General features: G+C 44.9%; 1 protein-coding gene across 1 annotated transcript; it reads right to left on the bottom strand.

The window, feature by feature from the left end:
* Positions 1–15,197: 15,197 nt before the first annotated feature.
* Positions 15,198–71,428, bottom strand: UBE2N (ubiquitin conjugating enzyme E2 N). The gene is made up of 4 exons (XM_082253364.1): positions 71,384–71,428; positions 36,139–36,385; positions 16,429–16,569; positions 15,198–15,891 (listed from the first exon to the last, which is right to left on the bottom strand). The coding sequence occupies exons 1-4, from the start codon at positions 71,411–71,413 to the stop codon at positions 15,851–15,853; spliced, it is 459 nt and encodes a 152-aa protein (XP_082109490.1). The 5' UTR covers positions 71,414–71,428; the 3' UTR covers positions 15,198–15,850.
* Positions 71,429–72,089: the final 661 nt, after the last annotated feature.

The raw sequence follows: 72,089 nt of genomic DNA, 5'->3' as shown, positions 1-72,089 counted from the left end.
GAACCTTGCCCTCCTTTCTGGGCACGGTGAACAGATTGGAATAAAACCCCCGAAATCTGTCCCGATGAGGCACCGGAACTACCACTCCCTGAGCCCTCAGGTCCCGCACCGCCAGGTGCAGGTCCCGTAAACGCTCTGGAGACAGTTGAAGATTTGAGGGGAAAAAATCTGCTCCCTCTGGCCGAGAGAGAAACTCGATCTTGTAACCAGATCGAACGATCTCCTGAACCCATCTGTCCCGCATGCGGGTCAACCAGGGCTGAAGAAAACCGAGCAAGCGTCCCCCCACCCCAAAACTGGGTGAGGGCGCCCCTTCAGGCCGCACTGTTATGGGCTGCGGATCCGGATTGACCGGACTTCTGTTTCCCAGACCAGGGCTTCTTCTGAGAGCCTTGACCTTTGAACGGTTTGCCCTTGTAGTGCGACCGAAAGGCACGAAAGGACCCCTGAGGGGGAGCGAAAATTAGCATGCTTCTTCCCAGAAGCCCCCTTAGCCTTGGGGAAATGGGGCAAGAGAGTGCTCTTACCTCCGGTGATCCCCTTAATCAACACATCCAAGGACTCCCCAAAAAGGCGAGACCCATCATAAGGCAGATTGGCTAAGGTCTTACGTGAAGACTGGTCCACCGACCAACATTTCAACCAAACCAGGCGGCGAGACAACACTGCCACGCTGTGCACACGTGCAGCCAACGGGACTAGGTCCAAGTCCGCATCACACAGATACATGACACCCTGGTGGATTTGATCCACCATATCCAGGGTCGCCGGCGAGGCCGAATCGGCCACTAGGACGCGCCTAAGCATCTGCGTCCAACTTGCGACCGCCTGGGCCGCCATGAGAGAGGCAAACAGAGCCTTAAGCATAGAACCCGTAACAGAATAAGTATGACGGGCAAGAGACTCCAATCTCCTATCCGTGGCATCATGGAACACAGGGGAATCCTCTGCAGGAATCGCAGTGGATTTGTTTAAAACCGCAATTGCGTGATCCACTGGGGGTGGCACACACCACCTTTCATCAGTGGAAGGCGAGAAAGGATAACGCAGCTTGAACCTACTTGGTACAGCAAAAGGTTTGCGCAGATTGCGCCATTGTTCCTTAACAGCGCGCTGAAAATCATCATTGCAGGGAAAAACCTGCGGCGTCCTGCGTTTTCTCTGCGTCCCATAAGCCGCCAAGGCAGCGGGGGGACACACTTCATCCTGCAAACGCAGCGTTTGTTTTATGGAAGCAATCAATTCATCCATGATTGCAAGCTCTTCAGGCGAGCCAGGGGGAGAATTATCAACCCCTTCAACTTCAGCCTCCACCTCGGACCCCACTAGATCCAGGGAGGAGCGGGACCCCGATAAGGAGGCCCCCGCCATAACAACCCCATCACCTTCACCCTCAGAATCAGAGGAAAGAGCAACTCTGGGTCTTTTAGTAGATTGAGCAGCCACCAGCATCTGCACCTGAGCAGCAAGGCCAGCCACAATAGTGGCTAAATCCCCCCCTGGGGGGGAAACAGCGGTCCCCTGGCTTTCCACCAAGGCGGTAGGAAATTTGCCCTCCTGAGAATCCATTGCCCCTATAACAAATGCCGGATAATAAAGGGTTAACTGCCCCTTTAACACGCGCGGCGAGCGCAGCCCACCGCACCACACACAGGCACAATGAGACCCCCCACAGGGACAATAAAACTGACACAGGCAATGGATAGGAAGGATATAACCTGAGGAGACCCTCGCCGCTGCTGCTGCCTCGATCGGTGTTCCTGGAGAAGAGGAAGTGATGCTGCCAGGGCGCTCTATGAAAGCCTATGGGAGGCTACAAGAAAATGGCCGCCATGCATGTAGAACATGCGGCCGGAGCGAGTGTAGGCAAAATGGCGCCGTTTGGCGCCGAAACCGCCGCTCCACAGTACAGTAATGCACACATGTCTGTATATAAAAAAACATGTCAGATAGCCGCAGCGATCGCTGTATAGTGCCCAAACATGCCACAAAACATGCCCCACAGCACACAGCTTCTCACACTGACCAGGCTGACACACACAGTGTCACACAGCTCCCCCCCCCCTTGCAGCCCACAGCATGCAGCCGAGAGATAGGGAGACAAACAGTGTGAATAGAGGCAGGTTACACAGTCCCAGACTGACACCCCCCCAGACAGACAGGTCCCCACATAAATACACTTACCTCACAGTGGCGTGGGGGACCCGCACAGGCGAACAAGCCGCTGCACATGAGGCAGGGAGAGTCGCATACAAGACGCACAGAATGGGGGTTAAGAAACCGCACAGCGTCCAGTGAGGTAGCCACCTCACCAATCATTCCTGCACCGAACAGGGATGGGTCGTTCACTGTGCCAGGAGCGTTACCTGGCTGAACGCTCGATGGCAGGCTGGGAAGCCACTGACCCACGACCTGCGACCAGGGGGATCAGCCCGAGACCCAGCCCGCATGATCCTCTTCATCCGAAGAACTAACTAAAGCTGACAAAAAGAACAGCTAAGTAAAGGTAGAGAGAAAACTCAAAAAAAAAAATCAAAAAAGAAGAAAGAGTCTGGGGCACAAAGCCCCAGCACAGAGAGAGCCAGCCACTCCTGACAAGCTAGACATTAAAACTGAGATATGGTTGCAGGAAGTAGGAGGGTATTGACTGAGGGGACCACCCCTTGAGGGTGGGATATGTTAAAAGCTTTAATGTTAACATATTCTGTTGCCTAGCTACTCCTTCGGAGCAAAGTCTAATACCCATATGTGACGAATATGAAGAGGCGGCGACTGTCGGAGGACGTAAGAGAAACTTTTTTTGTAAAAACGCTAGAGAGGGCTGCATGTAAATTGGGACCTTTGCTAGATCTTCAGCAGAAAATACTTTAGGATGCTGGTTTTTGAGAACAAAAAGATCTTTCTGCCTAGGTCATACTTTTCCTTGAAGATTGCATATATGATGGCTTGTACACTTGAAAGAGGTGGGCATTGTTAATGTCTACAGCTATGGTTTTACAGCAACAAGAATTTGGACTAATTCTAAAGCCTTTTAATGTATGATGGCATTTCTCAATCTACACAGCTGGACAAACAGGATTGGTCTTACTGTAAAATCTTTTTCTCTGAGGTTCATTGACGGACATATCATCATATCTTCCTTGACCAATAGGTTATGCTGCCCCCTACAGTAGAACACTAGGCAGGGAAAAAAAAATTGACCACACCTATAGGGCAGGCCCAGGGGGTATGCTCCCACTTACTGCTAAAGGATCTCAGTTTTGTAACAAGCAGTATCAGAAGAATACATAACCCATCTCCACAGAGGGGTGGGTGCTGTGTCTGTCAATGAACATCAGATAAAAGGATTTTACAGTAAGACAAAAATCCCATTTTCTCTTTTGTTTATTGACGGACACAGCTTCATATCTTCCTTGACCGATGGGACATCCCAAAGCAGTGGCAGCTTGAGGAGGGGTGAAAAAAAAAAAAAAAAAAAAAAAGAACTGAATTCCCAAAAAGGGTTAAACGTAGCCAACCAGGTAACCATTGAGTTCAACCAGGAACAACTGGCACTCACCTACCTGGAAAAAAAAATACACCCTCAAGAGGCAGACGCCTCTGTAATAGCGGCTTGCAAAACTTTACAGCCGAAAGCAGCAACTGCAGATGCGAAAATATCCACCTTGTAAAACTTTGTGAATGTGTGAAGACGAGAAGGTGGCTGTTGCAAGACCACTGACGCCTAATGTTGGAAGGCCCAGGAGGCACCAAGCGCCCTCGTAGAATGTGCCTTAACAGGGAAAGGCGGAACCTGACCCTTGATGGAATAGGCCTGCACCACCCTCTGCCTGATACACCTGAAAATGGTTGCAGCGGATGCAGCCTGCCACTTAAGAAAACCATCTGTAAGGACAAACAAGGAATCGGATTTGTGCATTTACTCAGTCGCGGCTAGGTACACCCTAATGGCCCAAACCACATCCAGGGAATGCATGTTTTGGTTTAAGACACAACGAAGGCAATACAATGTCTTCATTTAAATGAAGACCTGAAACAACCTTACGAAGGAACGACTGACAGGGATGTAGCACCACTTTGTCCCTGGGAAACACGACGTAAGGTGACCGACGTGACAACGCAGTCAGCTCTGAAACCCTGCGTGAAGAGAAGTAATAGCTACCGAGAAAGTCTCCTTCTGTGACAAGGTAAGCAGGGCGGTTTTTGAAGAACCGACAGTACCAAACTGAGGTCCCTTGGAGGTACCAGGGATCGTACCGGTGGAGCCAAACCCTCTGCACAAAGGTGTGAACCAAAGAATTTGTGGTCAACGGCTGTTTGACGAAAATTCCCAAGGCTGAAATCTGGCCTGTGAAGGAGCCCAGGGCCAAACATTGATCTACACCTCTTTGTAGAAACTCCAGCAGATGTGGTGCCAAAAAAACAGGGGAGGGGGGGAAAAAAGCTGTTTGTGGGAAAAAAAGGACGTAAATTTTGTTTGGGTACGGCGTCGCACGACCGCGCAATTGTCAGTTAAAGTCGCACAGAGCCGAAATCGCAAAAAGTGGACCAGACGTAAGACAGCAAAATCCTCCGGTGGTAAAGTGGTTAATAACTGGCTTTCAGTAGCCAGGCTGTTATAGCCGTCGACTGTAAAGGAGGACAGAAAATCGGTCCTTGAGACAAGAGATCTTCTCTCAGAGGAAGCCGCCATGGGGTATTGGCTACCAGTCTTACCAGGTGTGCATACCAAGACCATCTAGGCCAGTCTGTGGCCACCAGAAGTACTTGAATCCCTTCTGCTTCGATTCTGCGCAGAAGTCTCAGCAGAAGCTGTAGCGGAGGAAAGGCATATATTAGGCGATACTGGCCTCAAGGGGCCACTAGAGCGTCTTCTGCATCTGCCAGAGGGTCTCGAGACCTTGCCACAAACCTCAGGACCTTCTGGTTGATGCGCGAGGCTAGCAGGTCCTCCATCGGAGACACATTTGTTGAAACACCTCTGGGTGAAGGGACCATTTGCCCGTACTCTGACCTTCTGACTGAGGTAGTCCACCTGCCAATTTTTTCACCCCTGGAATATGCACAGCAGAGAGGGCTGGAACAAATCATTCTGCTCACTTTAGAATGCCTGCCTTAGAAATCCTGATCACCTGAATTTAAATGATGTTGATTGGCAGACTAGACTCCACCCGAGACTAGACACCCTGGACTGATTCCATGCCCAGGTCACCTCCCCATCCGGACCGGCTTGCGTCCGTGGAGACCACCGTCCAGTACAGGGGGAAGAAAGGACTTTCCCTGTTGAAGCGCCAGGGAGCAAAGCCACCATATTAGGGATCCCCTCGTACCCCGGTTTAACAGTATCAGATTGTCCAGGGACTGTGGATTCTTGTCCCATCTGGCCAGAGTCACTTTTTGCAGGGGTCTGGTATGGAACGGAGCAAATGGAACTGCCTCGAAGGTGGAGACCATCAGGCCCAGCAATTGCATGCATCTTGGAATGGGGGGTGCTGTGGACCAGGGAAACCCTGCGACCAGGTCATGTGCGTCCTCGCGAGGTGTTTCACTCGCCGTCCAGCCCGACCTAGCACAGAGCTGCAGTCTGCACGTGCTTGCTGGCCAGACTGGGGAGACCGTAAGGATCTAGGATATCCTGTCCAATAGTTGATTGGTAGTTTGCACTAGAAAAGACTTGAATGTAGAAGGAAAAAACTAAAAGAAAAAAAAGTTCAGTTTAAAAAACGAACAAAATGCCAGGATCATAGAGCTCAGCAAGGAGCTAGGTCCTGACTAGGCAGAAAAAAAAAAACTGAGTTCCTATAGCAGGAAGTGGGAGTATATCCCCGGGGACTGCACTATAGGCGTAGTCAATTTTTTCCCGCCTAGTGTCCTACTCCTGTAGGGAGCAGCATAACCCATTAGTCAAGGAAGATATGAAAAAGTGTTCGTCAATGAACGAAAGCGGTAATATTTTTATATTTATGTTCATCTTCCAGTTGGGCTTGAAAGTCAGCCCCCTTGCCATTTCTGAGAGAAGAGCTGGGGAAGAGATACTTGTTCTTATTGGTGTTAAAACCAAGATACCTTGCTGCTATTCTTGTCATAAGAGGTCACACTCTTCAGAAATTGCATACCATATATGCTAGAGTTTGGGTGCCATTTAATCTTTCAGGCTACATGCACGCGGGTGTATGAATAAATGCTCCAAATATGCTGCCATAAGTTGGCAGAAAAAATGCTGCATTTTCACAAGCATATGAATGTAAACTCATTCTATTGGCTAGAATATTAATAAATGTACATGTTGCATTTAGGCACATACGGTCAAAATTGAACTGAAAAACTCCTCTCTGAATGCAGGCTTGGGGCATTTTTTTTTTTGTACACCCTGAATGCGGCTCTAAAATATGCCGGTAAATACCACAATGTGCAGATGCACATTAGATAACCTAGAGATATTTTCAGAGGCAAAAAAGAGGGAAAAAAAAAAAACAACACACCAGAAGCCTCTACGGAGACATTTTGTCCTGCCTGTGTACATGGGCCTTATGGATTAAACCGGATTATTAGGCTAGCAACAGGTTCAGGCCCCGTGAGCTGCCTCAGCAGCTTGGTCCCTTAGGGGGGTTACACATAGCACACACAAATCCTTGGATCTGCTAAAGGTTGCTGAGGCTCTCTCATGGATTTCTAAAAAAGGAAATTAACCAAAATGAGGCTAAAAATCAGGAGTCAAAAAGATGCACCGACCCCCAAACACGCAATGGCCAATAAAGAGCTTAGCCGCCAGAAAAGCCATCGCTGGCAAAAAAATAAAAAAAATTCCAGAAATATTTAAATAGGGGGGACAGCAACACATCTATCAAATCGATATAGCCCCTGTATAGCCATCCCTACCTCCTTTCTCTGCTGTCTTCCTACTAACAAGCACCAAAGGGAACCACGTGTGGAAGAGTGACCAGCTGTATGCAAGTCAGCACCTGATTGCAGCATATGAGCGGTGCACTTCTCCTTGACTTTACACACTGTCAGTCAACAAAGGGGTTCACATCTGGAGCTCCAAGTCTTAAACTGATAAGTGTGGGGGAAAAAAAATACTACCCCCTTTATACTGCACTTTGACTGCATGTGCATTCAAGAATGGCACACAGTCAACCCCGAATTAGAAAACATTCACCAGTGATCTCACAGAACACCACACTGTTGCCAGCTAAAAAGGCATGGAAGGTTTAAAAAAAAAAAAAAAACTCACTAACCATTAGAAAAAAGGAGGGTACAGAGATGCATTAGTATAAGGATCAGAGGGAAGGATGGGGTTAGATAGGGTGGCATACAACATTGAGCAGCAGTGAAAAATAGACTAATTATTCAGATGTTACCCTGATGGCTTCAAAGCTTAGGACCTTTATGGGCTAACAGATGAAGGGGTGGAACTATCTCTTGAATTGCTAGCGTAAGTGGAGATTTACTCAACAAGTGCACCCTCAAGTGGTCCCTGGGCTCATCATCAAGGTTTGTGAGCACTCACCTAAGCATCTTTAGAGAGAAATTACCAACTTTAAAAGGAGAAGTAGGGCCAATGCTCTTTTGGCCCTACTCTTTCTGGGGATCACAGGAGCGCACTTTGCTCTGCATTTCTGTGATCTGTATTTGGCCTGCAGCAAGCTAAATCCTACTGTCAGCTGACATCACTCAGTTGGTCCAGACTCAGGAGAGATCCCAACTTTAATGTCAGGATACACCAAGATGCCTGAACCGCTGGGGAGACTGAGCCAGCCAATCTCACCCCCTCCTCAGCCTGGCATTTCAGTGAGCAGATGACTGTCGGTCACTGGCTCTGTGCTCACTGAAGACCAGAAACTGAATTGGTCAGCGGCCTTTGATCTCTCAGTTTCAGGTGAAGAGGCGGTAAGGGACAGAAGCAGCATCACATGGACGCTGCATCCACACAGGTAAGAATTGTGTTTTTTTTTTTTAATCCCGAACTTTAAAAAATAAATAAATACAGCCTCCATAACTCTTGCCACTGTTAAACCATGGCTTATTTGACAGGCAAAAGTGTTGGTCATTTGATAGTGCTAAAGCTTGCCCTCCTATCCTGTGGCCAATAGGAATGCCTGTGGGGCTTAAAAGCAAGTTCCAATCCTACCCAAAATGGATTGGCTTTGTCTATCGAGACTATTTGGGATTCAGCTGTGACAAAAGGGAGGCCACAGTGGGAATTCTGAGATGCCTTCATGTTAAAACCTGTAACTTTTTTGTTTTAATTAGAATCTCTTTAAAGAGCCGACTTTCCATCACAACATAGAACTTTGGATGCGATTGTAGGCCCACAAAAGCTGTACGAACATCTGACTGGCCTGTAAATAAATATTTGCTACCACTGCTTCTGAAAAACCATGCTATGTTTATTATGGATCTCAAAAAAGACCTTTTACAAAAGCATACTGCGTTTCTACAAAAGCGAAGTTGAAATCCCAGGAAGAAAAGCAGGACTCAAACCAGGTTCTTCCTTTTATTTGTAATGTTATCTTACATTGAGACATGCCATTATAAGAGAAGAGAAGATCTAAAACATTCATAATAAACTGTCACAGAGTGTTACATTAATTTAAAGAATTATAAACATATAGGTCTGCATGAGCAGCTGCACAAGTTAGAATATCAGGACTATTTCACAGGACAGGTGTATGAAAAATGCTTTTTGGAACACTTTTCTAGACTAGACAAAGATAAAAAAACACGATTGCGTTTAGCGCTCAGATAACAGGTATTGACTTGCATGCAGAAAAAAAAAAAAAAAAAAACACATCCAACCCACTGGTCAACTACTTTGTAGGTTACAAATCTGTATGAACTATTTACAAACTATTTGGAGTGTGAGGTTTTCTCCATACAAATATGAAAAACAGCCTTGTTCTGCACAAGTAACATTTGCAAAGAGGACTAGTGATAAAGTCAGTTAGCCCATACTGATATTGTAGAGGTTTCTATGTGATGTGTAAGGATTATTTTCAAAGTGGAACACACTGGTTTATATACAAGAAGTGGATGCCGGTTTTACGTTCCAAGCTAAATCAACAAATGTTTCTATAAAGCTACTAAGAAGTTCACCCATAAAACAGTGCAGAACTATGTTTTCACCGTCTGCAGATTTCACCGGGCTACAGTTTATAGGTTCCTAAAATATAGTTAAAACTCTTTCTACTTATTTACAAAAAAAAAAAAAAAGAAGAAAAAAAAAAGGGGAGCCAAGGGTTTTCTCAAGAACTCCAAGTCCTGGTATGTAACCAGTTGTACTGAGACAGATTGGTTGTTAGGTAAGGTTATACCACAGATGTTCATAAAACTGAACAGATATCTATGGCAGCACTTCCCCTATCAATTAGTTTTAGTTCTTAAGACAGCCTATATACCATAGGGGCCTCACTTCCACAATAACCTTGGCTCTTTTATGAAGTTAACAAGCTGAGGGCTGTAAATACCCAAACTGCCACTGTCTATGTTGGTGAAAATAAAGATTCCACCAGTGAAGAAATAGAGTTAGTCACCATTGTCCTTCCTTCACTACATGGAAAGTCTCTGACCTAGGGACCAACGTGTGCATATATAAAGTGTCCTATACCTCAATGGCTGTATCTTTGTTCATGGTCAATGACCAATTAGGTAGTGACAGGGGGATAAAGATGACAGTCTCAAAACTTGGAAATTAAAAAAATTTGTCAGCAGTGGCAAACTGCATACTTTTAACTAAATCAAATCGTCACTATTTCAGAGGGATTACAAATGGCCATGCCAACAAAAAGTTTTACCCGTTAAAATGGTTACTCTGACAAGACAGGATGATAGCAAAGAAAATGTAAGTAGGTAGACTTTTTTTTTTTTTTACTAATATAATGTAAGGCCTCGTGTACACTGCTGCAAAAAAAAAAAAAAACACACAACACGGACATTTAGCAGTTGGGTATTTTTTCAGCAGCCCCTGAACTCTCCTCTGTTATCTTATATTTCCAAACGCTCTGTTTTTTTTTAAGCGTTTCATTTATAGGTGTATTCAATGTGGATACATTTCTGACTATTTTAAATGATAAAAAACACATCTAAAATGCAAGTGCTAAGCCACACATCAATGGACTCAAAATACACAAACATCAGATGTTTTGATGCATTTAGATAGCAGATGCTCCATTAAACGCCAAGCTGAAGTTGCTACTTAAATAACATTAAACAGTTTCTTCACCAACCTATAAGGCCTCATTAAGGCTACATGTACACTAGCCTACCCAGGCTGCGGCTAAACTGTGTTTTTCCACAGCCGGAGCTTGAAAAGGTACTATTCTGAAGGGATGAGGGAGGTTTAACCTCACCTAAACATGACTGTGCCAAACTCTGCTAAAAGCCCTGTACCTGGACACATAGGCTTTTATGAAGTTGAGTTTAGGCGCATTAGCAAAAGCTGCCAGTGTGTACATGAAGCTCTTCCACCAAAGCAGAGGACCATAGAGTTTGAAGGTGTTTATACGACCAGGGGTGACAGATATTTGCCTACAGCTGCCTGTACAACTCTATAGGGTTGATTTGCTAAAACTGGAGAGTGCAAAATCTAGTTTAGCGCTGCATAAAAACCAATCAGCTTCCATTTTTTTTTTTTTTGCCAAAGTTTAATTGAACAAGATTAAGTTAGAGGCGGATTGGCTAACCTTCACAGCTGTACCAGATTTTGCACTCTCCAATTTTAGCAAATAACACCCTTTGACTGGCTTTAGCTGTACACATTACGGCACATCTGGAATTTTCACAAGTACTGGTACGGATAAGCGGCCCTCAATGCAAAACTGTCTGCATCCAGGGTCACCCATACATCCCTGTACACATGCAAGTACTTTACAGAACATTTTAAGGAATTTTTTTGTAACAGATCAACTCCTTGTTGACTATTGCATCATTTGCAATATATTGACCATGACATATCAACAAGGTATCATATTTAATTTCTTGCTCACAAGCACTGGCTTAAAGATAAAAGGAACTATTAATGACACCATGATGAACCCACACCTGTTTCAAGGGACTGCTTAGAAAGCAAATGGACAAAATTAAGGCTAAAAGGGAGAGAAATGAAAGAACAATGAAGTTTAACAAAAATTTACAAAAACAAAAACCACCACCACTAAAAAATGTGTGTGTGTAAACTTGAATATGCATCTGTCAACTTGCTATGTTAGTGGTGCAAAGCCCAATCATATGCTACAAAAAAAAAAAAAAAAAAAAAAAAAAAAAAACACAGCTTGGGCAGCCAGAGGTTAAAGAAATGGTTATCAGCACACTAATACAAATGGTTATTTTTCACATTACCCAACCAGGGCATCCTGTAACTGTAAACTGGTAGGTGAAAGAAAAGAAACACCCCACTCCATGTTTCATTATTATTTATGGCACACCATTTAGTACACAATATATTATATTATAGTCATTATTATGCCATTTCTTTACTACATATTGATACTGATAGATTGAACTTTCAGCAAAACGGATTTAAAATCATGGCTTTCAACGTTTCCTTCAGGTCAGTTTAGTTAAGCTGCTTACATGTATGCTAGGGTTTTGCCTCTAACAGATAGCAGATCTAAATATAGTGCAACGTCATGAACATTTCAGGCTGTCATGATACTAGCTAGTTTCAATTTACAACCCAGGAATATATGTGTAAACATGGTCTCCCCTTAATTGTTCCCACGAAGGCCAACGGATTGCACCCCTACATAGAACCAAGGCTGACAATCATCTATATTATCAGCTCATGGTTATGTAAAGTGGTTGTAACCCCTTACATATCACCTGAGGCCTGTCACCTTACTAGTTATATACAGAGACAAAATAAATTGTCCTACATAGATTGTACCCGATTATCTACAGCCATCTTTCCCCTATGCATTCAAAGTCAGGCATTTACACAGGATCTCTCAGCCCTGAAAAGCAGGGGACGGGGAGATGGGTACATCAGTGAGCACTCAGAGCTGCACACATGAACAGAGCTGAGGCTGTCATTCATCTGACGGTCCCTCCCCATCACCATTTTTCTCTTGGGGTCAGGGAAACTCCTCAGAAAGGACTCATGCTGATAGACAGAAATTACACTTCATGCTCTTAACTGAGAAAAGTACACACTTTACAGGGATATGCTATGTGTATATTTCATGTCTGAGGTTTACAACCGCATTAAGGCCAGAGCATTGGATCTTCATTTAATGGACTACCTTGAGATGAGAACACGAGAAGGGAAATCTCACTAGAGTAACCCGATTTCTAAACCCAAAAATGTTTTTTTAGTAAAAAAAAAAAAAATCTGATGACGACTCCCAAATTAGTTTAGCTTCAGTTTTATCTGTGATGGGAACATTTTTAGGGCCTGCCATTGCTGAATTATTAAAAATGCTTGCCGACTGTTATTCTGCCCATAGGTTTCAATATTTTGAGTCACTGACCCAGCACACATATGCAGGTCAGGGGAGTCAGAATTCATTAGTCCTTACTCACAATCTTGCACTTGGAAAGATTCAAAGTACTGAGGAATAAAGGGTGGTATGACAGCCAAGCAACTAGCGCCACCTGAAGAAGAGCTCAACAAGGGCAGCCTCTTCCTTATCCAATAACAGGTATTATTAGTACTATTCTGTATTTATGGCTCGTGTGTCAATTCATGACTGTAGCTTGTTCGCCATGAAATGTCACTGACAACGGAATGCATTAATCACAAGACTTCATACCACCAGCCACATGTCTAGAGAACACCTTTCATCTCCTATTACTTTACACATGCTTACTCAGCAAACAGGGCATACAGTACACCTAAACATAAAGGGAAAGTATAGTGTTTTAACATAATTTTAGATATATATGTGAATGATCAGCCTAATGTAAATCTTACTGTTATGAAAGTTTATTTTTTTTATATATATACACAGCTAGCAATTTTACATGTACATTGGAGCAGAGACATCTGCTCATTTTATCTGCCTTTTGCTTTTCCGTGCAACTGGTTGTGCGTTACAACTCCTTCACACAAATTCAGTCTAAGTTTGCTAATCTACCAAAAACAATGCACTCCTTATGGTAAGCAGAATGATAAATATGTGCCTACTTAAAATACACTATAGTTTCCCTGTGAATGGCAAAAAGATTCCTATGGATGAGGGAAAGGTTATTTTTTTGGGAACCATCATATTTAAGACATTTTTATTCTAAGGATCCCTGTGAAACAGGAACTGAATTGTCATTCAGCATCTCAGATCATCATTAACAATAGCACTAAACTCTTCCACTAACGGATCGCTTTAGAGAGGCCATAGAAATGTGATGGTGCCTAAAGGCAATGAGGTGGGTTCAGTTAATGCAGATGAATGGTTTGCAAGGCAGAGCTTTCAAGAACGATGAAAATGTCTGAAAACCAAAACTGGGGAAAAAAATTGACTTTTCCACTCACAATGCTCCATAAGAGGAGGAGGTTTGAGAAGTAAACTCCAGAAGATAAAAGGGTGCAAGTTATTTGAGAGCCCCTGTTAACGCATGATCTGTTTGAATTTAATTCTACATTTCCACTAATTTTAAAGAAAATTGATGCCTCTCTAAAAATTCTACTTGCTTGTCTGTCTTGCAAAATCTCTGGCTTCAAATGCAAAAAAGGGAATAGGATTTTTCCCTACTATACATTTTAGGTCAAGTATTGAAGCCACTAGTTCAGCATGAAAGCTAAGCAACTACCATTTCTGAAGAAAGTCAGCAATGCAGCCCTCATCGCTCTTATGACATGGTTGCATTTTAGTTTAGGATGCAACAACATTATATAAAACTTACTCAAGGGTGCTGGAAAACGATTGAAGTAAATTTTACCCAAACATCTCAGGAAATAGATCTCACTCATATGCCATAGGCAGCCAATGGCTGTCAGATAAAGTCATATTCAAAAATTAAAAATGGTAGGACTAAGGACAAGAAATATTTACACCCCTACCCCAATCAAGGCAATAGGTTTACATGAATATCCTAATTAATGGATAGTTACTTCTTGACATTTACCATATGCCAAATATTAGCTCAGTTCATGAAAATACATGCTTACAATTAGCCTACCACCACCTGATTGATGTGCTCATGTTCTCATTAAAATAATTTGTCTTCCTTAAAGGGAATTTATCTGGAAAGCAATATAGCAGCTGATATTGTGGATTTTATTTTAAAGATACAAGACTTGGGTCTGTAAATCTCATCCTTGCTTCCCTAACAAGTGAGTCACTAACCCTGAACAAAAAAGGTGCAGATTGAACACTGACTTGCTGGCTGTAAAATGAGATGGCAGATTCCATATAGTAACCCTGAAAGAACTTTAAAAGCATACAGATGTTACAGCAGAATGTCTCTGCAGCATGCTCCACTACCAGAAATGAAATCATGTCTTATCTATGCTGATTTGATCATATCCACACCTATCTTTGATGGATCACTGATGGGAAGCTAAGCTAAGCTATACTATTTTACGTTCTGAATGTGAAGTACACCTCAGGCTGTAATAACATGTCACCTGATAAGTTAGCAGTCAGAGGTGCATTGAAAGACCCTGTATCAATACAAAGAAAAAAATGTGAAAACTCTATACAAGAGTAAATTTAAAGTTACATTTAATTCTCAGAGTTAATATCATAAAAGAAGACATTTTTTACAGTCATTTCACATTAGAAGCCTTATGTGAAAAGGAGCCAATCTCGGATTATGGGCCACACACTAGTTTTCCTGGGAAGTGGACACAAGACCTCCACCAAGGTCTCAACTTTTGTGTACCATACACAGAAAGGCAGATTCCACCCAAATCTTCTCACACGTGTTTTGCTTTGTGTCAGAGTTCCTTTAGGAAAGAAAGAAAGTGGACTGCAGCCCATTACATAGAATGAGGAAGAGGTCTCCAATGCCCTATAATAGGTGGCATTCTGCTGTAAAATTCACATTTGAACATAGCACCCTGATTGGAGGACTATTCAGCAAATCATCTCACTGTTATATGCCAAGGTAATTAGAATTCCAACAAACCTAACAATATTGACAGCTCAGCAAAAAAATACAGGTCTTCTTTGCTGAGCATCCCTTTCACACTTAATAGAATATTTGTCAAGCTTGTATGCATTAAAGAAAAATAAGGGAAAAAAACTGTACAGAGGCAAAAGTAGAATAACAAAAAAAATATTTTACTAAAACATAAGATTTACAGATTTCCAAGACAAGCCATACAAAATGGTCACAAGCTTTGGATGGTTTAACACTCAAAAAGAGAAGTTAGTTATAATTTAATAGGGGTCACACTGGATTCACAACTTTTGTGTGTGTCTTCGGGCAAGCTTGTCTGTCTACAGAAGCGAGCTAGGGGGCCAACATACTACAGACAAGTTAGCCTTTTTCAAACAATATTAATAAAAAGGAGGTATCCATTTGTTAAAAGGGGAAGAAAAAAAAAAAAAAAGTAGGATACTGCAACAACCCTAGACTATTTCCATTCACAGTGCTCACACTGAAATTATGATGCTAAAATGGAAAGTTTGAGGTCTTGCCACCTCTTAAACTTTAAGGAACATGCTGATGATAATCTACTGCCTCGGCTCATGCGCTACAACAGTGAACTGGGACAAGACATGAGATCTGCTATTGTGCACTTAATCACCAAAGACTGACCATGTCTGGGCTTTTTTTTTTTTTTTTAATTCTGTATTTTTCTTTATTTTTTTCTTTTTAAGACTGTGTCCATTGAACGCAAACAAAAAATATAAGGAAGAAATCTTGGCAGAACAGAAGAAGTGATGCACACTTGAAGAGCAAGAGGAGTTTAAACGTTATTCGTGGCGTATAGCCTAGTCCATGCTCTGGCTGCAAGGAAGAAAGGAAAAAGGGGTCAGTGTCAATATTATAATAGAACCAAAGAACTATACATCAAAATCAAGTGTGTCATGATTATGATAGAACAATGCATGGAGCCAAAACCTGGATAATGTATTTTTTCATTCAGGCCTATAGCATCTCCCTGGTCGTTTGCTATTCAGCTACATACACTTCAGAAGGAAAACCCTCAGTACTTGAACAAGATTTCTTCAATGGTAAAAGTACCTAAAAATCATCTGCTATCAGGTCACATGACTTTGCTTCATATTTTAAATTATACAGCCTAGGGAGGGGAGAACTATTCTGTCAACCAGCAAAAAACAAAATCACTGGAAATGATCACTCCTCCTTAATGCAGGGTCACCATTACAGCCTATGGGAACACTTGGGGATATCAGGACAGAGATTTAGTTCATGTATAAAAATGATGGCAGGATTAGGGATTTCTAAGGCAAAGCAAGCAGCAAGACTATAGTTAATCTGTGGATCCGGTTAACTGGTAATTATGCCCTTGTGTAAGTATACCTGTCTCTATAGCTTGGGCTTCATTTGTCTTCCACTGCTCAGCTACATCGTTTGCTAATGGATCGTCTGGATTGGGTGCGCTTAACAAAGCCTGAATTGATAGAAGCACTGTACGGATCTGCAGAGCCGGAGACCATTTATCTGCAGACAGATGAGAAAAACACATTAAATGCATGGTCAGAGAAAAAAAAAAAAAACTAAAACAAACAAACATGGTCTCCATACACATAAATGTTAAACAGTCAACCACTGTACTCTTCAAACCAACATGAATACGCTTCCTAAAAAAACAAACCTAAAACAACCTAAAGTGGGTCTTAAATCTACGTTTTGCTTAACCTTAGTGCATGTAACTGTGTCCCCTCCAAAAAAACAAAAACAAAAAGAAGCAGCTTTTAGCGACTTGACAAATTGTCTGGCTGCAGGTCTTCACTTTCTGCTCGCACATGAGACTCAGGCAGCAGCGGGAGCTCCTGCTGCAGTCAGTCAAATCCTGCGAGTAGGGAGCAGGGGTGTGTGTGTGTTTTTCTCTGACGACGCACACAGCCCAGGTCAAAAAAATGGGCGCACAAGTGGCCCCTCCCTTCCCCCAGCACACATGGGAACACTGAAAGAAAGTAGGAATAGGGGGACTAAAGAGGAGGTAAGGAACCATTCTGTGCAACAGAATAGCACTACATAGAACAGTTAAGTAAAGAATATTTTTATTTTAATACAAAATTTAAAAAAAAAAAAAAAAAAAAAAAAAGGCGTTATAACCAATTTAATAATTGAGACTTCCCGTTTCTCCAGAAAAAGACAGGGAACCCTCTCCAATGGAACACAGATAACTAAAAATACTCACAGGGGGTTTTCACTATTTCCTAATAAAATGGTCTAGCTTTAGATATACTTTGATTTTGAAGATAATTTAATTATTGGCAGTTGCTACCGAGTATTTTTAAGTGGTGTAGCATGAATCTTTATATAGGTCTAGTTTGTATTCTGGAAAGGCCTTTACTGCTTCAGTTCAATTATACGTTCTCGCAGACAAGTGTCTCAGCTCTACATTTTCAGCTGATGACAGCAACTAGCAGTTCACATTTCAACACTTGCAGGCAGAATGTTTTTATGGTATATTTGTAGACAGCAGGAAAATTCACAATAACCTACAAGTTCATTCTTCTCACAGAAAACACACAAAGCAGGTTCTCCTGTTAATTACTTTGAACATTTCTAAAGCAAAAGGAGCTCAGAATTATGCCATAACTGACTTCTTTTAAAAATGCAAGGTTCTTGGATGTCATGCTATCCTATGCTTTTTTTATTTTTGTTTATTTAATTAAAGCAGTTGTAAACCTAAAATAAATAAAAAAAAAATCTGCAAGACAAAAAGGCATAATGAGCTAGTATGCATCGCATACTAGCTCATTATGAATTACTTACCTTAGAACGAAGCCCCGACACGGACCCTCGGACACCGCTGCGGGCGCTGACATGATCCCACGTCGTCTCTTCCGGGTTCGGCGGCTCCGGCACTGTGATAGGCCGGAGCCGCGATGACGTCACAGTCATTTTCCGGCAAGCTCCCGGCAAGGGAAGCTGAAGGTCCGCCCGACCTTCAGAGAGCATGCGCCGCTCGCGTGAGCGGCTGCATGCACTGCAAATATCTCCTAAACTGTGCCGGTTTAGGAGATATTAATTGTACCTACAGGTAAGCCTTATTATAGGCTTTCCTGTAGTTAAAAGTGAAAAAAAGCGGTATACTAGCGCTTTAAAGAATGCAACACAGATAACAAGCACATATGCAGGTAAATTAAATGACAAGTCTTCCAATACAACACGTAAGTACGGTTGTCAAAAATGAGCATTGTAAAAAATATAACAATGTTTGCCGCCACATGGTATGAAAAATACACATAGTAAATTCTATCCCCAGAACCTCCGCGAGAGTTGGGTTAGACTCACGCTGGGGAAGCCGTCTCCTGAGAGTAATAGGAAAACCAAATGGTTATGGACAACGAGAGAGTATGCTCATGTGTGGGTAGAGGCTTGGGCCTGTGTGCATCCAGAAATCTTTTTCAGTTTTAAAGTAAAGACAGAAGAGGAGCTGTAGGAAAGAAAAAGAGGTAGTGTAATTGAGAGAAGGGGGAAAAAAAACAAGGGGGACAAGAGGGAAAACAGAGGGGGGCCTGAATGGCAGGAATTGGGCCCTACAATAAGCAACAGAGGTGGCATCAACCTGCGTGGCACCAGTCCCCCATGTAGAGCCAGAATAGGTCAGATACTCGTCCGAGACTCGAAAAAGGTTCCAAGGCATCCACCTAGTCCAATGTGCCTCACTCGTCCCTCGAAGGGCAGAAGTGAGATCTTCCATATGCTCAAGTTCGTTCACCCTGGCAATCCCTTTGTGAGACTGTAGGTGCAGATTGTGGTTTCCAAATTCCCGAGACGCACGCACGGGCAGCATTCAAAAGGTGTTTAAGTAGAGATTTATGATCTGTTCTTCCACATAGGTGTAAAGTTAAGCAACACTGCCTTTGGGTCGTTTTGCATCAATGAATCTCCAAACGAGCCGGAGCACCGGTTCCCAGAAGGAGGTAAGCACAGGGCAGTCCCAAAAAATATGTAGGAGGGTACCCTCAGAAGAGTGACACCTCCAACATCTATCACTTCATTGAGGAAACAACTTGGCCAGAACCGATGGCGTTCTGTACCATCAACTTATAAGTAAATTCTTGATATCTGCTGCTTAGAGAGGATTTGTGCGCGAAATAAAGTATGCGATTCTTCTGGGGATCCAAAAATGTAACTCCAAGCTCCCTCCTCCTTTGCAAGAAAGGGGGGCTCCGCCTGCACCTTGAACTCCAGTAGAAGTTTGTAGGAGCTGGAGAGAGAACCCCGGATTGGGCCTGCACCCAGGCACAATTCTTCAAAGGCGTGCAATTTCCGCTGGAAGAATGTATGTTTCGGTAGCGATCGCAGAAAATGCGAAAGTTGAAGAGAACGCTAATGGTTAAGGAAAGAGGGGGGTTGACCGGGGGGCAGAATGTGGTCCGTACGCCAGCCAACTGGACTCAGAAACTGTGAACCACATATGAGCCCCTCTTGTGGATAAAAGGCTAAAGATGGAGTCTGTAAGCCCGGGCTGAAAGCCCTGATGTCCGATAATTGGCGTCATGGGAGAGGGAAAACCCATCAGGGAAGCAATCGTAAAAAAATCTATCCACCTCAGCTAGAGTGATACCGATCAATGGATATTGCAAAAAATGGTGCAGCGCAAATCAAAAGATAAATATGAATAGCAGATAATATAAACATTAATAAAACAGAAACATATTAGAAACTGTCCATCAATAATGGTTAAAAGTCCCAGAGAGTCATCAGAGGTAGAAAAATCCGTAAGAAGTGCTATAAGAGGCAGGTCACAGAGAATCCAATCAGTGAATCCCTTCACCAAGAAGCACACCACTGCGCTCACCTCAAAGTTTGACCCCTGTTTCACCAGCAGGTCAAACAAAGCAGTATAACAGATTCCTCCAATGATCTCAGGGAACAGCTTGCCTCCTATACTCTGGTCAGTTAAGATAAAGACTCCATATGCGGTGTAAAATAAATTAACAAAGCCTCTAAGTGCACACTGTATGCTTAAAACACATTTAATAGAGAATCGCACTTACAAGCAAAGAGTCATAAGGAGGCAGTAATACATCCATCGGGTGAAGACAGCGCCGAGGGCTCTGCAAAACGGCAGCCAGCTCAGCAGACGCGAGACAGCAGCGGGTGACGTCAGAGGAAACAACTCTACCTCCCGGGAGGTGCTCCGGCTCGTTCGGAGATTAATGAATGCAAAACGACCCAAAGGCAGTGTTGCTTAACTTTACACCTATGTCGAAGAACAGATATCCTAAATCTCTACTTAAACACCTTTTGAATGCTGGCTGTGCGTGCATCTCGGGTATGTGGAAACCGCAATCTGCACCTACAGTCTCACAAATGGATTGCCAGGGTGAACGAACTTGAGCATATGGAAGATCTCACTTCTGCCCTTCAAGGGACGAGTGGGGCACATTGGACTAGGTGGATGCCTTGGAACCTTTTTCGAGTCTCGGACGAGTATCTGACCTATGCTTCTTGGTGAAGGGATTCACTGATTGGATTCTGTGTGATCTGCCTCTTATAACACTTCTTACGGATTTATCCACCTCTGATGACTCTCTGGGACTTTTAACCATTATTGATGGACAGTTTCTAATAGGTTTCTGTTTTATTAATGTTTATATTATCTGCTATTCATATTTATCTTTTGAATTGCGCTGCACCATTTTTTGCAATATTTTTTGTCTGGGATCCATTGTGTATTCTGGTTCGTGTACAGCCAGCATTTCATTTTTCTATTTTATCACCTGTCTGCGCTGACTGTTTTTTTGTATTTATATTGCTACCCATCAATGGATGCCCCGTGATAGAGGTCAAATACTGTCTACCCGTCCAAGGCAGTCCTGCAAGCGGTGCACCATAGGCATCCTGTTCCAGCTGGACCCACAAATTAAAAGGCTGGTGCCTACACCAGTCCAGAACTCTAGTCATATGGACAAGCAGTACAATACAATGTGGAGTCTGGAAAGCCTATGCCCCCCCTTGCCTTAGGATGGAGCAGTAGGTTACCTCTAAGACGAGGATGCCTACCATGCCAGACAAATTTAACAAATGCGCAGCGAACTGAGTAAGAAGATTCGAGGCAGTCTAATTGGTAGCATCTGTAAGAGGTAAAGCAATCTGGGCATTGCATTCATTTTTAAGACATTGCAACGGCCAAACCATGACAGGGCCAAGGAGTCCCATTTCTTCAGGTCACCGGACAGAGTTCCAAGGAGGGGCTGAAAGTTCAAAGAGAAGATCTCAGACAGGTTCGCCAAAGTTTTTAATGTTTTGAGCCACTGACCAAGAATAAAAAGAATAAGGCAACTAGCAGTTCTAATACCAGCAGGAATTCCTGGACTGGGATCATCCAAGAAAGCAGCGATCAAAGGTGATAAACCTGTTGTCTGCACATTCCACACACTCCAAGGTCTATGACCAGCTTTAGGCTTTTAAATAAAACTCAAGAAAGGCATTTCATGTCAGTTAGGCAGCCCATAGAGGATTCAGTTCTTTTTCGTTCAACCAGGAGATTAAACTTCCCTGCCATCGGAATACACGGATTAGACTATAGCCTATGGTGCTGATAGAGTGGCAAAGCATCTGACAGGGCGGTTGTACAGAAGTCAGTCGATAGATTACCATCTGCCCATACATGGAGCAATATACAGCCAGTTGCTGCTGAGCCAGCCACATTTCGATCCACATTTGGCCAGCTTTATTGCCTTAATGGACAGTCTATCTACATGAACATGGATTGCATTTGAATTACCTACTCAGAAATAAGGTGCTAAATGGAACCAATACATCTAAATATCATACTGGATATGGTAGGACAAACAGTTACTAGTAGAGCTGCATGATTCTGGATAAAATGAGAATCACAATTTTTTTGCTTAGAGTAAAGATCACGTTTCTCTGCATATTTTTTTTTACATTATACAAAAAAATTGGGCTAACTTTACTGGTTTTTCTTTTTTAAATATTATACACACACACACACACACACACACGTTTGGGGGTTCCAATCAATTTTCTAGCAAAAAAATTTGGATTTTTGACTTACAGTAAAATCCATTTCTCTGATGTTCATTGATGGACACAGCTCCTGTCATTCTTGACCATTGGGACGTCCCAAAGCAGTGTCAAACATGAAGGGTGAGAAACAGCAAAAAATTCCTAAGGCTAAACAGTAGCCAACCAGGCAACAGGGGCTCAACCCAAAACAACTGGAGCCCACCTGGAAAAACACAATACACCCTCAAAGAGGATCAGGACCTCTTAACAGCACCCTGAAAAACCTTGCGGCCAAATGAAGCATCTGCAGATGCCAACACATCCACTTTATAAAAACTTTGCGAAAGTGTGCACTGATTGACCAGGTGGCTGCCTTGCAAACCTGCGTCACTGACGCCTGACGGCAGAAGGCACTAAACGCCCTAGTAGAGTGCGCATTGAAAGGGAAAGGCGGAAACTGTCTTCTGATGGAATAGGCCTGACCCATAATACTGACCCCACGGGGCCACCAGCCCATCTGTGGCATCTGCCAGAGGATCCCTTGACCGAGCGACAAACCTCTGCACCTTTCTGTTGAGCCGAGACACCAACAGATTCACTCCCACCAGAAACACAGCCGATTGAAATACCTCCGGATGAAGGGACCACTCCCCTTGGTCCAACCCCTTCAGACTTAGGAAATCCGCCTGCCAATTTTCCACCCCGGGAATGTGTATGACGGAGAGGGCTGGAACGAATCGCTCTGCCCACCATAGAATGCCGGGTACCTCCAGAGCCACCAAAGCACTTCTTGTGCCCCTTGATGATTGACATAAGCCACAGCCGTGGCATTGTCCGATAGAATGCGCACTGGGCATCCCTTAAGATGATCCGTCCAATTATCCAGACACAGTATGATCGAAGTTCCAGGACATTGATCGGTAGTCTGGACCCTTCCATTGTCCAGATCCCCTGAGCAGAATGCTTGCCGAGGATCCCCTGGGCAGAATGCTTGGCATCCGTGGTGACAACCGTCCATTACAAGAGGAAGGATTTTCCCAGCTGAAGCGTGAAGCCACTATATGCAGCTCGGCTGGTTCCAATTGTCCAGAGACTGCCGAGTCTTGTCCCATTTGGCTTGCAAGGACCTCGTACGGAACTGTGCAAACGGAGCCACCTCAAAAAAGGTAGATACCATCAGGCCCAGCACCCTCATGCAAGTCCGGAGGGATGACCATTTGTTGGACAGCAGGAGGCGAATTGCAGCCTGCAATTTCTGGAGTTTGTCCACAGGAAGGGGCACTCTGGCTACGACCGAGTCCAGAGTCAGGCCCAAATAGTCCAGCTTCATGGACGGAACCAGGGCAGATTTCTGAAAACGTAGAATCCAGCCGAAAACTCTAGCAGAGTTCGTATATTGATTTTCAGGTTCTCCACCAGAGCAGAGGGAGACTCCGCTCGCAGAAGAAGATCGTCCAAGTAGCCCAATATTGTGATTCCCCCCTTGGCGTAGCAAGGCTAGCACCGGAGCCAAAAACTTTTGTAAAGACCCAAGGAACAGAGGCGAGACCAAAGGGTAACGCAACAAACTAATAATGCTCTTCTCCCACAGCAAAGCGGAGAAAACGCTGGTGACTGGCACATATTGGAATGTGAAGATAGACATCCTTGATCTATAGAGGCGAGGCAATCCCCCCTGACACAGGGATGCCACCACCATTCGAACGGACTCCATTCTGAACTTCTGTACCCGCACAAAGCAGTTGAGCGCCTTGAGGTCCAGGATTGGATGCACTTTGCCTTCCTTCCTGGGGACTGAGCAGGTTTGAGTAAAAACCCTGAAAACTTTCGAAAGTCAGAACGGAGACAATCACCCCTTGAAGGAACAGGTCTTGTACCCCCCATATAGACCCTGTAACCGGTCTGGGGGCAGGCCCAGGTTGGAAGGAAAAAACCATGTTGGGGGACAAGAGCAAAACTCGATCTTGTAGCCGGACCAAATGACTTTTTGAACCCACTTGTCATGCACCAGGGAAGTCCACAGGTCCGGAAGCCAGCAAAAATGTACCCCCTCCCCCGATATGGGTGAGGGTGTACCCTCATGCCGAAGGAGACTTGTCCGCGGGTCTGGAGAAGCCCGCTCTCAGCTTGCATGACCAGGTTCGTTTGGATCCGCCAGAGGCCCTGAAAGGCTTCAAGCCCTTGTCAGTCAACCCAGAGAAAAAAGAAAAAAAAAAAAAAAAAAGAAAAAAAAAAAAAAAACTTATGGTGCTGAGAAGGAAGGTCCACGTCTACGATGAGGTTCCTTGCCCTTAGTAGCCTGCAGAAGAAAGGTACTCTCCCCACCCCCGTGAGACCTTTAATGATGTCATCCAGGGTAGCTCCAAACAAGACGATCACCTTGAAACCTTGAAAGGGAAGATCAGTCAAAGCCTTTTTAGAAGTCTGGTCCGCAGACCAGCATTTGAGCCAAAAGACACGCTGAAGGACCACCGCCAAAACAGAGGCGAGCCATCAGAGTAGCCGCGTCCAAAGAGGCATCACAGATAAACTGCAGCCCCTGGACCAGCTGGTCCGCCAGCTCAGCACAGGCAGGAGGGAGCTGTTCTCACTCCAGGTCACGGCGTAGGAGCTTAGCCCACTCGGTCAGAGTTTGCGACACTAGGGAAATGGTAAATACCGGCCTCATTGCTGAACCAGCTAAGGTGTACATAATGTGGGCCAAAGCCTCCGCCATCCGGTCATCTGGATCCTTAAAGGCTGGGGACTCTTCCCCCGGAAACATGGTTGCCTTGTTTAATCTGGAAACCGGAGGGTCCACCACCGGTGACACGGTCCACTTCTTAAGGAGGGACTCATAGGGGTAACGCCTGGTAAAGCGCTTAGGAACCCCATGGAGACGCTTTGATCATCCCCACTCTTTAGCAACAATTCTTTCAAAATAGGCAGGGAAACCCCTTTGCCGTTCTGGATGGCATGTGAGTGCCAAAGGGTACCTGCGCCTCCGTCGCAGCTTCAACTGCATCCTCCATCCTCAGGGTCTCATGCACAGATACAATCAGTGCATCTACCAGTGCCTCTTCGTGCGCAGGTCGCAGACGTGGGGGAATCATCCTCACTATCAGAGGATTCCAGGCGCGTGGTCGCAGACCCAATAGAGTGACCCACGTCTGCTGAATCAGATCTGATGAGACAGGAGAAGTATTTGGGGGTCGCTTTTTGCAAGCCCGTCACCCGGAAGAGCCTCCTCTATCCGGGACACAAGGGACTCCAGGACCGCCGCCAGTGCATGAATGGATAGATGGTTGGGACCCAGAGGACCCTGCAGTCTCAGAGGGGTTTAGGTGGGGAAACTTGCTCCAAAGACTCCATAAATGACCAGGGGGCCCACAAAAAAGTGGGACACACTGCTAAGAGACAACCCTCACAGCGCTGGCAGCACCACCTGGTTGTCAAGCACAAGGCACAGAGCGATCCTTAGCAGAGCAGAAAATGACTCCACCAGACTCACTACCCGTCGACACAAGCACCTGCAACCACCAGAAGAATCTGCACTACACGTGCGGCGATCAGGAAGCTAAATGATCCAGGAGTCAGCACCAGGAGATGAGGGGCTCCCAGCGCCAAAACCGCCACCCACAGGGCTCCACTGTCATGGTGGCCGCTATTTGCATTGTAAACAAGTAAATGGCTGCCGGAAAACACAAAAACGGCAACCGTGTATAGAAACACACAGGCTACAACAAAATGGAGGCCTGAGAGCATAACCCCTGGGACTGCCCATGGGTGTAGCCAGAATTTTTTTCTGCCCAGTGTCCTACTCCTGTAGGGGGGCAGTATAACCAATGGTCAAGAATGACAGGAGCTGTGTCCAATGAACGAAAGAGAAAATTGGATTTTTGTCTTACCGTAAAATCCTTTTCTCTGATGTCTGACGGACACAGCTCCATAATTTTCTTGACCATTGGGTTATGCTACCCCCTTACGGGAATAGGACACTAGGCAGGAAAAAGCTTTACCACGCCTATGGAGTAGTCCCAGGGGATATACTCCCACTTCCTGCTATAGGCACCACCATACAGCGTTTAGGACAACTCCACTGATTCATGACAATTTTGTCACAGTAGACAGGAAAAATCTTAAAATAAACCAAGCTAGAAATTCTAAGGGTATCCACTAGGATTTTGGAAGCAGTAGGACCAGATAACTTTGGATTTTAGGAGTAAATTACTAAGTTAACACCATGGCATTGAGCCTGTGACATATGGAAGGAGAGATTAGTGACAAACTAACTAAAATTCCTGAGCAGTCTTATCCCAGCAATCATTTTCCAGATTTTTAGGATGAAAGTTTAAAATGGGGGGGAAAAAAAAGCCTTTGTCTAATTCACTGATACATAGGATGTCATTTGTCTTCAACCAACACAGCTTCCCTTTAGGTCCAGCTCTGGACACCATGATTTTTTTTAAAGTTCCAGATGTGTTCATATTTTGTACCTATACCCATTTATACACGGTTTGCATTGATAAAAATCTATTCTAAATGTAGTCTATCTGCTGCAGCTCCATCACAAACAGTGCTTTGTGGTTGGGAAAGCACAGATAGAGGGCAGAGGCAAAACACCTGGTGTCCGTCATAGAGGTCTTTGAGATATGGGGAGGAGGCAGAAGTACAGCTCCCACTGGACATTCTGGGACCAGCTAAATACAGGGTTTACAATAGTTTTAATCAAAGTAAACAGTACATAAAAGGTCATAGCTACAAAATATTAAGACATTGGAATCTATGAAAATTAGGCTACCCAAACTTGGGCTTTTAGGTGATCTTTTGGGCTTTTAGGTGATCTTTTAGGATTTTTAAAGGGTGGACCCCATCAGGATATAAATAAAAGTAGGGTCAAAGCACTTTTTTTAATCTTTTAATCACTTGCTCTGGAATGTTTTACCACCCCTCATGACCTGAGCATTTTTTTGCCATTTAGCACATTTAGTCACTTTAACTGGTAATTCCTCATGCAACACTGTACACAAATGACATGTTATCTTTTTTTACACAAATAGAGCTTTCTTTTGGTGGTATTTGATCACAACTGGGTTTTTTTTAATATTGTAAAAATAAAGGATATTTTCTACTTAGTTATAAAATATATGCAATAAAATCAAATTTCTTCATACATTTAGTCCAAAATGTATTCTGCTACAGGTCTATGGTAAAAAAAAAAAAAAATATTATATTTATTTATATATATATATGTGCGTTTTATGGTTTGTGTGAAAGTTGTAGCATATACAAACTATGGTACATACATTTAAAAATTCATCAATCCTGATGTGCTGAAGACCAATCTAATTTTTTTTAAAGACCGTTAAAATGTCAGGACAGTACAAATACCTGCTAAATGACCTCTTTTTGGAAAGTAGACAGTCTGAGGCATGGCGAGTTTTTGAAGTTGTAACTTTCTGTCAATTTTTCTTTTTAATACTTTAATTACAGTTACATAAACTATTGTAACAGCAAAATATTGTACTGTCATGAATGGGTTACATGCGTAAAAGCTGTAATTACTAGTGATCTGTGATTGGATACAGCTAGTCACATGGTGCAGTGATTGGCACCATGTGATAGCTGTGAGCCAATCACAGCATAGAGAACACAGCGGTTAATGAATAACAGCTTTGTTGACATTGTGACCATGCAAATAAATGGATTTTTGTAAGAACTTACCGTAAAATCCTTTTCTCTTAAGCTCATTGACAGACGTAGTCTTGATTCTCAAGAGCTGGGTTATGTTGTCTCCGCAGGAGTAGGACTAGGCAGAATGACAAAACGTTCTGGCTCCACCCTAGGGGGCAGTCCCTGAGGGTATATCCTCCCTCTCTCTGCTACAGGGAATCAGTTCTGTTTAAAGCAGTACAGAGAAATTAACCCAACCCAACTCAATGATAGAGGGGCGGGTACTACGTCTGTCAATGAGCTTAAGAGAAAAGGATTTTACGGTAAGTTCTTACAAAAATCCATTTTTCTCTATCGCTCATTGACAGACGTAGTCTTCTTGATTCTCAAGAGCTGGGACATCCAGAAGCAGTGCCACAAATGAGGGGTGGGATTGACAAAATCAAATCCAATCTAGTAGGCCCAACCGGTGCCAAACTAGAAGTTTTAAAGGCTCATTATAAACAAAGAATGAGACTAAAGAAAAAAATTTTCCAACGGAAAAAAACCCTCGAGGTAGACCACTGGTCTCCTCAAATTGCGGCCTGCAAAACCTTGCGGCCAAATGAGGCATCAGACGATGCCATTACATCAACTTTATAATGTTTAGAGAAGGTATGCACCGACGACCAGGTAGCCGCCTTGCACACCTGGACCACTGACGCCTGATGGCGAAAGGCCCATGACGCACTAAGTGCCCGAGTGGAGTGCGCCTTAACAGGGAACGGGGGCTCCCGACCCTTAATAGAATAAGCCTGCACTACCGTCTGTCTGATCCATCTGGAAATGGTCGCGGCAGATGCAGGCAACCCCTTTTTGGGTCCATCTGGGATCACAAAAAGTGAATCCGTCTTGCGAAACGAGTCTGTCGTTTTCAAGTATACCCTGATCGCCCGGACCACATCCAAGGAGTGCAAAGCAAATTCCCGAGGATGACTGGGCTTAGGACACAGGGAAGGTAATACAATTTCTTCATTCAGATGAAATTCTGAAACTACTTTTGGTAGGAAGGATGGATTCGGACGAAGAACCACCTTATCTCTATGAACCACCAGATATGGTGAACGACAAGATAATGCGGCCAGTTCTGACACCCTGCGTGCAGAAGTAATAGCCACCAAGAAGGCCACCTTCTGGGACAACGTGGGTAGAGGAATCTCCCTAATATCTTCAAAGGGAGGTTTCTGAAGAACCGACAACACTAAATTAAGATCCCAGGGGGGTAACGGCGCGTGCACTGGCGGAGCCAGATGTCGCACCCCCTGGATGAAATTCCGCACCAAGGAATGAGTAGCCAAAGGCTTCTGAAAGAAGATGGCTAATGCTGAGACCTGACCCTTGATAGTACTCAAGGCCAGTTTCTGCTCAACCCCTTGTTGCAGAAAAGCCAATATTCGACTAATCGAATAAGACCGAGGACGGAACCCCAAAGGTTCACACCATGCAATGTAGGACTTCCATGTGCGATGATAAATCTTTCTGGAAGTCGCTTTTCTTGCTTCAACTAGAGTAGGAATAACTGAAGCTGACAAACCCTTGTCCTTCAGCACCTGGGTCTCAATAGCCAGGCCGTTAAAGCCAGCGATCGTAAAGCAGGATGGAGGATCGGTCCCTGAGACAGTAGATCCTCTCTGAGAGGAAGTCTCCACGGGACGTCCGCCACCAGTCTGACCATGTCGGCGTACCAAGCTCGACGAGGCCAGTCCGGAGCTACCAGGATTACTGGGATTCCTTCCTCCTCTACCCTGCGAAGAAGTCTTGGCAGTAACGCGAGAGGAGGGAAGGCATATATTAGCTGGTATTGCCCCCACGGGGCGATCAGTGCGTCTGCGGTTTCTGCTAGAGGATCGCGGGAGCGAGCCACGAATCTCTGAACTTTCCTGTTGAATCGTGATGCCAACAGATCCACATCCGGGGTGCCCCACCGTAGGCACAACTGGTGGAAAACGTCTGGATGGAGGGACCATTCCCCCTGATCCAGGGTCTGACGGCTGAGATAATCTGCCTGCCAATTCTCCACCCCCGGAATGAACACCGCAGAGATTGCTGGAACAAATCGTTCCGCCCAGCGAAGAATGCAAGCCACTTCTTTGGCCGCTCGGACACTCTTGGTGCCCCCCTGGTGATTGACATAAGCCACGGCCGTGGCATTGTCCGACTGGATCCGAACCGGGCTGCCCTGGAGCTGCTCGGTCCAGTGAATCAGACAAAGTCTGATCGCTCTCAGTTCCAATACATTTATCGGTAAACTGGATTCTTCCGGGGACCAAAGTCCCTGGGCAGATAATTGACCGAGAATTCCTCCCCATCCGGATAGACTGGCATCCGTGGTCACTATCGTCCAATATATTGGCAGAAATGACTTTCCCTGGCTGAGCATTGGAGACCGAAGCCACCAAACCAGAGACTCTCTGGTCTGTTTGCTCAATCGTATCTGATTGTCCAGGGATCCCGGATTCCGATTCCATCTGAGGAGAATCTCTTGCTGAAGAATTCGGGTATGGGACTGGGCAAATGGGACTGCTTCGAATGAAGCCACCATCAACCCCAGAACCCTCATGCAAGTCCGAAGGGAAGACCAGCTGTTGGACAGTAACAACTGGACTGCTGATTGAATCTTTCGAAGTTTCCCTACCGGAAGAAACACTCTTGTCCTGACTGTGTCTAGAATTAGACCCAGATATTCGAGCCTCTGGGTGGGAACCAGAAAAGACTTTTGCTGGTTCACCAGCCACCCGAATTCCTGTAAAGAAATCATAGTAATTTCTATGTTTTGTAGCAAGGTCTGAGGAGACTCTGCATGAAGCAGAAGATCGTCTAGGTAACCTAGAATCGATATACCCCTTTGGCGCAGAAGTGCCAACATTGGGGCCAACACTTTTGTGAAGACCCGCGGAGCCGTGGCGAGACCGAAAGGTAACGCCACAAACTGATAGTGGTTCTCCTCTACGGAAAAGCGTAGAAAACGCTGATGTCCTGCGAAAATGGGAATGTGAAGATAGGCGTCCTTGATGTCTATGGACGCTAGGACATCCCCTGGATGCAGGAAGGCTGCTACCGTGCGAATGGACTCCATTCTGAATCTTCTTATGTTGACGAAAGAATTGAGTGCTCTTAAGTCCAGAATTGGACGCACTTTGCCCTCTTTCCTGGGTATTGTAAACAGGTTTGAATAAAACCCTTGAAACCGTTCTGTCCAAGGAACGTGGACTACCACTCCTTGTTGTAGTAGATCTGTGACTGCTCTCCGCAGATCTTCTAGACGATCCGGAGATAGTCGGATATTGGAAGGGAAGAATCGCGCCGGTGGGAGAGATCGAAACTCGATCTTGTACCCTGACTTTATGACTTCGCAAACCCATTTGTCCGGGATTCTGGAAAGCCATGGATCCGGGAACCGGCGAAGACGTCCCCCCACCCCAGTTATGGGTGGGGGCGCACCTTCAGGCTTTGGATGGTTTATCTTCAGGTCTGGAAGGGGCGGGCTTTTGCTTGCCCGACCAACGACCCCTGACGCCTCCTGTAGGAACCTTGGAGGACTTAGTTTTTTCACCCGCTGGACGAAAAAACCTCTTGTGAGCAGAAAAAGAAGGCCCTCGTCTTTGACGAGTTCCTCTACCTTTAAAATTTTGCGGTAAAAAGGTGCTTTTTCCACCGGTGAGATCCTTAATGATCTCATCTAAGTTGGCTCCAAATAGACGTTCTCCTGAAAAGGGGATATTAGCCAATGCTTTTTTGGAACCTTGGTCGGCTATCCAACCTTTTAGCCACAGTGTACGCCTGAGAACCACTGCTGAGACTGATGCTCGCGCCATTAATGGAGTGGCGTCTAACGCCGCATCACATACAAACTGTAACCCCTGTATCATTTGTTCCAACAAATCTGATACCGCCTGAGGGACTTCTTCTAAGTCCCGGCGTAACCACTTGGTCCATTCAGTTACAGCCTGCGAAACCAGTCCAATAGCAATTATTGGTCTGAAAGCTGATCCAATCAAGGAAAACATGGTGCGAGACATAGCTTCTATCTTGCGCTCCACTGGATCTTTAAAAGACGGAGCGTCTTCTAAAGGAATAACCGTGGCTTTATTCAATCTAGCAATTGGTGAATCCACCACAGGTGGTTCTGTCCATTTCTTAATAAGGGTTTCCTCAAACGGATAACGCCTGTCAATGCGTTTGGAAATATTAAAAGTGCGTTTTGGCAGACGCCATTCTTCATCGATTGGATTGCCAAAACATTTGGGCAATGGAAAAACCTTTGCCACTTTGATGCGCTTTTTAGTCCCAAAAGGGATCTCAGTTTCAGCTATTTCTGATGGAATACCCTGTAACCTTAAAGTCTCTTGAACAGATACAATGAGTGCGTTTACCAACGCTTCCTCTCGGGCTATGGCTGATGCCGAAACATCCTCCTCACTGTCTGAAGAGACAGGACCCGAGACACCAATACCAGATGAAGTACCTGCAACTGCAGAAATAGGCTCAGAGTCTGAATCCGAGGTTTCAGATAATAAGGGGTTAGGCGGGGGTCGCTTTCTTGCGCCCTGTCCCTGACAAGCCACTTCCACCCGGGACACAAAAGTTTCCATAATAGCTGACAAAGATTCAATTGTCAATGGGGTGCTGGAGGATCCCGCAGACCCCTCGAGGGGATCCGGAGGAGATACATGAGTGGCAGGGTCCATGTTAATACAGGACACTTTTGCCAGCAATAAACAAAAAAACTCCTTTTTTTTTTTTTTTTTTTTGTGTGTCTCCCCCTAGCGCAATAGCGCCCCTCAGAGTACCTGCTTCTCGATCCCAAAGAGAGAGAGAGAGGGACCCCCAAGGCTCACCAACCGATGCAGTGCAGTTTCCAACAAACTGCAGCCAGCGTCTGTCTTACACAGACTGGAAGGAGCTGTTTGCTTTTTCCCGGGCAGAAGGCGTGGCTCCGCCCCCTGTGTACGCCTTCCGGCGTTCCCAGCCCTCCACGAGGAAGCTGGGCTCACAAAACATGGCCGCCCCCATAGAAGAGACATAAGACTCCAAAAACATGGCGGCCGGCGTGACCTGAGGACATACATGCATTCGGTCTACGGCAAAATGGCGGCGGACCGCCGATATCGTCTTCCCAGCACATCCACCTGCACTCTGCTGAGAGGTGACATATGGATCTACAGAGATACACTGCACATAAGGTAGGATTATACCTCCTATGTTTGCTGTAATGTTACAGTCTGCTGGGTAGAGTGTTAGCTCTTGAACCAAGTCCACTTCCCACAAACACATGCTGTATTACAAGGGGGACTTGTAAGTGTCAGATATATGCTGACCATATATGGAGGGGCCCATAATATCTACTGCCTCATAAATGAGGAAAAAAAGGGAACGTTTTACTCACCATACCGAACCGACAGGCACCCTCTCTTCATAATACCCTCTCCACCGAGGTGGGGGTTTGTGGACGCCTCGACTCTCTGGTCCTGGCGTCCAAGCGAGCTTTTAACTCGCAAAGTCAGTCCCTTTACTGGGACTCCGCCGCGGCCGACTCAGCACACTGGTCTGCACGCGCTTTTAGGCAGAGACCGGGGTGACCACTGGATCTCACATCCAGCCCGTCGCCCGGCCCCGCATACTTACTTGAATATGTCGCGGCCGACCAAGCGCAATGCCTGGTCTGCACGCGCTCGTAGGCCGGCTGGGGTGACCACAAGTGTCGCCCAGTCCGGCATTTTTGCTTGAAGATCTCACAGGAAAAAAACACTGGAGAAAACTACCTAAAAAATGTCTTTTTCTTAAAGAAAAAAAGTCTTGCCAGGACCAAAAGATCCCAGCAAGGAACTTAGGTCCTTACTCCTGACTAGACAGAAAAAAACTGATTCCCTGTAGCAGAGAGAGGGAGGATATACCCTCAGGGACTGCCCCCTAGGGTGGAGCCAGAACGTTTTGTCATTCTGCCTAGTCCTACTCCTGCGGAGACAACATAACCCAGCTCTTGAGAATCAAGAAGACTACGTCTGTCAATGAGCGATAGAGAAACACTGATACCCAGGCTGCAAATACACTGATACCCAGGCTGCAAATACATTGATACCCAGGCTGCAGGGTACCAGGATTCGCAATCCGCTTTGTCCGGTAGACACAGAGGTCGCAGGAGCGGCGAACTCCTAGCCAAGAACAGGCTGAATGATATACATTTACGCGATTCAGCCTGCTTGTGCCGCCTGCAGTTAAAGTACTGTGGGCGGCAGTTTCGTTCAGGGGGCAGGGGCGCCGCCCCCCTAATCTACATGTGGGGCGCCGGACGCATGGAGCTCAATGGGGTTTTTTTTTCTGAGTCACCTGATTAGAGCCAGAGGCTCCAATAGGCTTCAGAAAAGGGTGGACCCGGAACGCAGAGCAGTGCGCCCCGAGCCCATCCAGTGTGTGACAATAGCGAATGAAAATTTGCTATTTTTACTTGGATCCTCCTCCTGGCCAATCAGGAAGCGGGTCCGAGACCCGGTTCCTGATTGGACGAAAGGCAAAACCATGCCATTGGCCGAGGAGGAGGCGGGAGGACTGAGAAGCCGCCGCTGCAGGTAAGTGCACTGGTCCTGGGCACGGCACGCTGGTCTCTCTGCATTAAAAGGGGGCACACGCTGGTCTCTCTGCATTAAAAAGGGGGCACACGCTGGTCTCTCTGCATTAAAAGGGGGCACACGCTGGCATCTCTGCACTGAAAGGGGGCACACGCTGGCATCTCTGCACTGAAAGGGGGCACACGCTGGCATCTCTGCACTGAAAGGGGGCACACGCTGGCATCTCTGCATTGAAAGGGGCACACTATACCTTGATTACTGAAGGCCCCCTTTCACACTTTTGTGACCTCAAAGTCACGCAATTTTTTACAGCGTTTTTTGCCGCAAAGCAATGCCCATTACATTTTTCTGTTTGCGCCCCCCCCCAAAAAATTTTGAGCACCAGCCGCCACTGGTGGGCGGTCAGGAAGTGGTTAAAAGGACTGGGTTCAAGCTAATACATCAAAAATTGCAAAGGTACTAGACACACATGAAAGAAGTTCATGCTTTAGAAAAAAAAGAAGTGGTTACCTATGCAAACTACATCTCAAGGAACACAACTGATTGTCTGTAGTGTTTGGAAAGGAGACTAATTTACAACAGAGGGGGACTGGGTGGATCAAAACAACTTGATAAACTCTGAGCCTGCTGCATATAGGGAACCCTTGACAACACATAGGAATCCATTATAAAGCACTGAATGGGATTTCACAAACATTCTCTGGTTGAGAACTATTCATATTCATTTTGAAATGGAAGCTTTATAAACAGGACCCAATGATGTAGACTATTAACCACTTGCCGACCAGTCGCCGTACATATATAGCAGCGGGTCGGCAGGTTCCCGCAAAACTACATACCCGTACATTGGTTCGTGGGGGAGCACACGCGCGCTCATTCATCAGAGGGGGAACCGGATCTGGAGGGCCGGCAGCCGCTGGGCACCTGCGATCACTGCCCGTGGAGACAGAATGGCGGTCTGCCGTTGTAAACACGGCAGACCCCTATTCTGTGAGCAATGAACACAGGACTCTTGTGTTCCTCCCATTTAGGAAAACAGGGCTCCTGTGTTCCTCCTATTTAGGAAAACAGGGCTCCTGTGTTCCTCCTATTTAGGAAAACAGGGCTCCTGTGTTCCTCCTATTTAGGAACACAGGTGCCTGTGTTCATTCCATAAGTCCACCACCCACACAGTTAGAAAACATCTGGTGTTACCCCTTCCCTGCCAGTGTCATTAGTACACTAACAGGGCATATTTTTAGCACCGATTACTCTAGTAATGTCACTGGTCCCCCCAAAGTGTCAAAAATGTCAGGTGTCCAATCTGTCTGCCACAATGTCACAGTCCTGCTAAAAATCGCTGATCAGTGTCATTACCAGTACAAATTAATAAATAAGTAAAAATGACAAATCTTTCCCCTAGTTTGTAGATGCGATAACTTTTGCGCAAACTAATCAATAAACTCTTATTAAGATTTTAACCAAAAATATGTAGCAGAATACAAATTGGCCTAAAATGATGACAAAAATGTGATTTTTACATTTTTTTGTATACCCCCTAGGAGTGCTCATAGGCGTAGTCAAGCTTTTTCCTGCCTAGTGTCCTACACCTGTAGGAGGCAGTATAACTTAATAATTAAGAAGAATCAGGACTGTGTCCGTCAATGAACAAAAGAGAAATAAAAATTACTGACTATAACAAAGGAACTGAAAAGAAATGATGCACCACCCTCGGTTAAGAGTTGAGGTTTTATTTTTGATAATGCATCTGGATTTGCTGTACATCAAAGAAAAGAGCAATCAATTGGAGCATTGCAGTAAATAAATGGAGCCTTACCTTTCAATATATCTAGACATATTCTTCCCAACTTGTCTACATTCGGATGATAGATTTTGGTCATGAAACGTACTTTAGGAGCTGCCATTGGGTACTCTTCAGGAAGGAATAGTTCAAGTTTAAATGTTCCTCCTTCAAATGGTGAATCCTGTGGACCTGCAATTACAACATGGAAATACCGTGCGTTGCTGTCATCTGGTTCAGCTTTTATTCCAGGAACTGGTTCTGCCATTAAGCGCTGGGTTTCCTGTAAAACAAAGAGAAACTTAAATAACACATATCAAAGAATCAGAGGACTTCATTTTTACTACAATGATTGAAATCGGACAGCCAGGTAATTAGCATTTTCAGGAGTCCGACGACGTACCTTAAGGTTCCAGTCACACTTCTGCAAAGCGGGAATGAACAATCCCCGCTCGCAATTTTTTTTCTAATGATTGGCTGCCCTATATGGGTTAGTCTTTAGAAAAGCTCCTGCTCCATTTTGGGCAACAAGCTTCACAGGACTTTGAAATGCACTCATTGTTGTGACTGCAGCATGACAATTGCAGCAGGCCATTAGAGGATAATGTCACCTGAACTCGCGTTGTGCAGTGATCACCACGTTATTTGAGCTCCCATGCAGAATGGCTGCAATGTGTTTGGGGCCTAAAGAACTTTTATTTTGAAATCTGTCAAAACAATCTTATGTTAGATAGCACTAACCATTTGTATACTATCTAAATACAAGAGGCAGGAAGAAGCCTGCAGTAGGTGTGTTTGGAAACACCATCACAAACAAGAGATCTCACATCACCAGATTAGTAACATAAAAGAGTGTAGGTATGGAACATAAATGAGATGGAGTACTGATGAGCCAAGTCTTGCACAAATCTCAAAGCTTCATTTTCAATTCAGACTGAAGAGTACTCCCACATAAAATGCTCAAATATTGGACTCTAATAACAAACTCCCATAAAGTTGACCTTTACTTTGCCCATGCAGCAACAGCTGCATGTACTTGCCTTCCATTTGCTCCCCCAATGCACCGTCCATCTACTAGAGAAAGCGAACAAAGTGTATGCTCCAAATTGTGGCTTGCAGAGGGCTGATGACTCTTCACTTTCCCCTATGTGTCAGCTTTAGGTGGCTGAGTAGCCAATCACAAGTGTAGCGATGTGGGGAGGGGCATAAATCACATGTGCCCACATAGCCTTAAGTTTTAGGTATTTTTCTTTGCATCTGGGAGCTACACAGCTGGGGAGAGAAGGAAAAGTTAATATATGCTGCAGGTCGGAGGGTGCCATTTAAAAAAGGAAACTCATGCTTGCTAATGGCTGGACATCAGACAGTTTTCCCCTTAGCAGGGGAACACGTCAGGGATGCCCACTGTCCCCACTTCTGTACGCCTTAGTGGCGGAACTTTTGGTCATTGCGATTCGGGCTCATACGGGCATCAGTGGCCTTCACGCTGGTGCCCTGGAGGAGAAAATTGGAATGTACGCCGATGACAAATCCCAAGTCCTACCCATAGACGATATATGCTTGTTTCCCCCTAGTCCCGACTTCTTGCTATGTAGAGTAAACCGCATTAAATATTTACGGGTTCATGTCACAGCTAAGCCGTCAGATTATGTATCTGATAACCTGCAACCTCTCTTGGCTATGGTCAAAGCTAGGCCTCTTGGGGTAATGGGTCGTGTTAATTTGGTAAAAATGGTGCTGCTCCCCAAGTTGCTTTATGTACTGTGGCACTCCCCCCAATCTACCTTCCCCTTCGATATTTCCTCCAGCTGGAGTCCCTCCTTAAGCACTTGCTGACTGCCTAACGACGATTTACGTATTTAAGCGGCGTAGGTCTATGTCGCTAGCCTGAGAGGCTCTAGGTCTCGCTCGCGGACCCCCCCCCCCCGCGCGCGCGCGTGTGTGCCCGGCGGACCCGATGTCCGCGCCGGGCACCCGCGATTGTCCGTTAGAGCGGGAGAAAGACAGGCGGCTAGTGTAATCAAAGCCGCCTGTCATTCTCCCTTGTGTAAGAATAGTGATCATACGGTTCTGCTATGTAGGACCGTTGATCACTGTTCTTACACCTCAAGCCACAACCAATCACAGTTAGAAACACGCCCCTAGGGACACTTAACCCCTCCCTCTCAAAAAAGTTAACCCCTTCACTGCCAGTGTCATTTTTACATATGTATAGCACTGATTACTGTAGTAATGTCACTGGTAACCCCAAAAGTGTCAAAAATGTCAGTCAGGGGTCCGATCTGTCCGCCGCAATGTTGCAGTCCCGCAAAGACAAAAATCTTTCCCTTAGTAAACGCAATAACGTTTGCGCAAACCAATCAAAATACGCTTTTTGCGATTTTTTTACCAAACATATGTAGCATAAAACAAATTGGCCTAAAATGTTAAAGAATTTGATTTTTAAATTTTTTTTGGGGAATTTCATATAAAAAAAAAAAATGTGAAAAATATTGTTATTTTTGCAAAATTGACGCTCTTTTTTGTTTATAGCGCATGATAAAAAAAAAAAAAAAAAAAAAACACGCAGGTGATCAAATACCACCAAAAGAAAGCTCCGTTTGTGGGAATAAAAAGGACGTCAAATTCGTTTAGGTACAGCGTTGCACGACCGCGCAATTGTCAGTTAAAGTCACGCAGTGCCGAATCGCAAAATAGGCCCTGGTCAGGAAGGGGGTAAAATCTTCCGGGGCTTAAGTGGTTAAACCGTTTGTATGGGGATCCCCCAGACAAACTGTCTTGGAGGAAACTGAAGAACCCCACCACTCTGGGGGGGGGGGGGGGGGGGGGGGGGCGGGGGTCTGCACTTCCCGACTTTAACCTATATTATCTTGCGGCATAGCAGTAGCATTTCTTCCACCTCAACTCCACGTATAGGGACAGGTTCTTGACTCTCCTTGCGCCGTCCTGAGCTCATGCACTCACGGATCCGTTACTAATTGTTGCGGGCCTTCGTGGAGCGGAGGACAGGGGCAGCCATGACTCGATGTTGTACCATTACCGTCGGCTGTGGGATGTCATCTCTGGCAAATTGGCTCTCCCTGACCTCCATGAATATACCCCACTGTGGCACAATGCTTCCCTCCCTGAATTCCAATCTATCCCGGATGGGCATGTATGGGTCCAGCACGGGATCACCTTTTTATCCCATATTCTCACGACTGGACATATGTATTTTTGCTACCTGCAGATCCGTCATGCATTCCTCTCGCAGTTTCCCCAGGCAATACCTGCACTAACCCCCATCCGTGTGCTGGAGGTAGTCAGATGTTCAGACCCTAGCCACCTTATCTCGATCCTGTACACCATGCTACATGAGCCGGCTTCCACAGTCCTTGCTTTACACCCAAATCTAAGTGGGAGGGGGATGTGGGAGACACAGAAGATGACGAGTGGAGTGATGCTCTCCCCCAAACTGTTTGACCACCTTACACAACTGTATATCCTTCACCGTGCTTACCTCACTCCCATTTTGACAGCCAAATACCGACAAGGCACCTCTGACACCTGCCCTATGTGTGGACTAGAACAAGGGACTATCACTTAATTTAGAGTTGCCTGGAGCTTCAGGGTTTCTGGGCACAAGTCGTTAAATTCCTACATGACACTATAGGCTCCCCCCTTTTTTTGTTCCCCAAACCATGTTTATTGAGGATCTTCCCCGATACCACTATGAATAAATTCACTACTAGATTTCTACACTAAACTTTATTCTCGGCTAGGAAAGTGATAGCGAGACATTGGATGCGTGACAGACCCCCCACTTTCCACGACTGGCTTAGGGAAGTTCACGACACTCTACCCTACAAAAAAATAATATATGCCCACCGTGGTTGTCCCACAAAATTTAATAAGATCTGGGACAGATGGGTGCAAGCCTCAGAGACGTGTTCTTGAATGCGAGACCACTCCCCCGCTCACTAAGCCACTATATTGTCCACCCTATATTCGCTACTGGCCATTGCTTTTATTGAAATGCTGTGTCTTACCTATGTTTCATGCCCATGACGTTTTTTCCAGTCTACATTTTTACCTCTCTGTAACCCATATGACAAGTTGTATTCTCACAAATGCTTACTAATTTGATTGATCCTGTGTTACCGGTATTTGTTTCTTTTTTCAATAAAGAACCGGTTTGATTAAAAAAAAAAAAAGAAAAGGAAACTCATTTTTGCCTTGCACACCAAGTACAGAGACAGCCAGGCAATTTGTATTTTTAGTAACATTGTGATGGCAGCCTCTCCGTACAAGGTATTTTATAAGTTGCCAGCAGATACCCATCCTTTTATTATGTGTCATATTGGACCACCACAACTGTCTAGGCAAAAACTATTTATATAGGCAGGCTCTTCAGTCCCTCCTACACATCATCATACAAGGTCACTAAATGCATCAGACTGGGATAGGGGTGGAGATGAGCATATTTATTCTCTACTTTAAGTGGTGGAAGGTTGGGAAGGCTGCTGGTTCACTTGCAGTGACATTTTGCATCCACACACCGCTGTATTCCTCCAATCCACCAGAATCCTTTATCCACTAATCTGGTAATCCTGAGAACTCTGCTTGTGATTCAAGAAATGGATTTCCAAAACGCATTCACTGCAGACATCTTGCTGCTTATTTGCAAAAAGCCCAATATTCAAATATGGCACGGCAGCAATTAGAAGTTTTGCTAAGCTACCAATGAAACTCCTACTTGATTTGGAAATTAAAATAGGGCAGTGAGGGTGAGTAAGTCTACGTTTCCACTAGTGCGACACCAGTCACGCGATTTAGAGTGCGACTTTGATGCAACTGAGTGCAATTTTAATCTGACTTTACACTGACTCAAAGTCCCATCAAAAGTCACATCCAAGTACTGCAGGCACCTTTTCAAAGGCGCTGCAACTTTAAGTCACATAGATTGGAATGTGTGCAATTAAAATCAATGGGCTTAGACTTGTCATGCGACTTTATGTGTCCAAAGTCGCATGACAAGTCGCACTAGTGGAAACGGAGTCTAAGCTACAGAGCAGAGGCATTGGGAAGTGTACTCCCAGTCATCCTGTGACATGTGCTCTAGCAGATTAGGATGAACCAGAATAAGGTATATTGAGTAAAGTATCTGACTTTAGCAAAGCTGTAGGTATTTGCTGAACAACAGTAGCAGCCCAACGACTGCATTGCTGGTTAACCAACACTTTTGAATCCATGCACTGTACACAGCTTTAAATACAAGGGAAAAACATACAAACTCAGGACTGTTATGCGCTGAACATTACAGACCTGATATGGTAAAATTCAGGCGGATGACCTCCACCATACAAATCAAATCCACTTATACTTATCAAAGAAGTACGTCAAACGCTCAAGTACCACGTCAAACGCTCAAGTACCACAAGTGGCAAGGAATATTTTGCTGCAGAAGAAAAAACTGGCCGGCCTCCTAGCTTTCACAGGCGACCTCTAAGCACAAGATAATGGACTCAGCCCACATTAGACTGGCATTATAAAGGCTTACAAAAAGTTAAATTTTTCCGTTCAAGCTTTTTTTTAAGTGAAAGCACCTTGTGATATCGTCATGTGTTAACGTTTGAATCAATCATTTCGTCCCTGCAAAACAAGACTACTAGAGCCCAAAACCAGACTGCTCCCTCGTAATAGGATTTGATTGACAGCAGCAGAAGCCAATGGCCCCGCTGCTATCAATCTACCCTGTGAGGGAGGGAGCCACTGTTCTCAGGCACAGCACTGTATTGAAATCGGGTTTAGGTAAGTTTATGTTGGGGGTCCTAGACAGAGAAGGCTTTATTACTTTAATGCGCAGAATGCACCCAAAAACAAACATTTTCTATACTGCAACTTGCCAATTTTTATATGACATGGCTGCATTAGTATTTCAGTTCCTGTATTTAGTTTTTGACCCCCCCCCCAAGCATCTCCTTTATTTTCATCTAGTGATCTGGCCATTTACACACTTCCAAGCCTAAACTGGCCATAGATGGGTAGAATTTATTATCATCATCATCGTTCTGTAAAGTCCATTCATTCCAAAATCAAATGTTAAAAGCAAATTAAATCTTTCAAATGATATTCAAATTAGAGTTTTCATAATTTTTTTTTAAATACTTTTCCTAAAAAGTTTCATTCAAAATTCTAGTCATTCAAAATTCTAGCCATCCATGGCCAGTACACACTATTAGAGCTGCACGATTAATCGTATGAAAATCGCAATCTCGATTCACCCCCGATCTAACCCTGAAATATGCTTGATTCTTTGCATAGCTGCATAGCAGAGAGAACAGCTGTGGAAAAAAAAAAAAAAAAAGCCTCCCAGCAAACCCCTATCAGCAAAGTCTCCCAGTAACTATAAACAAAAATGATTACATTGTATCTTTTCCTTCCCTCTGCCAGGGAGAAAGGAAGTTTAACCTCTTACAGACTGGACCTTTTTCTGACACTTGTTGCTTGCAAGTTAAAATCAGTTTTTTTTTTGCTAGAAAAGTACTTAGAACCCCCAAACATTTTATATATTTTTTTTTAGCAGAGACCCTACAGAATAAAATGGCGATTGTTGTAATATTTTATGTCACACTGTATTTGCGCAGCAGTCTTTCAAACGCAATTAATAGACTTTAATGAATAAAAAAAAAACGTAACAGTAAAGTTATCCCAATTTTTTTTTGTTACACAGAGAATCGTGATCTTTATTCCAAGCTAAAAAATCGTGATTCTCATTTTGGCCAGAATCGTGCAGCTCTACACACTATAGGTTTTTTTTCCCCAATTCAACCCAGCGGGCTGAACGAAAGAAAAACAAAAAAAACTTAGATCACCGTACCAACACAAATCGTGTTACAGCAAGGACTAAAAAAAAAACAAAATCAGACTGCTTTGTTAAAGCGGAGTTCCGGGCACAAAAACTATATTTTTTTTTGTGCCCCTCCACTAGGTAGACCTCACCTGAAAAGGAATTGGATAGTTTTTTTTTTTTTATTTACTCACCTTTTAATTGAAGATCGAAGATACTCACCTCAGAGTACTTCCTCCCTCAGAGCCGCGGCTCACCCCGTCACTTCCTGTCTCGCTATGATTCCTGGGAGCTGAACGTCATAGCTTCCAGGAATCAATGCGACGGCACCGGCCTCGCTCGTCATTTCCGGGCGACGCCGCATTCCCCTGCTAAACAGCTTCTGGGCATGCCGGAAGTGACGAGAGGGGCCGGCGCATTCTGGGACAAGAAGACGCGGAAGAAGACACAGAAGAGGACCGCGCCGGCTTCAGCTGCCCACAAGAGAGATGGAAACGCTGTGGAAGAAATTTTATAAGTAAGTATTTCTTCTAAAAAGGTAAGTGCGAACCGGGACAGATCAGAGGCTAGCCATTGTGGAATGTGCTAGCCCTGACTGTCCCGGGGGTATGTTTAGTAAAAAATTAACTTCTGTGCCCGGAACTCCGCTTTAATGCTGGTGACAGACTGCCTCATATAGGTCATTTTTGATTTCACCTTTAGCATAACTTTTTTTTTTACCTTAACAGAAATGCAGACGTCGTGTTAAGTTTGGGCCTAGTATCCAAGTGGCTCCAAAAGGGACACAAAGTGTTCCTTTGAAAACCAACATGCATTTGCAGTAGGGCTGGGGAATATAATCGAAAGATCGATGCATCGCGATTCGACCCTTCGCGATTCTGCATCGATGCGGGCTGCCGGCATAATCGATTATACAAAATGACGTCATCAGCCGCGGCCACGCCCTATCGCGCAAGGGAAAAAAAAAAATCACAAGATCGCAGGATCGGCAGCTGATTGGTGGGTTAGTGGCGGGAGCTTAATAAAAAGGCTCCGCCCCTCCCCTTCCGCCTCTTTGACCCGGGCCGAGGCGCAGCAAGACATCCCCCGCGTGTATCGTCGTCCCACCTGCGGCCTAGAAGCCAGCCATCCAAGCAAGAAGCCGCCAGTCCAGTGAGTCCACACACAGGAGCGAGGAGCCCCAAGTGCATCCCCATCGCAGCCAGCCAGCGCCGCCAGCCTCACCTCACTGTAGCCGACAGGCCCTGGAGGCCCAGCCGCCACGCCACTGCCAGTGACGCCAGCCGCCCGCCACAGAGCCCAGAGAGCAGCACAGCACCTGTCCTCCTCTGCAATGCAGTGCACAACAACCCACACAGTCACACAGCAGGTATGTCCGAACAAATAATTGTGTAATCATTCATGGGGGTCTCTCGTCTGTATCTCTGGGGGATGTCTGTGATGGGGGGGCCTGGGACAGGGGACGGTCGGTCGGGGCCCGGGGGTACTGTTCTGCTGTGGCAGTCTGGCAGCCAGGGGGGTCAGTCAGTGTCAGTGGGGGCCTGGGGGTCTCTGTCAGTGTCAGTCAGCTATGGGGGTCTGGGCAAGAGGGGGACTCACTCAGTGTTTGTCAGTGCTGTGGGGGATTGGGGAAGGTGTGGGAGACATCCAGGTCTCTGTCAGTGTGGGGGTCTGGGCAAGGGGGGGGACTCACTCACTCTCAGTGAATATTAGCTTGGCTGGCTGGCTGGCTTCTTCTATCTTGGCTTGCCTTAAAGTACAACTATAGGCCAAACTTTATCCAAAATCCAAAAAGTTTGGCCTTTAGTTGTACTTTAAATGGTGGTAGGCCTGGCTTATATTAATATTTTCTTTTATGAAGCAGTAAACTGCACTACTACAGTTTTTTACTAATTTTACTGTTACTTCTAGTAAAATACTAGTGTTGTTGTCTGTCTCTGCTATGCTGTTTGCATTTTCAGACCTTCCTATATGTTTGCAGTGCAAGTGCACTAAAGTATGCAGGGCTTGCAGGCCATGACAGTGTCCAGGAAAGTGTCCTTTGAAGCAAATGAAAATAAAAAGGATTCTTTTATTTGTGACTGCTTGATTGTTTGTTTTTTTTTTATAAAGTTTTGAAAACCATTGTGCAGTGGGCTGGGCATGGGCATTGGGCAGTAATCGTGATGCATCGTGGAATCGAATCGTATCAAATCGCGACCCTAATAATCGTAATCGCATCGAATCGTGAGGTAAGTGAAGATGCACAGCCCTAATTTGCAGTCACCACAAAGTGTCTGTACTGCAGCACAATTGTTACCTTAAAAACATCTTAGATCAAATCTGCTTCAAGTTAAAACAAATACAAACAGCATACAAGTCTTGGAGAGAGAAAGAATATGGTAAGGGGTTTAGGGCAATTGTAAACAGGATATCAATTTAAAGCCAATGTGCAGTGTGTGAAGAATGTACCACTGCCTAATGTTTCCAAATGCCAATAAAGCTAGACCTGCTCTGCAGCAGTGTATCATTGTAGCACTGGGTTATTGGACTAATTAAAACCCAGACGGTCATATTGATCAAGATTCTTCTGGGTGCTCCCATTTCTTTCCATGACGGTTTACACCCGTACAACTATGGTACCACTACCAACGCTGGATTGTAAACTAGGAAAGCATTGTAAAACATAGCTGCTACAAGCTATTTTTTGTATTGAATGGACCTTGCCTCCCCAGCCTCAGCTTAAAAAAAAAAAAAAAATGAAGTTGGACTTATCTGTAAATGACATATCCTGGAGTACAGTAGGGAACACAAACTTGGTATTCATAGACCCCGGTTAAAGGTTACGGCCAGTGGATGGAAACTGGCAAATCATTTGAAGACCTGCAATTCAGAGAGTAACACAGAAACAGAGGGAAGGGTATCCTGTGTACTGTACCCCAATATATGGAATTAAAGCAGTATTAAATCCAAAAGCAAACATTACATTGCAGCCTACCAATTTTCAGATGTGATGACTGCATTTGTTATTGGTTTTAGCCCCGGTTCACACTTATGCGATGCGGGAAGGCTGAGAATCCGCAGCCTGTTCCCGCATCGCAAATGCACCCCCAGCAGTTCACACTGCCATATGCGATACGCTGGGGGTGTCAATGTAATCTTAACGACACCCCAAGTTTGATCGCATATCGCAGTGCGATCTTGCAGTTCGCACAGGATCGGATCGCACAAGTGTGAACCGCTGTGCGATCCGATCCTGATGCGGCTGCAAAAAAGGGTCCTGTGCGTGTTTGCTGTGGGTGCGGTGCGAATTTAGCCATACAAAGTGTATGGCTAAACTCGCACCGCACAGCCGATCGCATGTAATGAAGGAGCAGTGCGCTCCGACATTACATGCGAACGCCGCAACCGCATCAGTGTGGACCGGCTCTTAGACTTTATTTCTTCTCTTTTTATCTGGTGATCTAGTCAGCAAGTCTTCTTTTCAGCAGAAAAGTTCTCTTGCAGTTACAGTGTGAGACTGACCATTTAATACGGATAGGGATGCTTAAAATGATCAGCTTTTATATGAAAAACCTTTATCTCAAAAGAAGAAGAAAAAAAAAAAAAACTGTATGCAGTAACTTTAAAAATATTAGCTGGAGTTAAGCCTGACAAAGTTACTGTTCAATGGTGCGCCCTGTGCACCTTCATCCAGAGTGGGAACACTAATACAGTGTTCCTGGCCAGGTGAAAAAGAGGGAAAAAGCCTTAAAAACAAAATGCAGCTACCGCATCAAATGATTGGTAAGCTGCAAAATATTAGATTTTTGGTTTAATACCTCTTTAAAGGCAAGTCAAAATTCCTTGTATCCCAATTGAACAGTATAGGACACAGGCTTTAGGGGGTGGAACAGACAAGGCCGAAATGACGGTGGTAGAGGATCCTTGGTCCAACCACAAACAGGGGTGACTTGTTGGTGAACCTAGAGGCCAAGATATCCAAACTCAAGAGTCCCCCATCTCGGACATATCTTGCTGAAGGTTTTGAGGTGAAGGGTCAATTCCCCTTGGTCCATGCTGTGACAATTTAGGTAATCTGCTGTCTAATTGTCCTCTCCTGAGATGCGGACAGCAGAGGACGCTGGACAGGGGTTTTTCAACCATGCGATGAACAGATTTCTCTCCTTCAAGGCTGAATGACTCCTGGTGCCTGCTTGGTGACTGACGTATCGGGAATCCATGAAGGAAGAAGGGGATTCCAGTGGTGCACAGGCATTTTGATCGCTCTGACCTCCAAGATAATAAAGCTTGACTTCCTCTGGTGACCAGGTTCTCTGAACTGTGAGAGTTCGATCCTCCCCAGCCTGAAAAACTTGCATCTGTGATCACGATCCTCTGGTTTGGTAGAAATGATTTCCAAAACAAGCAACTGGAGTTCGAAATAGAGGCATAGACAGGTCAAGAGAAGCGAGCATAGTCCTTCCATGCCATCAAGTTGTTGTGTAAGAGGGGCCGTGAATGGAAATGGGCAAATGGAACAGTCTCAAAGAGACCATCACAAGGCTCAGAACTCTCAATGAATGTCAAAACGGGATGCTTCTTTGATCAAGGCCTAAGCGCAAGATCAGAGTGAGACCAGCTTTATTATCTGGAATAAAGACTTTTGCTTGGGGTGTTTCTAGAATGAGACCCAAGTACTTAAGGAGAAAGGAAGGGTGGATATCTGGAAGTTGATTACTCAACCGAAAGCTTGAGTATTTGAATAGTCCTTTGGATGTTTGTAGAGCTGGAAGGGAGGAGTCCATCAGAAGGTCATCTAGATACCCTGAGACCTGAGTACCCTGAGACCTGAGTGCCCCGATTTCTTAAGTAGGCAAAAAAGGTTGCGAGTACCTTTGTGAATGCCCTGAAAGCAGAGGATAGGCCAAATGGCAATTTGGCAAACTGGAAAAGCATTTGTGATGCACACAGAGAAATGGCAAGGAATGCCTGTGACCCAAAAGAATTGCTTCTCCCTCTGATGAATAGGAACAAGGTAGGTCGATGCATGGGTGGACATAGGGGATCAATCAGTCATGACATTAAAAACTGAAAGGTATACAAGCCAAGCACATCAGTCTGATGAAAGCCCTCACACATGGACATAATAAAATCCCTTATGCAAATTCTAATCTTGTTCCAAGCATGATACATTTCTCATACAAAGCTGAGAGGTGCACATGCAGTGCACAAGACGTGTCATCATCTGGTGCTGGAGCAGATTCAGTGCCATCTTTGTCCTCCTTGACCTGCTATGAGGTGCTACGCTGCCAGGAAAATGTAAGAACCCCCACCACCAGAAAAAACAGGCCAAAAAAAAAAAAAAGCATCTGGCTGCTGGAGTTTACTGCATCAGACAAGAGGCAAGGTCCTCTTTTTTTCTTGAGGAAAAAAAAAAAAAAAAATCTTGAATTAGCAACTTGACCAAGAACACAGGCATACAAAACCTAGGCACCTGAGGGAAGCCCGACAACCTCAACCATCAGAGCCAGAGGAAACAAGCATGACAAAGTGTACTCCTGAATGATTGGAAACACAAAACTACTGAGGATGAGGGGGAGCAAGGAGCTGCGTTACTTTCCTGTTGAAATCAGAGCCAACCATTTCTCAAGTAGATGTTCTGGAAGAGGACTTGGGAAATTCTGTTTCATACTTGCTGTGAGACTACAGTAAAGGATCAGAGATACAGGGTGACCCAGTCTTACCCGTCCATGTCACTGATCCCTATACAGTAGTGATGGCAAACCTCGGCACCCCAGATGTTTTGGAACTACATTTCCCATGATGCTCATGCACACTGTGGTGTAGCTGCGCATCATGGGAAATGTAGTTCCAAAACATCTGGGGTGCCAAGATCCGCCATCACTGCTATATAGGGTCCTGGCTTCAGTCCTTAGTGTGGGCATACCCCCTGAAGGGGGTCTTCAGGGTCTTACACACTTCAGGGAAGCGGGCTCGCTCACGCTGTAATTGTGCACAGCAGGAGCCAATCAGCGGTATCGCATACTCAATGTTCACCGGCATCGTTCGGTACACAGGCAGAATGGCAGTCTGCCTATGTAAAGAAGGCAGGTTGCTGTTCTGTCAGTAGGGAAGGCATTGATCCAGTGTTCCTGCAAAGCAGGAGCATGGATCAATGCCTTCCCCTAGAAAAAGCATTTTTGTTGGGGATATTTGGGCAGGAATGGACGTTCCATTTTTATCCATGGTCCTATATTTATTGGTTCCAAAGGCCCACATAACAGAGAACAATGGTTTTATGATATTCTTTAGTACCAAAAGTTTTAACTTTTGCTTACTGATCAACTGTACTAGCCAATCTAGATAAAGCAGATTACTGTTGGCCCACTGCTCCAAGCTCAAAGCTCTTGGGCCTATTCTTTTGAGTCAATCCTGTCTGCCTAATTTACTTGTACAAGCTGATTAGGCTGACTGGCAACAAAATTATATACCTGCACTTTTCAACCCAACGTAACTGAATGATTCTGTGTTAGAATGCGAAAACAGGGCATGCTCTGAAAAATTAAATGAGGACAATGTTTAGACATGCTTCCATTTAATTTTTCAAAATAGCCAGCACAGCTACATAATGATGCATTGCAAAGGTCCCCAACCCCCTTGTGATAGACCGATACTGGTCGATGGCCTTTTAGTAAGCAGGCCCTTTAGCAGGAGGCGGAAACCCGCGACTGCGTTCTGTGTGCTCTAACGAGTTTCCCACCTCGCTGCCGATCTGGACAGATCGGTAGTCTTTTTATCAGGTAATCACCCTCCCCCTAACATAAGTTGGGCAGCTCTCGCACTCCATCCAAATCTGCAGCTGCAGGACACAGACTGAAATGCCTCTGCGCTGCTGAAGGTAGCACTGTGCAGGGGAGGGAGAAACTGCAAGGGGAAAAGGGGGGGAGCCATGACTGCAAGGGTTACGGTGATGGGGTGATTGGGGGGGGGGGCAGCTGTGATTACTAGGGGCACTGATATAATAGGGGACTGCACTGTAATTATTACAGTGCCCCTTATACAGTGCAACCCCTTGGCCATGTTCCCTAGTGCCAAAAAGGTTGGGGACCGCTGATGTATTGGATGAGCATGTGGTGTACAAACCCTTTTATTTACAAATCAATTGTGACTACTGATATTGTTAAAGGATGTTCAGAACACTTCTCATTGCAGAGATAGACAAATATTTATTGGTGCCTACATGTCTATGTAAGCAGTTGCAGTGCAGTGTAGTAACAAGTCCCTATAATATATTCAAAGTTAAAAGGGAGTACAAAGAATGGATGGAAAAACAGAGCTTGACAAAATTTGCTTTGAATCTTGGAGCCAGCTTTTTTAACTCCGCTGCCTGGCGCCTAGAACTGCATGTCCTGGGCATCAGGAAATAGGTACTGCTCACGGCTGGTGCCAATCAAAAAAAGACAGAACATAAATATATATAATATATATATATATATATATATATATATATATATATATATATATATATATATATATATATATATATATATATATATACACACACACACACATATACATACATATATACACACACACACACACACTTTTTACTTTGTTATATAATTAAAATTTTTCCTCCTTCACTGATTTGCACTGATGAGGCTGCACTGAGGGGGGGGGTGGCACTCCTCGTCGGTAAGGAAAGGGCGACAGATCAAGACCGCAAACCCCAGCTGTGAAACAGGGAAGGAGGATGTTGTAGGTGGGCAGGCACACGTTATAAATAAGCAGTACTGCTTCCACATACTTTTGAAGCAGAACAAAGATATATGTCCCGATTAACTGCTTGCTGGCCGTATACTGTATATATTAGGGGTGCACCGATCCGACTTTTCTTGTCCCGACACGGATATCTGGCATAGTGTTATCTGCCGATAACGATCCGGAACTACACACATACACAAATATGCATGCGGCTGCAGTACAGAGCAAAGCCGCTGCTTCATGGGTATGGCTCCTTCATTCACAGGCGGAGTGCATTTGATATCACTCCGCCTGTGAGCCGAACCTATACAGTAGCGGCTCCCATCCCATACTACACCAAGTAAGGGACGGCTGAGCTGGGACTCAGCAAAACTGGATCGGCGGCTCCGTGCAAGTAAGGGACGGCTGAGCCGGGACTAAGCAAAACCGGATCGGCCCAAGGATCGGTTAATTTTATCGATCCCCCGATCCCAATATCGGATCAGTGCATCCCTAATATATTATATATATATATATATATATATATATATATATATATATATATATATATATATATATATATATATATATACACACACACATACACACACACAGTGGGTACGGAAAGTATTCAGACCCCCTTAAATTTTTCACTCTTTGTTATATTGCAGCCATTTGCTAAAATCATTTAGGTTCATTCTTCTTCCTCATGAATGTACACATAGCACCCCATACTGACAGAAAAACACAGAATTGTTGACATTGTTGCAGATTTATTAAAAAATAAAAAACTGAAATATCACATGGTCCTAAGTATTCAGACCCTTTGCTCAGTATTTAGTAGAAGCCCCCTTTTGATCTAATACAGCCAGGAGTCTTTTTGGGAAAGATGCAACAAGTCTTTCACCCCTGGATTTGGGGATCCTCTGCCATTCCTCCTTGCAGATCCTCTCCAGTTCTGTCAGGTTGGATGGTAAACGTTGGTGGACAGCCATTTTTAGGTCTCTCCAGAGATGCTCAATTGGGTTTATGTCAGGGCTCTGGCTGGGCCATTCAAGAACAGTCACGGAGTTGTTGTGAAGCCAAGAGGCCTAATATATATACTGTGCCATGCCCGCAGCACTGCATGAGGAAATGCAGGGGCTGCGGTGGAGTCTCCCTTACCTTTCGGTGAGGCGCCTTGGATTTAAAAATCGCGCCGCCCGGCACGTCACCGCAAATGGGCCGCCGATGCTCGGGAATACCCGAACACAATCGGCTATTCCCGGGCATGCGGCACATGTGCGGTGACACGTCGGCGCCATTTTAAAAAAGACAGTGACTCGAGTATAAGCGGAGGGGGGCATTTTCAGCATGAAAAAACATGCTGAAAATCTCGGCTTATACGGTAATCCCCTTTCTGAAAATGTGGATGAGGACAACTTTTTTTTTTTTTTTTTTTTTATAGGGGGGGGGGGGGGCAATATGCTCTTGATAAAATTTTCACCTGTGATCCTTGTATTAGGGGGAAACACACTGCTTATGAGGCTGTAAACACCATCCTTGCTTTCTTTTTGCCGCATGCGCAGTTTGGTCCATATCACATAAAAACCAGGCACCTTGAAGGCAAAGGTGCAGCGTACAGCCCAATCCCAATAGCCTATCAAAAATCAACGACCAGCTGAAATATGTGGCAGCTGTACAGTGTCCCAAACAGTAATTGTGTACAGAGACATTTGCCCCAAACACAGTCTATGTTCAGGCAACACGTCCCTGCAAGCAAACAGAAATGCATGATGTAAAGATATGACTGTACTAAGATCTGTCTCATTCACCTGCCTTAGAAGTTCAAATGTAACTGGTTATGCAGGAAGCAGAAGCAAAAAATGAGTGAGCACAGATTTCAGAAAGTACACAACTACTGTCTTACTGAACTTGGAGATGGTCTGTGTTGTAGACACAATGGATTTTGGAAACCTCAATTTATAGTAAACCTCCGCTTTTCCCATGGGAAGCAGAGTAATGGGCCATACACACTAAGATTTTCTGAAGACTTTTAGACTTACCAAAACCATATAATATGGAGGTCAAACCTAAACACTTTCAATTTGTATGCAATCTGGCAGGCCCTTGCACTACATAGAAAAAGGTAAATCTGAATGAAATCCAACCACAAAAGTTGGATAGTGTGTATCCAGCTTAAGGGCTCTTTCACACGGGCGTTCCGGCCCCATTCAGCCCTATGGAGCAGCGGATGTCAGCGGTGACATGTCCGCTGACACCCGCTGCCATCCACATCCGATCCGGTCCGTGAAATCCGGACGGATGGAAACCCTATTTTCCATCTGTCCTGGGGATCGGATGAGAGCAGCGGGGCTCTGACACCTCCTGAGCTGTCATCTGCTGGCTCAGCGGGGATCGGCGGACCGACCCCCGCTGTACAGAGCACGGTCCGCAACGGAATGCGTGTGAAAGAGGCCTAACAGGTTCCACCCCTTTTCTGCAGCACACACACATCTTTCCACGGATTCTCTGCCACTTTAGGCCACATTCACACCTGAGCGTTATGTAGCATGAAGCTTCAAAATGTTTAGGGAGAAAAAAAAAAAAACAACAATGCATCTCTATGGTGTTGGTTCACATCACCACTTCAAAACACTGAAGCCAAACACCTGAAGCTCAAAAGATTTTGAAACAACTTTTGTGGCTCGATTCGGGCAGATTGGTGCATTTTGGGGTGTTTTGACTCCCACGGAAATGCATTGGTGCGCGCAAAAACAAGTAATAGAATTGTTTATGCGAGGCTTTAGGCTTATATGTCCACAAAGCAACTAGATGTCACAAAATTATACTGTTCTCTATAGGCTTATATACAAAGATGCCTGAAGCTTAAAACGCTGTAACAAAACGAGTGAAAAGACATGATGCTCAGGTGTGAATGCAGCCTTATTCCACCACCAGGAGCAAGGAAAGAATGCCCTGGAGGAGTATCTAAGCACAAGTGCTCGGTCACAGGAGAAGATGAGTGAGCTACATGCCAAGTGCCTGGCTCATGATCTCAAAGGAGTTAAAATGACGCTGGGCTTGAATTTTAGGCAAGCATAATTAAAGTGGTTCTAAAGGCTGAAGGTTTTTTACCTTAATGCATTCTCTGCATTAAGTGGTTGTAAACCTCAGACATGAAAAATGAATGAAGCACATCCATTTATAGTGTGTATGTGTGTTAATTCAGAGCACTAAGTTTCATTTCTGTCTGCTGCCCTGTTCCTCTGCTATCTGCAGAAGTCACTTCTGACAAGTTTTCCTGACACCATGACAAAAAAAATGGTAAATGGTGACGGGGAGGGAGCTCCAGCACGCAACCTGTGAGTGACAGCCTCAGCTCTGTTCCTGTGTGAAGGGGGTGTGTGTCCATTCTCTCCAATCAGCTCTCAGGGCTCTCCTCACTGAGCTCTGAACTCTGAAGTGTATCATTTCAGCTTTCTGTCCTGTTTTCTGACAGTTCAGACAAGCTTTATAAATCCTGGACTTTACATATAAACAGGTACAGAATGTAGGAGAATTTGTTTCATCTCCATTTATCACCGGAGGCTAATCACTTCACTGGGTACATGTTAAGTGTTTAAAACCACTTTAAGGTAAAAGAAAAAAAGTGCAGCTCTCTCTCCCCCAGCCCCTCCCTTATACTTACCTGAGCCCGATTCTCGAGCCAGAAATGTGCATGAGAGCAGCTCCCGATGTGTCAGTTCATTCATGCACAGATCGTAGTAGTAGTGACATCACCGGGAGGCGGGCCGAGGTGGGGGGGAGGGGGGCGTTAGGCAGCTTACCAATGGTATTTGTATTATGCAGCATGAGGGGGTTAATGTATTGCCACTGCTGGTCACTGATGCATTAGTGACCGACAAGTGGCAGTTAATTAACCCCTTTGTGCTGCATTAGTGCAACCAGTATCAGTGCAACCAGTGTTAATTAACACTGATACTGGTTGCACTAATGCAGCGCAAAGGGGTTAATTAACTGCCACTGGTCGGTCACTAATAGATGAGTGACCAGCAGTGGCAATACATTAACCCCCTCATGCTGCATAATACAAATACCATTGGTAATTAAATTAACGTCTTGCCAACCCATCGCAATACAAATACTGTGACAGGGTGGCAGCTACAGGTGTACGTCGCTACCTGTTTTTGGTGTATGCCCCTCTTCTATTTTAAAAAATTTGGGGGGGAAAAGTCATTTTCGGTTTTCGGCCAAGGGCATCCTGCATTTTTGGTTTCGGCCCAGAATTTTAATTTCGGTGCATCCCTACTTGGATGTTTTTCTTCCTAAGAAAAGGCGTCCATCTTGTCATTCTACCCCATAGCCCAGACATATGAACAATACGGGAGATTGTTGTCACATGTACCACACAGCCAGTACTTGCAAGATATTCCTGCAGCTCCTTTAATGTTGCTGTAGGCCTCTTGGAAGCCTCATTGGCCAGTTTTTCTTTTCATTAGGTGGCCGCTTGCCCGTCCTCCCGCCCGGTGTCAGGTCAGTTCATTCATACACACAGTCCCGCTGACAGGGAAGTAAAGGCTTGCATAGTTACAGCTATTAGCGGCCGCTCGCCTGCCCTCCCGCCCGGGATGTCACTTCATTCATACACAGATCGTAGTAGTAGGGACATCATTGAGAGGCGGGCGGCCGGCCAGAGGCGGGACTTTTCAAACCTGTGCTGCGCCCTCCTCCTTCCTCACGGCGGCCATTAATTTCGGCATTTTTAACCCATTATCGGCCGAAATGGGATAGGCTCATTTTCGGCCGATAATTTCGGTGCATCCCTACATCCAAGCCTGGCTAAATTTTTCAAAAACACATCTGAAGTCTCCCAAACGCATGTGGGAAACATGTTATGGCCTGATGAAACCACAGTTGAACTTTTTGGCAAGAATTCCAAGAGATATGTTGTGCAAATACATAGTTACATAGTTTGTGAGGTTGAAAAAAGACATCAGTCCATCCAGTTCAACCTATGATGTGTGTGTGTGTTTGCTGTTAACCGTACATTGTATACCCCTGTATGTTGTGGTCTTTAAGGTGTCCATCTAATAGTTTTTTGAAGCTATCGATGCTCCCTGTTGATACTACTGCTTGTGGAAGAGAATTCCACATCCTTACTGCTCTGACAGTAAAGAACCCCTTACGTATTTTTAGGTTAAACCGTTTTTCCTCTAGTTTTAGTGAGTGGCCCGTGTCTTATTGTATTCCCTTTCTCTGAAAAGTTTGATCCTTATGCTAGGGTCCTCCCCAGTACAGTATTTGTACATTGATATATCCCCCCTCAAGCGTCTCTTATCCAGAGAGAATAAGCCCAGTGCCCGGAGTCTTTCCTCATGGCTGATGTCCTCCATTCCCCTAATTATTGTTGTTGCCCTTCTCTGGACTTTCTCAGTTCCAGCACATCCTTTGAGGACCGGTGCCCAGAACTGGACGGCATACTCCAGATGTTGCTGGACCAGGGTCTTGTAAAGTGGGAGAGTAATCTCCATTTCTGGAGTGAACCCCCGTTTTTTATACATGCCAGTTTTTTGTTGGCTTTGCTTGCAGCGGCTTGTCATTGCATGCCACTGCCAAGCCGGTCGTCTACCAGGACCCCCACGTCCTTTTCTATCTTAGATTCACCCAGAGGTCCCCCCCCCCCCCCTAGCGAGTAGCTTGCTTTCGTGTTTCTGATGCCCAAGTGCAACACTGCACATCACCAAAAGAACACCATACCCGTAGTGAAGCATGGTGGTGGCAGCATCATGCTTTCGGGCTGTTTTTCTTCAGCTGGAACAGGGGCCTTAGTCAAAGTAGAGGGAATTATGAACAGTTCCAAATACCAGTCAATATTGGCACAAAACCTTCAGGCTTCTGCTAGAAAGCTGGAAATCTTTCATCATGACAACAACCCAAAGCATACATCCAAATCAACAAAGGGATGGCTTCACCAGAAGAAGATTAAAGTTTTGGAATGGCCCAGCCAGAGCCCAGACCTGAATCCGATTGATAACCTGTGGAGTGATCTGAAGAGGGCTGTGCACAGGTGATGACCTCGCAATATGACAGATTAGGAATGTTTTTACAAAGTCAAGATGTGCCATGCTGATAGACTTATACCCAAAAAGACAGAGTGCTGTAAAATCAAAAGATGCTTCAACAAAGTATTAGTTTAAGGGTGTGCACACTTATGAAACCATATAATTTTCGTTTTTTATTTTTACTTCCCTCCACCTAAAAGATTTCAGTTTGTTGTTCAACTGAGATGTACAGGTTATAGGTTACATTAAAAGGTGGAAAAAAGTTCTGAAATGATTTATCTTGGTCTCTTTTTTACAATACAGGAACCTGACATTTTAACAGGGGTGTGTAGACTTTTTATATCCACTGTAAACTAAGCATATGCAGGGGTATCCTAAAAAGAAATCCACAAAAAACAGTAGATCATAGATACAAGCAGCTAAATTGTATGCAAATCTTGATTTTTTTTTTCAGTCAGAAAGGAAAGAAAAAAATGGGCCAATTTGCATTCACATTGTGAATTAGGCTGAACGTGCACTAGCCTAGACAGTCCCTAAACTTGAGTTTAGGAGCTTTTGTCTTTTTTTTCTTTTTGCCAAAAGCTCCTAAACTCAACTCCATAAAAGCCTATGTGTCCATGTACACCTAGTCTTTTAGCAAAGTTTAGGGGAGCTTCAACCTCCCCCTCCTGAATGCAGAAGAATTAAGTTGTGCATTTTCCAGCAGCCAATGTAGGCCAGTGCACATGGAGCCTTAGATCAGGGCTTGACAAATTTGCTTAGAATCTAGTGGAATAGAGGGGACACTAGTTCTGGTGACCTGAGGGTCCCCCCAAGGAATTCCCCTAATTTGCAGGGATTTCCTCTTACTTCCTGTTTGGCTATGGGACAGGAAGTCAAGGGAAATCTCTGCAATGGGACACAGATGGTGAAAACAAAATCTGAGAGGCGTTATAAACCTTCGCTTACTCAAAAAAAAAGTTTTGCCTATAGTTCTACTTTACACTGAGGATGAAGCATATCCCAGGGCAAAATAAAATATATGCTGAACATCTCTGCAATACATTCACATTTCTTCATGAGTTATTCTTCTAAAGATGCTGCAAGTACAGAAAAAGAGCTCTTAAACACGGCCGTACAGAGTAAAATACGCTTCTTGTTGTGGCACCCGGAAGCCACAGCGCATTTTTTGTCCACTGACATATCACAGGAAATGCCGTCTGCAGCTATGCATGTATAAGTGCCAGCACAGGTTTACGTGTACAGTACACACATTTTTAAATGTTACATTTTACGGCATGCAAGTGCCGACATTTATAATTCTTTATGTGTGCACCATGTTTTTTTGTAACGTATATCTAAGGACACAAATACACAGCTCAAAAAAATTAAAGGAACACTTTGAAAACACATCAGATCTCAATGGGGGAAAAAACATCATGCTGTATATCTATACTGATATGGATTGGGTAATGTGTTAGGAAGGAAAGAATGCTACATTATTAAATGGAAATGAAAATAATCAACATACAGAGGGCTGAATTCAAAGACACCCTGAAAATCAAAGTGAATAAATGATGCAGCAGGCTAGTCCATTTTGCAAACATTTTGATGCAGCAACTCAAAATGGTACTCAGTAGTTTGTATGGTCCCCACATGCTTGTATGCATGCCTGACTATGTCAGAGCATGCTCCTAATGAGACGATGGATGGGGTCCTGGGGTATTTCCTCCCAGATCTAGACCAGGGCATCACTGAGCTGTGACCTGGCGGCGTCAGATGAAACATAATGTCCCAGAGGTGTTCTATTGGATTAAGGTCAGGAGAGCATGGAAGCCATTCAAAGGTATCAATTCCTTCATCCTCCAGGAACTGGCTGCATAACCCCCCACATGAGGCCTCCCCAGACCATCACCGACCCACCACCAAACTGGTCATGCTGAACGATGTTACAAGTAGCATAACATTCTCCACACCGTCTCCAGACCCGTTCACGTCTGTCACATGTTCTCAGGGTGAACCTGCTCTCATCTGTGAAAAGCACAGGGCGCCAGTGGCAGACCTGCCAACTCTGGTGTTCAATGGCAAATGCCAAATCGTGCTCCACGGTGCCAGGTACCGAGCACAGGACGTTGGATCCTCAGGCCACCCTCATGAAGTCGGTTTCTGATTGTTTGGTCAGTCTTTCACACCAGTGTCCTGCTGGAGGTCATTTTGAAGGGCTCTGGCAGTGCTCATTCTGCTCCTCCGTGCACAAAGGAACAGATACTGGTCCTCCTGATGGGTTAAGGACCTTCTGTCCAGCTCTCCTAGAGTAACTGCCTGTCTCCTGGAATCTCCTCCATGCTCTTGAGACTGTGCTGGGAAACACAGCAAACCTTCTGGAAATGGGACGTATTAATGTGCCATCCTGGAGAAGTTGGACTGCCTGTGCAACCTCTATAGGGTTCAGGTATCGCCTCATGCTATCAGTAGTGACGTGGACCTAAGCCAAATGAAAGCTAGTGAAAAACAGTCAGAAAAGATGAGTAGCGAAAAAAAAACGTCAGTGACCTCCATCTGTAAAACCATTCCTGTTTTGGGGGTTGTCTCATTGTGCCCATCTAGTGCACATGTTAATTTCATTAACACCAAAGCAGCTGGGGGGAGGGGGGGGGGGGGGGGGGGGTTGTTGGAGCTTCCTCCTGCAAGGCAATTTTATAATGTGCTATTATGCATCGCATACTAGCACATTATGTAAAACTTACCTTAAAACAAAGCCCTCCAGCAGCAGGCGGTCACCGCTGACAGGGCTTCCATCTTCACGCAGGCTTCCAGCAGCAGGCGGTCACCGCTGACAGGGCTTCCATCTTCACGCAGGCTTCAGTCCTTTGAATGGATGAGCCACAGGACCCCACCCACTTGGGTCGCCACGCTTCATCAGGTGACGACACAAGGTGGCGGGGTCTCCGAGTGACGTCACCTGATGGCCACACCCCACGGCTATATAAAGAAGCCACGGAGCCGGCATAATCACAGGAGACATCGTCGGTAGAGGACCGGGTCGGCAGCGAAGACACACAGAAGATTTTTAATAAAGGACTTCTCAAAACCATCATTAGTTACACTGCCCTGTCTTTTTTGGGGTGAATGGGTAGGGGTACAATGTACCCCATACCCATTACCATACCATAGCCCAGACCCCCCACAACCACCGCCCAGGGTTGTTGGGAGGAGACCCTTGTCCCCATCAACATGGGGACAAGGTGCTCAAAGCACCGACCTCCTCTTGTTGAGGGCGTGTGGCCTGGTATGGTTCAGGAGGTTGGTGGGGCCGCTCGCTCGTACCCTCCTCTCTCCTGACCTGCCAGCTGCATGCTCGGATAAGGGTCTAGCATGTATTTTGGTGGGGTGGGGGGGGGGGGGGGGTACACTCACACAATACACAGTTTCTTTTGTGTGGGGGTTCCCCTCAAAATCCATACCAGACCAAAAAGGCCTGGTATGGAACCTGGGGAGGACCCCAACGTCATTTTTTTCTATTTTGGCATGGAGTTCCCCCTCAAGATCCTCAGAGCGCAAGTCACTCCACAAGTCAGATCATCATGATCCAACTTGGATGCAACTTCCATTCAAATCAATGGGCTCCCATAGGGAACCATTGATTTTAACATAGAAAAAAAAAAAAAAAAAAAAAGACGCTGATTAACTCTGTGTAAGCAACATTAAGCAGCCTTTAGTAGCGTCAGACATTTTTAAAGCTGTAACCCCGGTTCTCAGAACTAACTAGTCCTAGGTTTATGTTTGCAGCTTGAAAACGCCTATGCCACTTACAGCTTCAAAATGTCTGTGTGCATGAGGTCATAATACAACATGGAAGGGCGTTTTTAAGCTGCAAAAAAATAAAAAAAACCTGACGCTCCTAAAAGCAGCTGTAAAAAAGCCCTGTGTGCATGAGGCCTAAATGTAAACATCTCCTAAATGGTGCACAGTTAGATACTTACAGTACCTACAGGTAAGCCTCATTATAGACGTACCTGTAGGTAAAAGATAAAAGCATTTACTACCAATTTAAACCTTGGTGTGAGTGTGTATATACATACACGGCCAAAAATATTGGCACCCCTGCATTTCTGTCAGATAATGCACCACTTCTAGGGATGCACCGAAATGAAATTCTTGGCCGAAGCCGAATAATAATAAAATGTTTGGCCGAAGGCCGAATACCGAACGCGGTGTTTTGCATTTTTTCCATTTATTTTGCCAATTTTTTGTCCTCTCTCTTGTCCTCTCGTGTGTCTCTCTCTCTCTCTCTTGTCCTCTCACTCTCTCTCTCTCTCTCGTCCTCTCTCTCTCTCTCTCTCGTCCTCTCTCTCTCTCTCTCCCTAAATGTTACTGTAGGGAATGGGATTCAGTGCACACTGCAGCCTTGTACCATAGGGTTAATGTTAGTGACACTGTAGGGATTGGGAAGGATGCTGGGAATGGAAATCAGTAAGCATGCAGGCAGCCTTGTAAATTTTAATTGCAGATACAGGGCAGGTCAGGGTTAATGTGGTAACATCAATTACTCAGTGACAGTCAGTCAGTGTTAGTGTGGACTCGATCAGATTATACAGTGACAGACAGTCTCTCATAGTGGTGGTAGTAGTAGCCTGGAAAGGAGCACAGCCGCATACATACATTACTCACTCGTGCACTGCAGCCCGCCCCACACATTCAGTGAGTCTTACTCTCCTCCCTAGTTTTTTCAATGGCACATTCAGGAAGCCAATCACGCCGTGAGTAGCGGCACAGCGGAACCAATCAGGTGTGCAGGCACGCGTGATTGGTTCGCTGTGCAGCTAATCACGGCGTGATTGGCTTCCTGAATGTGCCATTGAAAAAACTAGGGAGGAGAGTAAGACTCACTGAATGTGTGGGGCGGGCTGCAGTGCACGAGTGAGTAATGTATGTATGCTCACCGCTGAAGTGTCCCGGCTTCCCCTGCCTAACACGGAAGTCTGTGAGTCCTCCTGTCCTCCTCCGAGTCCCTTCCCCCTGTAAATATCGTGACCTCGGCGATATGAATATTGCCTACGGCCACAGAACGATAGTCAATATCATATCGACTATCGTTCAGCCCTATTATTCGGCACAAAATTATTCGGCCTTTTGACTTATTCGGCCGTACACCGAAAGTGCTATTTTTTCTATTTTCGGCCGAATAATGTTCGGCCGCCGATTATTCGGTGCATCCCTAACCACTTCGCCCAGAATATTGTTGCAATTACAAATGTTTAGGCCTTCACATGTTTATTTCTTTTCTTTGCATTGGTATAACACAGAAAAAAAAAAAAAAGGAAGAAGGAGAACCAAAAAGCCAAATCCGACACATTCCATGCAAAACTCCAAAAATGAACTGGATAAAATTATTGGCATCTTCCTAAAATTTTAGGAAATAATTGCATTCAAGTTTGTGATGCTCTTGTAATTTGTAATTAAATTCACCTGTATCAATTAACAGGTGCTGACAAAATAGAAATCACACAGGCAATTGGTTAAAATGGTGAAAAATGTACTCAACCTTTCTGTTGTCTGTGTGAAAAAGAGCAGCAAAGAATTGTCTGAGGATTTGAGAACAGAAACTGTGGAAAAGCATGGACAATCTCAAGGTTACAAGTCCATCTCCACGATCTTAATGTTCCCGTGTCCACCGTGTGCAACATTGTCAAGAAGTTTACAGCCCATGGCACTGTAGCTGAACTACCTGGACATGGATAATGAAAAATTGATCAACTTCCAAACAAATTCAAGCTGACCTTCAGGCACAGGGTACAACTGTGACCGCTTCCACAATACTCCACCATCTGAAAAGGGATGCTATGGTAGGACACTGAGAAGTATGCCACTGCTGACACATACATAAAAAGCCAGATTGTAGTTTGCCAAAATTTACCCGGAGGAAGCCAAAATCCTTTTGGGGGAATGTGCTGTGGACAGACTAAACAAAACTACAGCTTTTGGTAAAGCCCATCATTCTACTGTATTCAGAAAAAGAAATGAGGCCTTTAAAGAAAAGAATACAGGTCCTACATTGAAACATGATGGAGGTTCACTGACCCTTCAGGCACTGGATGTCTTGTGCACATGGCTTTACGAAATCTGAAAACTACCAAAGAATTCTGGGGTGCAATGTAGGGCCCGGTGTCAGAAAGTTGGGTCTCTGTCAGAGGTTATGGGTCTTACAGCAGGACAATGACACAAAACGTGTGTCAAAAAGCACCTAGAAATGGTTTAAGAGAAAGTGCTGGAAAGTACTGAACTAGCCAGCAAGGAGTCCAAATCTAAATCCCATAGAGCAGTGGTCCTCAACTCCGGTCATCAGGGCCCACTAATAGGCCAGATTTTAAGTATTACCTTGGGGAGATGCAGACTAGAGTACTGCAATCACTGAGCAGCAAATGATATCACCTGGGATGCATTTCCGTTATCTTGCAAATCTGGCCTGTTAGTGGGCCCTGAGGACCAGGGTTGAGGACCACTGCCATAGAGCACCTGTGGAGAGATCTGAAAACAGCAATTGGGAAAAAAGGAACCCTTGCAATCTGAGAGACCAGGAGCAGTTGGCGAAAGAAGGGTGGTAGAAAATTCAATTAGAGTGGTGTAAGAAATTCACTGATTGTTACAGGAAGCGATTGATTTCAGTTATTTTTTCCAAGGGTGGGTGCTACCAAATATTAAATTGAGGGGGGCCAAAAATTTTGTCTAGTCCATTTTTGGAGCTTTGCGTGGAATGTATCACATTTGGATGTTTATCCACTTTTTTCTGTCATACCAATACAAACAAAAGAAATAAACATGAGAATGCCTAAACATTTGTAACTGCAACAATTTTCTGGGCTAAGTAGTGCTTATCTGACAGAAATGCAGGGGTGCCAATATTTTTGGCAATGGCTGTATGTGTATGCATATATCAGTATACCTTGTGTACTTTTATTGTTGCTTTTCCATTTGTGTTTACAGTAGAGTGCATGCAGTTGTTATTAGGCTTTCCTTGCAGCAGAATTTATGCCATTGTTATTTTTACCTATAAAGGTGCCTATGCTGCCATGCAGGGTCTCCATGGAGCCCGAGGGTAGCCACACAGGCAAGTATGTATAATGTGGAGTGCAAGGAATTATTAGACATTAGTCCTGACATAGGTAGCCACCTAAAGTTTTGTAAAAAATGGTATAGAAGCTAATCGGTCTCTTGGGGTGCTGTCCTAGTGCTTATAGGATCAGCTTGTTGGGGTATATACACCTGACCCGCTGTGTTAACACAGTGGAACTAAAAGGCAGCTGATAAATCAAATGCATGAGGGATGGAGTAACAAAGGTGCCCAGAGGCTCTCACCATTCCATAGCACTGAACAGTATAAACCTCCTTCTACTCCCCAGGACTGCATGAATCATGCAGGTATAGTTGGCGCGCCGTCAAAAAGTTTTCACTTGTCGGACGTTGCTTGTTTTGGGCACTGAGCTGTAGTAGCGCGTTCTCACTTTCCATTACTCCGCTAGTGCGCAATCCACGTGGGTAGCGGAACTGGCATCATGCAGCTGGTGAAGCGCATGTTAAACCACAGGGCCCTCTTTGCGGCTTATCAAATATTTCCACAGTTACATTGTGGGTTAAGGGCACAGGGTTTTTATTTTATTTTCAGGTCTGGGTATCAATAGAAACCCACAGTCCCATAGCTTAGGATGGAAAAGCTCCTCTTCTCCAGACTAACAGACTGGCTGGATACTGCACTGTCCACAAATACCTCTTTCCTGTGAAGACTGAATTTCAGGAAAACAATACAGAGAGGGCAGCAACCAGCAGCATTAAGGTTCCATTCACACTTGTGTGATATGTCATGCGACTTTGGACAGCAAAGTTGCATGACAAGTTGCACCCCATTCTTTGGCACCCATTTAAATTGGTTAAGTGTTACTAAGCCCACAACAGTGAAATCAGTCTATATATGCAATAAAGCATGCTTGTTATACTCGCTGTGGAACCTAAGAGGTACTCCTCTGCATTATGTAAAACGTCTTCTCTGATCTCCCCCTTCTTCCACAGTCCCTAATCCATCTACTCATAGAAACAGAGCCTTGGGGGCACTCTGTACATCAGGGGTCAGGAACCTTTTTGGCTGAGAGAGCCACAAACACCACATATTTTAAAATGTAATTCTGTGAAAGCCATACACTATATTTCAGGGGTCGGGAACCTTTATTTAAGTAACGCAGTGATGAATTGCACAAAATGTCCTGGTCATTAAGGGGGTAAAACCTTCCAGGGCTGAAGTGGTTAAAGGAGCTGAAATATTAAAATTGACTTCCCCTGTTCACACTAGTGCGATTTGCAGGGCATGACAATAGAAAGGAGGAATAACCTTAGCACAAACAGAAAGTGGATGTGTAGCCCATATGTGCCAAAATGTCAATGTCTGGGGAAATGTTATTAAAAAATTCTACTGTATATACGGCTGCAGGCCTGCAGCATTTCTTCAGTGAGGGTATTGGGAACCTCTGTAAACTGTGAATAAAAATATAAAAAAAAAAGAAGAAGGTGCAGGCTTGCCTATCATTTTTTGCTTTCTGCGCTTCCCTGTCTCAACTTAGTAAATGCAAATACTCTTTCTGAAAGAGAATTTGCAATTACTTGAGACAGAGGAAGCACAGAATGCAAAATATTTACACTGACGGGTCTGACTGACTGACCTGTCGCTTCAGGACTTCCCTTTAGCTCTACGCTGAACCTGCGCTGCGGCCTGGAGAAGAGGGAGGTGGCCGGTGGTGGGTGGAGTAAATTTAGGAGCGGAGGAGGAATTTGACCATTGCCCTCACTCTCCCGCTGTCACGTGACACTGACATCACTGGTTGCTAGACGCCAAGCGGCATACTAGTAACCAGTGTGGCCGCAGCGCGCAGGCATGGACTCGACTCTGGGCTTATAATGATATACTCCTAGCAGGAGACCCTATTTGTCTGCGAGCCAGATGCAGCCATCAAAAGAGCCACGTCTGGCTCGTCAGCCATAGGTTGCCAACCCCTGCTGTACATGCTCAGTTTAGTGTGTATTGCTAGAAATGTTTTTATTTTTTTTTTGGGAGGGTGTGTGTGATCGGCACAGGGCCAATTAGCACTGTCCATACGGGGTCAGGGGTCATGCGGCCTCATAGGACAGTCAGAGGAGAATGAAAACTATTACCTTCTACAAGCTTTAACCAGTGCTCAGCTGCACACCGATAGAAGTCACAAGACTGCTATATACTAACAAGAAAATAAACATTCCCCAATAAATAATACATTTGTTAAAATTCTTTCCCCAGCACTTGCAGTGTACACCTTTCAGGATCCAGTTACTTTAGCGCATTGCCAAAGTCGCATGATTTCCAGTGTGACTTTGCAGCGATTTTGATCCGACTTCACATTCTATGGGGCAGTTGCACCAAAGTAGTGCAGGAACCTTTTCAAAGAAGCTGTGACTTTAAAGTGTTACTAAACCCAGCGCCCTGCATTCACTATTTTCGGTCTCCCACAGAACATGGAAATGCAGTTATTTTAGTAAATATAAGCTGCTAAATACCTAAAAATTATTAAAATACCTAAAAATAATTTTTGTGTGCAGTCTGTGTTTGATGACACGTATATGTAACAGCATACCTTGTGTACTTTTGTTGCTATTCCCTTTGTCTTTACAGCACAATGTATGCCACTGTTACTTACACCTATAGGGTGGATACGCTGCCATGCCCTGATCTTGTTCTATCAAGACAGGTATACAAATTATGGGCTGAGTGCAAGGAATCATGGGACATGTAACTAACGCAGGAGGCCACCCGATTACGGAACCAAACTTTGTGTTCCCCTAAACTGGCTGCTCCTTCCCTTCAGCAAATTGCACACCGAAAAAAAAAATGTAGCCAGTGCTGCAACCTTTCTTTCCTAGGCCAGAATGATGTCCTCCCTCAGCTGAAGCCTTCTGGGATACCCACATCCTGGATTCCAAGAGGTCGTGGGGCTATGTATAATCCCAGAGCACAAGCGCAATGCAGGACCATCAGGAAGGCGGCTGCTAGGACAAACAACCCCCTGATGACATCACAAACAAGACGACAGTGCATGATCTGGCCAATTTTGACAGGGAACAGTGCTGGATGGGCAGGCGAGTATGTTATTTTACCTCACCTGCAGTAGATCAGAAAAAGGGGGTTACCATTAACCACTTTACCGCTAAGTACTGTAATAGTACTGCGGCAAAGTGGCTCGTTCCCGTCTGACGACGTAGACCTACGTCGTCAGACTCCTCCCCTGTAGACGGCGCGCTCCCGCTGTTTTCATTCACAGCGGGAGTCGGGCCAGGGGAGGAGCAGCGGCGATCGCCACTGCTCTGCCCCGATCGTCGGGGATCTAGTGTGGAGATCCGCCCGCCTGTGTAAACACAAGCGGGCGGATCTCCTCAGTGACAGATCGGACTGTTCAGCATAGCTGGACATCCGATCTGTCCCTGTCTCACAAAGTCACCTCCCCCCCCCCCCACACGTCAGTAAGCACCAGGCATACATTAACCCCTCCCTCTCCAATAAAGTTAACCCCTTCCCTGCCAGTGTCATTTTTACAGTAACAGTGCATATGTATAGCACTGATTACTGCAATAATGTCACTGGTACCCCCAAAAGTGTCAAAAATGTCAGTCAAGGGTCCGATCTGTCCGCCGCAATGTCGCAGTCCCGCAAAAAAAAAAAAAAAAAAAATCGCAGATCGCCGCCATTATGCGTTAAAAAAAAAAAACACCAAAAATGACAAAAATCTTTCCCTTAGTTAGTAAACGCAATAACTTTTGCGCAAACCAATCAAAATACGCTTATTGCGATTTTTTTTACCAAACATAGGTAGCAGAAAACAAATTGGCCAAAAATTTAAAAAAAAATTGGTTTTTACATCTTTTTTGGGGGGAATTTCATATAAAAAAAATGTGAAAAATATTGTTATTTTCTCAAAATAAACGCTCTTTTTTTGTTTATAGCGCAAAAAGTAAAAATCGCACAGGTAATCAAATACCACCAAAAGAAAGCTCTGTTTGTGGGGAAAAAAAGGATGTAAATTTCGTTTGGATACGGCGTCGCACGACCGCGCAATTGTCAGTTAAAGTCGCACAGCGCCGAATCGCAAAAAGTGGCCCAGACGTAAGACAGCAAAATGCTCTAGTGGTAAAGTGGTTAAAGTCAAGTTCCTGTTTAACCACTTAACCCTAGGTGGACATCATATGAGGCCCTGGGCTTTAAGTGGTTAACCACCTCCTTGCCGAGCCTGTTCTGACACTTCGCTACTACATGTAAAAATTTACTTTTTTTGCTAGAAAATTACTTTGAACCCCCAAACATTATATATATATATATATATATATATATATATATATATATATATATATATATATATATATTTTTAGCAGAGACCCTATAGAATAAAATGCTGTGTGTTGCAATTTTTTTTATGTCACACACAATTTGTTTGGGAAAAAAAACAGTACTTAGCCAAATTTTTTTTTTTATAATGTGAAAGATTTTACGCCAAGTAAATAGATACCCAATAGGTCGCGCTTTAGAATAGCATCTGCCCCTGGAATGGCGGCAAACAAAGTGCTTAAAATTCTCTATAGGCGACGCTTTAAATGCCTTGACAGGTTACCAGTTTAGAGTTGCACAGGAGGTCTAGAATTATTGCTCTCACTGACGTTCGTGACAATACCTCCCATGTGTGGTGTAATTACCGTTTACATGTGTGTGCAGGAGTAACGTATGCATTCGCATTTGCGCGTAAGCATGTTTTTTTTTAACACACTTTCTTTTGTACTAATTTTATTGCTATCACAAGGGATGACAGCATGGGCCATGACAGGTCATCTTTTGGAGAGATTTGGGGCCTATTAGACCCCAAATCTTTCCTCTGACCCCCATGCAGCCGAACAGACCGAGATCGGTTAGATCGGCTGTTTCTCTGGCCGCTGATGGCCAGGTAAACATAGGGGCAGAACCGGAAGTGACAAATTACTCAGTTCCCCTCTCTGTATAGGGCAGCCATTGCCGCCGGCCGCAACACTTCAGGCCTCCGGGAAAGGAGGCGGTGGCAGGGGGTGAGACCCCCTTCTGCCACTCACAGAAGTGATCTGAATGGCTAATTACTTCTGCCTTGTACAGAATAGCCGGCTGCAAAGAATGATTCCGGGATGATACAACTACTATCCCTGTATAACCACTGAAACCCAAGGACATACAGGTACGTTCATTTGGGGGAAGTGGTTAAATCTGAATACCTGCAGGCATCATTCAGATATTGTTTTTTCTACCGGCGATTGCCTGCAATGTAAAAACAATCATAGCGGCAGTTTAGCCGCTTGATTGTTTTTACAGCCAGCGGGAGGGGACAGTTTCTCCCCCCTGTCCCCTCTGGTGCTTCTCTCGGGTTTGCATGTGTGATTGGGGAGCTGGAGAATGAATCGGCCGGTGGCAGTTCACCATAGAGCTGACCGAGAACCAGATGGTCCTCGGCCATCTCTTTTACCTTCAGAGGGCAGGAGCGACATCATGACGTCACTTCCGGTGCTGGCAGATGTAAACACTGTCGTTTTGTTTTAGCTGGAAAGCCTGAGATCCAGCCTAAAGGAGAGATGTGGGAACTTATTGACCCCAGATCTCTCATTCCCTATTCCTATTACAAGGGATGTTTACATTTCTTGTAATAGGAATAAAAGTGAGAAAAAAAAATGTAAAAGGGAAAGTGTAAAAATAAACATTATTATTTTAAAGGGCCCCTGTCCCTGAATGCAGAAGCGAACACATATGTAGGTCACGCCCGCATACGTAAATGGCGTTTAAACCACACATGTGAGGTATCGCCACAAACTATAGAGCAATAATTTTAGCGCAAGACTGTTCGCTCCTCTAACTCTAAACTGGTAACCTATAAAATTATTTAAAGCAGTAGCCTATGGAGATTTTAAAGTCTTGTTTTTTTTTGTTTTGTTTTAATTAACATGTTATACTTACCTGTCCTGTGCAGTTGGTTTAGCACAGAGCAGCCCAGATCCTCCTCTTCTGAGGTTTCTCTTTGCTGCTCTTGGCCCCTCCCTCCTCTCAAGTGCCTCCACAGCAAGCAGATTGCTATGGGGGCACCCGAGCCGAGCTGCAGCTCCATGCAGACACGGAACTGACGTTCGGCCTCAGCCTCACCCCCTCTCTCTCTCCTGATTGGCTAACTGACTGACAGCAGCGGGAGCTGCTGCTGTGTCTCAGCCAATCAGGAGTGAGAGTTCCATGGACATCGCTGGACAGTGGGGGCTCAGGTAAGTATAAGGGGGTGCTGGGGTGGCTGCTACACACAGAAGGCTAATCTTAATTCATGGAATGCATTAAGATAAAAAAAAAAAAAAAAAAAACTTCCTTCTTTACAACTCCTTTAAGTACCGAATTTGGCACCATTGCACAATTATGCACAATTTTAAAAAATAATATGCATTTATTTACTCGGTGTAACATCATCTTTCACATTATACAAAAAAGTTGGGCTAACTTTAGCGTTTTGTTTTGCGTTTGAAAAAATTGCTGCGCAAATACTTTCGACATAAAAAAAAATTGCAACGACTGCCATTTTATTCCCTAGGGTCTCTGCTAAAAAATAAACATTTATAATGTTTGAAGGTTCTGAGTAGTTTTCCAACAAAAAAAAATACTTCATTGAACATGTAGGAGAGGAATGCCAGAATTGGCTTGGGCTGGAGGTGGTTAAAGAGGAGTTCCAGCCATCTGTCAAAAAAAATACAAGTCACCAGCTACTGACTCAACTGTAGCTGGTGACTTTCAAAAGAAAATAACAGCCTGTCCTGCACTCAGCTCAGCCATCTTCACCCTCCCTTGGCGGAGCCGGCATCTTTACATTGGGCACCCGGCTGTGACAGCTTGCGGCTTCACAGCCGGGCGCCCACTGCGCATGTTGCGCTGCACATTATCAATGGTGGATGCAATCCTCTGGGACCCGTCAGCGTCCCAGAAAACTGAAGGGGGATGGAGGAAGAACTTTTGTTGCCGAGTGGAAGTGTGAAGCGAGTACCTGCTCCTCAAAAGTGCCAATAGTGAACTCCCTTTGGGTGGCGTTCCGCATTAAGTTCCATATACAGTATACAAGAGATTGGGGTAGCACATGAATGGTATACACACTGGTAGCAGACAGAAGGAATTGGGGAGAATATTGCTGTATAAGTGGAAATGATAAAGGGGTGAAGGAGAACAATGGGTTAATAGTGATGTGAAGCCCTCTATAGGAATCAGTGTGGTGTACATTGATATCATTGGAGGTCCTGGTCATAGAGGAGATGACAGAGGGTGGGAGATGCGGCACTGGCTAGGCTCCTGGGTGCTGTATGGAGGGCGGGATGTCTGTGGCGGGGGGTGGGTGTGGCCCCCCACACACATTCAATGACTAGATGGCCCTTGCATGGCGCTGCTCTGTCCGGCCTCGTGGTCACCACAGTACGGGGAGCGCCCACTCTCCTCACACTGCAGTCCGAACTTCCTCCTCACAATCCAGTCACAGCAGCGGCGAGCAGGCCGCCAAGCCACCCGGCGGCTGCCATATTGGAGGGAAACGCTGGCCGGGACGGTCCCGCCATGGCGCTTGCGACACCCAGTACGGGGAGACTAGCGCTCGGCTCACTTCCCCCTCCTCATTCACACTTTTACCTTAACGATCCTGCGAGGAAGCCCGGCCATCTTATCTTATAGCGAATGCAGCCTCGACTCTCTCTGCGTGCCGCCGGATCCTCCTGTCACGCACAAGTGAGAGACCGACGTCCGCTTCCGAAGACGTCATGACGGCGGCCCTGGAGGATGCTGGGAAAAGTAGTTTTGGGCGCCAGCTGCTGCCGCAGAGCGTGCTGATGATGATGTAACCAGGCCCCGAAAGTGCAGGCTCATTCTTATTACAAAGAGCCGGGGAGAACCAGCATATTTCACCCCCTTCCTGTCCAGACTAGTTTATATCTTACAGCCTTGTGATAGTTTGACCGACAAGGACTTCTATCCAAACATAGTTGCCAACATTTAAAAAAAAAAAATTCCAGGGACACTTTGCAGCACAGCTATCTATTACCACACCCACTTCCCTGAAGCCCCTCCCACTCTGCAGAATTAATCTCACCTATTTATCAGATTATAGAGTCTACTCAATATAGAGAGAATTACAGGAAATTAAAAAGGGAATTTCAAACTTAAGGCCACAGTAGCAGAGTTGGAATAAGTCTCCCATTCAGCTGCACTACTTCTGCGTAACATTTATGGGGAGTCTGATTAACAGGCGCTTCAAGGGACAATATAAATTACCTGGGACAGGCTCCTATTTGCAGGGACTGTCCCAGGAAAAAAGGGACAGTTGGCAAGTATGTCCAAA

The sequence above is a fragment of the Pelophylax lessonae genome (genome assembly GCF_965119305.1).
Source record: "Pelophylax lessonae genome assembly, chromosome: 4".
Lineage (NCBI taxonomy): Eukaryota > Metazoa > Chordata > Amphibia > Anura > Ranidae > Pelophylax > Pelophylax lessonae.
The sequence above is the reverse complement of the archived record's forward strand: the minus strand, read 5'-3'. Positions and strand labels throughout refer to the sequence as shown.

Bases quoted from the DNA above. Each gene is read 5' to 3' on its own strand.
- UBE2N (XM_082253364.1), bottom strand. From the start codon at position 71,413: ATGGCCGGGCTTCCTCGCAGGATCGTTAAG. The intron at 16,570-36,138 runs GTAAGGCTCCAT...ATCTGTCTGCAG, and splicing joins ATGTCTAGATATATTGAAAG to ATAAATGGTCTCCGGCTCTG. The intron at 15,892-16,428 runs GTATACTTACAC...TCTTCCTTGCAG, and splicing joins AGCCCAAGCTATAGAGACAG to CCAGAGCATGGACTAGGCTA.